Here is a 72,089-nt window from a genome sequence, read left to right on the forward strand (position 1 = left end):
GGACAAGCTATTGTTGAACGAATGAATCATTCCCTGAAGTGTTTATTGCAAAAACAAAAAGGGGGAGAGGCTACCACACCACCCCAAGAACGTTTGAATAAAGCCTTATATGTGTTAAATTATTTCCATCTAGCAGAAGGAGAAACATGTAAAAGGAATGACAGGAAGTCTGTTTGAGTTAACACAAAATGTGCAAGTAAAAGTTAAAAATTTGGAAAAGAATATGTGGGAAGGACCTTTTCAACTGCTAACCTGGGGACGAGGTTATGCTTGTGTCATTACAGATTCTGGAACTTGTTTGGTGCCCGCAAAATGGGTAAAACCATGGGTGGAACAGTCACCATCGTCATCGTCAGACACATCTTGATACTGTTAGGTGTCATCGCAACCTGGATGCCACCTCAGCCAAAAGAAAATGTGTGGGTAACATTAGCAAATCAAACAGGACAAGACACCTTCTGTCTGTCTCTTTCCTCCCCGGGCAATCCCTTTCCAATCTGCCAGAAGGGTCATGATGGCTGTGTGGAGATCAATGGGCTGGGAAACAGCTGCCCGGGAACTGGTCAGGGGACTGTGCTATGGGCGTCCTAGTTCCTAATTTGAGAATTATCATTAGACAAACATGGAAGGCTTTTAAGGCAAAGTGCTCTATAACTACAAATCCTTTGGTAAGATATAATATTGGTTTTCATAGCTTTATAGCTTCTATTGCTAGGAGTAGTACAACTAGAATTGTTTGCCTTGTAATATTCTGCTATTAATTTAAGCATAGTTGATATGTGACTGCTGGATTATAGTAAGATGCCATGTGAACAAAGCCTACGAACCAATAGACGGGGTGGCTGTGGCGCGTGCGGCACGTCTGGCCAGCGGGCACATGCGCCATAGGCTCCCTGTGTTGAGAGGTGGCAACCGAGGCGTGTTCCGACACTCACTGGCCACGTGTGTCGAAACTCGTTCCTTGGCAAATGTATAAATACCGGGATTTCCCGAAGAGCAGGGGGATCGGTGTACGGCAAGGCCACCGTTGCCTCCGTGGGGACGCCCAAGTAAAGCTGGCACCTACCGACTGCTGGGCTGAGTTTGTGGCACAGGATGATACAAGAAGGTACAGATGGTCCATCTTCCTCACAGTCCTTAGGTTGCAAATGATCCATCAGGTTTTGTTTTTAGATAAACAAAAAGGGGGAGATGTTGGGATCACCCTGCATGGCTCGACCTTAAGGAGAAGGAGCTGTGGCGTTGATCTGCATGGCTCGACCTTAAGGAGAAGGAGCTGTGGCACTGAGAAGCTGGTAAACAGCTGGATATCTGCACAGCTCGGCCTTGAGGAGAAGGAGCTGTGATAAACAACTAAGAAGAAGCGAGGAAAACAGGAACACCTGCAAGCAACAATCCTGACTGTGTGAGGGGCGCGTGGACAGTGCGTGATATTTTGTATATAGCCAATTGCAATAGTGTGTGTAACAAGTTGTAACCAATCATGAGTGTGTGCGCAGTGACTAAGCGAAAATTATGATATATATTGGAGTCAGACAAGACAATAAACGGCTTCGGAATATAACTCTCGTAGAGTTGTGAAGTCCATCCTTCTCCCGCATCTTACCTTTATTCACTGCCATCTAGGACATCTAGTCTATCCAGTCACTCATTCCATGAGGACATCTGTACATTGCTGGGACACCCTTTTGAGTTTTGCATTGTGCCCCAGAGTCGTCTTCTGTCTCTCACTCTCAGCTCTCATCGTCATGCCTTCTGAGGCCATCCTTGTGCCCCCTTTGTTCAGCCCCTGGCCACCCAAGACCATCTGTATTCTGCTCAACTGATCAACTGAAATTGAAGGAGGAACTGCCGCCCTGGGCAGCAGAAGGTGGAGAAGGGACAGGCTCCGTCATGGCCCATTTCCTACCCGGATAGAGCTGCCGGGCTTGGCCGGGGCCCGGGCAGGGCCCTGCTGCCCCCCAGAGAACCCCAGGGCCTCTGACAGGCCTCCCAGGGGCACACGTGGGGCCAAGCAGCCCCTCCAGAGAGCCCCAGGGGCTCTCCCGGGCCTCGCAGGGCACTGTGGAAGGCGCTGTAGGGCCGCTGCGAAGGCCTGGGGAGCAGCACGGCTACCTGGGGCTCCGCGCGGGGCGCAGCAGAGCCCCTCCAGCTGTCTGGGGAACAGCAAGGCTCCACGGGGCTATGTACAGGCCCTCCCGGGGCCCTTGGGGGGGCCTGGGGGGCAGCAGGGCTCCGCACGGGGCGCAGCAGAGCCCCTCCAGCTGTCTGGGGAACAGCAAGGCTCCACAGGGCTATGTACAGGCCCTCCCGGGGCCCTTGGGGGGGCCTGGGGGGCAGCAGGGCTCCCCAGGGGCGCAAGCGGGACCCAACGCGGCCCCCACAGCTGCCTGGGGGCAGCCGGGTCCGCAGGGGTGCGTGGGGGGCCTGTCAGAATAGGAACCCTCCGGGTGTCTGAGGGGCAGCAGGGCAGCGCGGGGCGGGGAAGAAGAGCTCAAAACAGCACGTCAAGTTCTGCAGCCTTTATCGATGGCTGGGAGGCACAGGCAGGCCGGCTGTGCTAAGGCCTCTGCCTGCGGCCTGCAGAACGCCCGTTTCCATCCTGGGTCGCCATCTGAAGCGTTCCTCTCGCTGCCCTTTGGCTGCTTCTTCAGGCTTGATGGCCAGCACACCCACTAGAGCCACGGCCCACGGCCCACCTGTCCCCTTTGCCACGAAATGGGAGCGGTGCAGAGGGCGGGCACCATCCAGGCTGGGATCTCCCTGGAGAGGGCAGAGCAGGCAAAAGCTTTCCTTCACCGTTCCTCTGGGTTTCACAGCCTGGCAGAGCAGCTGGTGCCTTGGGGCCACGACGCAGGGCGTGGTGCGTCCTGCACGGCCCCGGGCTGCTGGCAAGGGGGCAGGTCCAGCTGCTCAGGGGGTGCCCGTGCGCAGAGCACCCCGGGATCAGCTCTGCCCACAGCTCCAGATAACAGTCAGCCGCCTCCTGGGGCCGGGGTCCTCCTCCTCCATGCCCTCCGGAGCCAGGAGCACAGCGCTTGCAGGTGGGATCCGGAGGGAGGCTTTTTCGCTGCAGCATCCAGGACCAGCAGGGTTTGAGTTGCAGGGAAGAGATGCAGGCGCTGCTGTCTCTTGCCTTGTCTTGAAGGGCTGGCACGGAAAGGAGCAGAGCCGAGGTCAGAGCCCGCATCTGCAGGGCATCTGCAGAGCCCCTCTGGCCAGCGCCCCCCCAACCCCCCAGCTCTTCCCATGGCCAGGAGGGAGGCAGGGGTGCCGGGATGAGCGGGAAGGTGCTGCCACCAATGCCCCACATCCCCCTGAAATATCTCTCTGCTCTGCCCACGCCGCCCCTCATGTGTGCAGGGAGCAGTGCCCTGCCCAGCTGGGGCAGGCGTTGGAGATTTCCTCCCAGGGTCTTTCCCCCTCTCCGCCAGCCCCTGTGGACACCCCACTGCCCTCACTCACCACTGTAGATGACCTGGAGCTTCTTCTTTCTTAGCCTTGCAAAAAGGCACTCTGCTTTTTCTCACTCTCGCGCTCCGAACTGCGAGATTGAAACGTTGCACTCTCTCTCCTCCAAGGAAGGGGCTATAAAGGAATTGTCTTCCGGATCCTCACTATCCCTTGCTGTCATTGCAGATAAACAGCAAGACTGGGGCTCTGCTCTTTCCTAGCCTTGCAAACAGGCACTCTGCTTTTTCTCCCTCTCATGCTCCGAACTGCGAGATTGAAACGTTGCACTCCCTCTCCTCCAAGGAAGGGGCTAGGAAGGAATTGTCTTGCTGCTCCTCACTATCCCTTGCAGTCATTGCAGATGAGCAGCAAGACTGTGGCTCTGCTCTTTCCTAGCCTTGCAAACAGGCACTCTGCTTTTTCTCCCTCTCGCGCTCCGAACCGCGAGATTGAAACGTTGCACTCTCTCTCCTCCAAGGAAGGGGCTAGGAAGGAATTGTCTTGCGGGTCCTCACTATCCCTTGCTGTCATTGCAGATAAACAGCAAGACTGGGGCTCTGCTCTTTCCTAGCCTTGCAAACAGGCACTCTGCTTTTTCCCCTCTCTCTCTGAAATGCGAGATTGAAACGTTGCACTCCCTCTCCTCCAAGGAAGGGGCTAGGAAGGAATTGCCTTGCTGCTCCTCACTAGCCCTTGCAGTAATTGCAGATAAACAGCAAGACTGGGGCTCTGCTCTTTTCTAGCCTTGCAAACAGGCACTCTGCTTTTTCTCCCTCTCGCGCTCCGAACTGCGAGATTGAAACATTGCACTCCCTCTCCTCCAAGGAAGGGGCTAGGAAGGAATTGTCTTGCTGCTCCTCACTAGCCCTTGCAGTCATTGCAGATAAACAGCAAGACTGGGGCTCTGCTCTTTCCTAGCCTTGCAAACAGGCTCTAATCTTTTTCTCCCTCTCGCGCTCCGAACTGCGAGATTGAAACGTTGCACGCTCTCTCCTCCAAGGAAGGGGCTAGGAAGGAATTGTCTTGCTGGTGCTCACTATCCCTTGCAGTCATTGCAGATAAACAGCAAGACTGGGGCTCTGCTCTTTCCTAGCCTTGCAAACAGGCACTCTGCTTTTTCTCACTCTCGCGCTCTGTACTGCGAGATTGAAACGTTGCACTCCCTCTCCTCCAAGGAAGGGGCTAGGAAGGAATTGTCTTGCTGCTCCTCACTAGCCCTTGCAGTCATTGCAGATAAACAGCAAGCCTGGGGCTCTGCTCTTTCCTTGCCTTGCAAACAGGCACTCTGCTTTTTCTCCGTCTCGCGGTCCGAACTGCGAGATTGAAACGTTGCGCTCCCTCTCCTCCAAGGAAGGGGCTAGGAAGGAATTGTCTTGCTGCTCCTCACTATCCCTTGCAGTCATTGCAGATAAACAGCAAGCCTGGGGCTCTGCTCTTTCCTAGCCTTGCAAACAGGCACTCTGCTTTTTCTCCCTCTCGCGGTCCGAACTGCGAGATTGAAACGTTGCGCTCCCTCTCCTCCAAGGAAGGGGCTAGGAAGGAATTGTCTTGCTGGTCCTCACTAGCCCTTGCAGTCATTGCAGATAAACAGCAAGCCTGGGGCTCTGCTCTTTCCTAGCCTTGCAAACAGGCACTCTGCTTTTTCTCCCTCTCGCGCTCCGAACTGCGAGATTGAAACGTTGCACTCCCTCTCCTCCAAGGAAGGGTATAGGAAGGAATTGTCTTGCTGGTCCTCACTAGCCCTTGCAGTCATTGCAGATAAACAGCAAGACTGGGGCTCTGCTCTTTCCTAGCCTTGCAAACAGGCACTCTGCTTTTTCTCCCTCTCGCGCTCCGAACTGCGAGATTGAAACGTTGCACTCCCTCTCCTCCAAGGAAGGGGCTAGGAAGGAATTGTCTTGCTGCTCCTCACTAGCCCTTGCAGTCATTGCAGATAAACAGCAAGCCTGGGGCTCTGCTCTTTCCTTGCCTTGCAAACAGGCACTCTGCTTTTTCTCCGTCTCGCGGTCCGAACTGCGAGATTGAAACGTTGCGCTCCCTCTCCTCCAAGGAAGGGGCTAGGAAGGAATTGTCTTGCTGCTCCTCACTATCCCTTGCAGTCATTGCAGATAAACAGCAAGCCTGGGGCTCTGCTCTTTCCTAGCCTTGCAAACAGGCACTCTGCTTTTTCTCCCTCTCGCGGTCCGAACTGCGAGATTGAAACGTTGCGCTCCCTCTCCTCCAAGGAAGGGGCTAGGAAGGAATTGTCTTGCTGGTCCTCACTAGCCCTTGCAGTCATTGCAGATAAACAGCAAGCCTGGGGCTCTGCTCTTTCCTAGCCTTGCAAACAGGCACTCTGCTTTTTCTCCCTCTCGCGCTCCGAACTGCGAGATTGAAACGTTGCACTCCCTCTCCTCCAAGGAAGGGTATAGGAAGGAATTGTCTTGCTGGTCCTCACTAGCCCTTGCAGTCATTGCAGATAAACAGCAAGACTGGGGCTCTGCTCTTTCCTAGCCTTGCAAACAGGCACTCTGCTTTTTCTCCCTCTCGCGCTCCGAACTGCGAGATTGAAACGTTGCACTCCCTCTCCTCCAAGGAAGGGGCTAGGAAGGAATTGTCTTGCTGGTCCTCACTATCCCTTGCAGTCATTGCAGATAAACAGCAAGACTGGGGCTCTGCTCTTTCCTAGCCTTGCAAACAGGCACTCTGCTTTTTCTCCCTCTCGCGCTCCGAACTTCGAGATTGAAACGTTGCACGCTCTCTCCTCCAAGGAAGGGGCTAGGAAGGAATTGTCTTGATGGTGCTCAGTATCCCTTGCAGTCATTGCAGATAAACAGCAAGACTCGGGCTCTGCTCTTTCCTAGCCTTGCAAACAGGCACTCTGCTTTTTCTCCCTCTCGTGCTCCGAACTGCGAGATTAAAACGTTGCACTCCCTCTCCTCCAAGGAAGGGGCTAGGAAGGAACTGTCTTGCTGGTCCTCACTATCGCTTGCAGTCATTGCAGATAAACAGCAAGCCTGGGGCTCTGCTCTTTCCTAGCCTTGCAAACAGGCACTCTGCTTTTTCTCCCTCTCGCGGTCCGAACTGCGAGATTGAAACGTTGCGCTCCCTCTCCTCCAAGGAAGGGGCTAGGAAGGAATTGTCTTGCTGCTCCTCACTAGCCCTTGCAGTCATTGCAGATAAACAGCAAGCCTGGGGCTCTGCTCTTTCCTAGCCTTGCAAACAGGCACTCTGCTTTTTCTCCCTCTCGCGCTCCGAACTGCGATATTGTGACCTTGCGCTCCCTCTCCTCCAAGGAAGGGGCTAGGAAGGAATTGTCTTGCTGGTCCTCACTAGCCCTTGCAGTCATTGCAGATAAACAGCAAGACTGGGGCTCTGCTCTTTCCTAGCCTTGCAAACAGGCACTCTGCTTTTTCCCCCTCTCGCGCTCTGAACTGCGAGATTAAAACGTTGCACTCTCTCTCCTCCAAGGAAGGGGCTAGGAAGGAATTGTCTTGCTGGTCCTCAATAACCCTTGCAGTCATTGCAGATGAGCAGCAAGACTCGGACTCTGCTCTTTCCTAGCCTTGCAAACAGGCACTCTGCTTTTTCCCCCTCTCGCGCTCTGAACTGCGAGATTGAAACGTTGCACTCCCTCTCCTCCAAGGAAGGGGCTAGGAAGGAATTGTCTTGCTGGTGCTCACTATCCGTTGCTGTCATTGCAGATAAACAGCAAGGCTGGGGCTCTGCTCTTTCCTAGCCTTGCAAACAGGTACTCTCCTTTTTCCCCCTCTCGCGCTCCGAACTGCGAGATTGAAATGTTGCACTCCCTCTCCTCCAAGGAAGGGGCTAGGAAGGAATTGTCTTGCTGGTCCTCACTAGCCCTTGCAGTCATTGCAGATGAGCAGCAAGACTGGGGCTCTGCTCTTTCCTGTTGGGATCATTGTGCACGGCTCGACCTTAAGGAGAAGGAGCTGCAGCATTGAGAAGCTGGTAAACAGCTAGATATCTGCACGGCTCGGCCTTGAGAAGAGGGAGCTGTGGCACTGGGAAGCTGGTAAACAGCTGGACATCTGCAGGGCTCGGCCTTGAGGAGAAGGAGCTGTGGTAAACAGCTAAGAAGCAGCACTGTATAAGAAAAACAGGATGGAACCCGGACCACGTAGCAGTAAGCGCAAGTAGGAGGAGTATGATAATGCACTCTTTAGAGCTAAGCCAATGATTGTAAGACAAGTATGCATAAGGTAGAACTTAGTGTATAAATATGTGTAAGGTTTTGCAATAAAGTTGAAGCTTGCTTTATCACTCATATTGAGTCGACTGCATGCCTTCCCTCGCTCGTCGCAAGTGGCGCCCGAACAGGGACCCCCATCCTTGTTTTTCACCGGATAGCGAGATCGGAGAAGCACTGGTAGCAGCGACCAGGGAGCAGAAGATCGGCGGACGCTGCCGCGGCGCGCCTGATCCGTGCTTGAACCCAGGATAATTAAGAAGGGGTTCGCCGTCCGAAAGAAGGCTACCCAAGGGAAAAGGCTGCAAAAATAATTGACCGGATAATTAAGAAGGTCAACGTAGCGCGCAATGGAAATAGAGGTAGCATTCGAAATCTTAAAATGCTTTTTAGAAAAGCGGGGAGTAAGCCAATTAAAAGATCTGGCTGGGTTAATTGCGTTAGGGAAAGCGAAAGGGTTTTTTAAAGACCCTGAAAGTATGTTTGAAGTAGACGAGTGGCGTTCTTATGGAGATTGTTTGTGGGATCTAGTAATCGATGATGAAAAATCAGCAATAAATTAATGAAATCTTGGAGAGATGTTATTCATTGCATGAAAAGATATAAAACTGAAAAGCGAATAGCACAGGCAACAAAGACAGTATAAAATCTACGACGCTCTAGAGGTTGATCCTAGAGACATTAAAAGAACTAAAGGCAGAACGCATCGCATGAAGAAGGGGCGATGGTCAGACTCCTGCTGCATATGCTCTCTAAGAGAGGACTGAAATATGATGAATATACACTTAGAAGGCTTCTAATTTGGTGCCAAAAAGGGTACCCCCCCGATGCGTCTGTGGCGTTTAAGGCAGAGACGTGGGAGGAGATAGGAAAAATGTTATAGGAACATATTGGGAATGGAGATAAAACCACCGCAGAGTTAGTGACGACATGGAAGTTGATGTTAAACACATTAAAAGCCTTAAAGGCAGAGAGAAAAGCTGCAGCTGATATGGAGGAGGCTGTTAAACCATCTTCAACCAATCCCTTTTTAACTGAGTCAGAGGGTCCAGGACCTTCAGCGACTCCGACTGCACCTCCTGAGGTGCCAGATGCACCGAGTAAACCGGCTGCATAGATAAGTCAGAGAAACAGATCTACGATGATGTATGTGAGGGCAAGACGGGACAACGTTGCCCAGAACAATGTACTCAGTGTTCCCCTGTGTGCCCATGTGAAAGATCAATGGGGCGAGTCTCGAAAGGAGATGGGCAAGCAGCGGAGCTAGCAACAACATGGCAATTGCTATTGGAGACTGTTTTGAAGAGCCAGGGGCTAGCAGCAGACTCTGCAACAGCTTTTGAGTTACCTACCTGGGAGAAAGCAGGGAAATTGGTGTTTGAGGCAGCCTCTAAAGAGGATCATACGGCTATGAAAGTGTTAACAACCTGGCGATTAGTCAGAGACTCTATAAAGACGATAAAATCAGAGCGGACGGCGGCAGCAGCTGCCGCTGCCACAGCCTTGGGAGAGAAGGGAGGCCGAGCTGGGGATGGTGAGAACGAGCAACCCCCGCCCGCCCCCCCCGCCCCCCCCCGCCCCGCCCCCCCGCTAACGCAACCAACGGAGGTGGCGAGTCCTCCTTGGCCCCCGCCTCCTGACCCGTGCCGCAACAGGAGGGGGCTGCCTGGGATGATCCTTCCCCCAAGTCAAGATACGACCCTGCCCAACATTGGCGAGGCATGAGACAAGAGACTTTGGCAGAGAGGGAGGGGACGGAGTGAAGCAGGTACCGGCCAGGTCGGTACGGCCGGCAGTAAGACCTGAAGATCTTGTCACACGTCCCACGGACGCAGTCAACTCCGTCGTACCACCAGCTGATGCTTTCACTCTTTTGTATGCGGAATGATGGCTCGTTGACTGTCTCAGCGGCTCTCCCCGGACGGTCAAGAGCAGGAACTTCAATATGCCATATTTGTAAAACGGTGTTGTGGGTTTGTTCTATGTCGTTGTAATTATTGTCACAAATGTATCATTTCTTTTGCAGGGAATCGAAGAGTATATTTCAATTGCTTTTTTACCATTCCCTTAGCAGCTGAGGATGCGGAGAAGTTTGCCTTTACGGTACCATCGGTAAATAAAGGAGAGCTAGCAAAAAGTATCATTGGGTAGTGTTACCACAAGGAATGCAAAATTCACCTACGATGTGTCAGACATTTGTGGCATGGGCTCTAGAACCGGTGTGGAAAAAGTATCCAGATTTAATAATGTATCATTATATAGTTGATATATTAATAGCAGGGACACAATTGAATGCAGACCACATTTTACAGCACTTAGAGCACTATTTAGGAAAACGGGGTTTAAAAATAGCACCAAAAAAAAAAAAAAAAAAAAAAAATATTTGAGCTGGATTATTACCAGGGCAGCGGTCCACTCACAAAAAATAAAGATTAAGGCGAAAATAGAAAATCTTTCTGATGTCCAAAAATTAATGGGGGATATACAGTGGGTTCGCAATATTTGCGGAATTACTAATGATGATCTAAGGCCATTGATGCCGCTCCTGGAGTCTTCGGTGGAGGCTCCAGAGCGACGTCAACTGAATGAGGATCAACACCAAGCTTTGCAGAAAATTACTGAGAAGATAGCCAGGTCACAGGATGTAAACCCCACGTTAGCCATTTTTCAGAATGCTACCAATTGGTGTAATTATACAACGAGCAACATCTCACGCTCTACTATTGTCCCAATGAGACTCCCTAAAGGAATATTCTTGATTTGTGGTGATCGTGCATGGCAAGGTGTTCCCTCCCATTTGAGAGGTGGTCCTTACACATTGGGGCACCTAACGGGCACCTAACATTGTTAACTCCCAACACTTCTATGATATTGAACCTTACCCGACGGCATAGAATAAGATGACAGATTTGAAAATATCAGGAAGAGTGCAATGACCAACTGGATTTTTGGACTGCAGACAAAACCATACTAACCTCTTTCCTTGCCCCTGGGGTCGCTGCTGCCCAAGGCTTAACCACTTTAAATAAATTGGGATGTTGGCTAGCGAAACAAACCAATGCTACTTCTGCAACACTCAGTGCTTTGTTAATGGAAACTGACTCAATAAGGCATGCGACATTGCAAAATAGGGCAGCTATCGACTTCCTACTTTTGGCCCAAGGGCACGGGTGTGAGGAGTTTGATGGCACGTGTTGTATGAATTTAACAGATACATCACAGTCGGTAACTCAACAATTACAAAAACTGAAGGACTTAACGGACAGGTTACAGACAAGTTCACTAAACCTCGAATCATAGCTGTCAAGTTTGGGCCTAAGTGGATGGTTACAAGACTTAATAAAAGGGGCAGTTATTATAGTACTTGTTATCTTAATACTAATGCTTATTGTACCATGTTTATTGCATTGTCTACAAGGAATGGTTCAAAAGGTAGTAAAGAATGCTTGGCTAGCTAATAACTCAAACAAGTATCTTACACACCCAATGAATGAGCTTTGTTAGATAATCACGCTCAAAACAAAAAGGGGGAGAGGCTACCACATTACCCTAAGAACGTTTGAATAAAGCCTTATATGTGTTAAATTATTTGCGGAAGGAGAAAGGACCTTTTCAACTGCTAACCAGGGGACGAGGTTGACGGTGGTGGCTGTTTAAAACCATGGGTAAAACCATGGGTAACCCACTTTGCAGGTGCCTCGAAGTGGGTGAGGCCATGGGTGGGGCAGTCACCATCGTCATCGTTGGACACATCATGACACTATCAGGTGTCATCGCAATCTGGATGCCACCTCAGTCAAAAGAAAATGTAGGGGTAAATCACACTGAAATTTGCAGTATCATGAGATGAACGTGGAAAGCTTTTGAGGCAAAGTGTTCTATAACTACAAATGCTTTGGTAAGATATAATATTGGTCTTCATAGCCTTATACAAGTACCTTTTTTCTATCACTAGGAGTAGTTTATATCACTAGAAGTAGTACAGCTAGAATTGTTTTGCTTTGTAATATTCTGCTATTGACTTAAGCATAAGTTGATATGTGACTGATGAGTTATGAAAAAATGCCGTGTCAACAAAGCCTACGAACCAATAGACGGGATGGCTGTGGCGCGTGCAGCACGTCTGGCCAGCGGGTGCATACGCCATAGGCTCCCTGTGTTAAAAGCTGACAACTGAGGTGAGTTCCGACACTCGCTGGCCACGTGTGTCGAAACTCGTTCCTCTACAAATGTGTAATACCGGGAATTCCTGAAGGGCAGTGGGCTGGTGAACAGCAAGGCCACCGTTGCCTCCGTGGGGACGCCCACGTAAAGCTGGCACCTACCAACTGCTGGGCTGAGTTCGCGGCACAGGATGATACAAGAATGTACAGAGGGTCCATCTTTCTCACAGTCCTCGGGTTGCGAATGATCCATCAGGTTTTGTTTATACAAAAACAAAAAGGGGGAGATGTTGGGATCATTCTGCACGGCTCGACCTTAAGGAGAAGGAGCTGCAGCATTGAGAAGCTGGTAAACAGCTAGATATCTGCACGGCTCGGCCTTGAGAAGAGGGAGCTGTGGCACTCGGAAGCTGGTAAACAGCTGGACATCTGCAGGGCTCGGCCTTGAGGAGAAGGAGCTGTGGTAAACAGCTAAGAAGCAGCACTGTATAAGAAAAACAGGATGGAACCCGGACCACGTAGCAGTAAGCGCAAGTAGGAGGAGTATGATAATGCACTCTTTAGAGCTAAGCCAATGATTGTAAGACAAGTATGCATAAGGTAGAACTTAGTGTATAAATATGTGTAAGGTTTTGCAATAAAGTTGAAGCTTGCTTTATCACTCATATTGAGTCGACTGCATGCCTTCCCTCGCTCGTCGCACTTTCCTAGCCTTGCAAACAGGCAGTCTGCTTTTTCTCCCTCTCGCGCTCCGAACTGCGAGATTGAAACGTTGCACTCCCTCTCCTCCAAGGAAGGGGCTCGGAAGGAACTGTCTTGCTGCTCCTCACTAGCCCTTGCAGTCATTGCAGATGAGCAGCAAGACTCGGACTCTGCTCTTTCCTAGCCTTGCAAACAGGCAGTCTGCTTTTTCTCCCTCTCGCGCTCCGAACTGCGAGATTGAAACGTTGCGCTCTCTCTCCTCCAAGAAAGGGGCTAGGAAGGAATTGTCTTGCTGGTGCTCACTAGCCCTTGCAGTCATTGCAGATAAACAGCAAGCCTGGGGCTCTGCTCTTTCCTAGCCTTGCAAACAGGCACTCTGCTTTTTCTCCCTCTCGCGCTACGAACTGCGAGATTGAAACGTTGCGCTCCCTCTCCTCCAAGGAAGGGGCTAGGAAGGAATTGTCATGATGGTGCTCAGTATCCCTTGCAGTCATTGCAGATAAACAGCAAGACTCGGGCTCTGCTCTTTCCTAGCCTTGCAAACAGGCACTCTGCTTTTTCTCCCTCTCGCGCTCCGAACTGCGAGATTGAAACGTTGCGCTCCCTCTCCTCCAAGGAAGGGGCTAGGAAGGAATTGTCTTGCTGCTCCTCACTAGCACTTGCAGTCATTGCAGATAAACAGCAAGACTGGGGCTCTGCTCTTTCCTAGCCTTGCAAACAGGCACTCTGCTTTTTCTCCGTCTCGCGGTCCGAACTGCGAGATTGAAACTTTGCGCTCCCTCTCCTCCAAGGAAGGGGCTAGGAAGGAATTGTCATGATGGTCCTCACTAGCCCTTGCAGTCATTGCAGATAAACAGCAAGACTGGGGCTCTGCTCTTTCCTAGCCTTGCAAACAGGCACTCTGCTTTTTCTCACTCTCGCGCTCCGAACTGCGAGATTGAAACGTTGCACTCCCTCTCCTCCAAGGAAGGGGCTAGGAAGGAATTGTCATGATGGTGCTCAGTATCCCTTGCAGTCATTGCAGATAAACAGCAAGACTCGGGCTCTGCTCTTTCCTAGCCTTGCAAACAGGCACTCTGCTTTTTCTCCCTCTCGCGCTCCGAACTGCGAGATTGAAACGTTGCGCTCCCTCTCCTCCAAGGAAGGGGCTAGGAAGGAATTGTCTTGCTGCTCCTCACTAGCACTTGCAGTCATTGCAGATAAACAGCAAGACTGGGGCTCTGCTCTTTCCTAGCCTTGCAAACAGGCACTCTGCTTTTTCTCCGTCTCGCGGTCCGAACTGCGAGATTGAAACGTTGCGCTCCCTCTCCTCCAAGGAAGGGGCTAGGAAGGAATTGTCATGATGGTCCTCACTAGCCCTTGCAGTCATTGCAGATAAACAGCAAGCCTGGGGCTCTGCTCTTTCCTAGCCTTGCAAACAAGTACTCTGCTTTTTCTCCCTCTCGCGGTCTGAACTGCAAGATTGAAACGTTGCACTCCCTCTCCTCCAAGGAAGGGGCTAGGAAGGAATTGTCTTGCTGCTCCTCACTAGCCCTTGCAGTCATTGCAGATAAACAGCAAGCCTGGGGCTCTGCTCTTTCCTAGCCTTGCAAACAGGCACTCTGCCTTTTCTCACTCTCGTGCTCCGAACTGCGAGATTAAAACGTTGCGCTCCCTCTCCTCCAAGGAAGGGGCTAGGAAGGAATTGTCTTGCTGGTGCTCACTATCCGTTGCAGTCATTGCAGATAAACAGCAAGCCTGGGGCTCTGCTCTTTCCTAGCCTTGCAAACAGCCACTCTGCTTTTTGTCTGTCTCGCGGTCCGAACTGCGAGATTGAAACGTTGCGCTCCCTCTCCTCCAAGGAAGGGGCTAGGAAGGAATTGTCTTGCTGCTCCTCACTAGCCCTTGCAGTCATTGCAGATAAACAGCAAGCCTGGGGCTCTGCTCTTTCCTAGCCTTGCAAACAGGCACTCTGCTTTTTCTCCCTCTCGCGCTCCGAACTTCGAGATTGAAACGTTGCACTCCCTCTCCTCCAAGGAAGGGGCTAGGAAGGAATTGTCTTGCTGGTCCTCACTATCCCTTGCAGTCATTGCAGATAAACAGCAAGACTGGAACTCTGCTCTTTCCTAGCCTTGCAAACAGGCAGTCTGCTTTTTCTCCCTCTCGCGCTCCGAACTGCGAGATTGAAACGTTGCACTCCCTCTCCTCCAAGGAAGGGGCTAGGAAGGAATTGTCTTGCTGCTCCTCACTATCCCTTGCAGTCATTGCAGATAAACAGCAAGCCTGGGGCTCTGCTCTTTCCTAGCCTTGCAAACAGGCACTCTGCTTTTTCTCCCTCTCGCGGTCCGAACTGCGAGATTAAAACGTTGCACTCTCTCTCCTCCAAGGAAGGGGCTAGGAAGGAATTGTCTTGCTGGTCCTCACTAGCCCTTGCAGTCATTGCAGATGAGCAGCAAGACTGGGGCTCTGCTCTTTCCTGTTGGGATCATTGTGCACGGCTCGACCTTAAGGAGAAGGAGCTGCAGCATTGAGAAGCTGGTAAACAGCTAGATATCTGCACGGCTCGGCCTTGAGAAGAGGGAGCTGTGGCACTGGGAAGCTGGTAAACAGCTGGACATCTGCAGGGCTCGGCCTTGAGGAGAAGGAGCTGTGGTAAACAGCTAAGAAGCAGCACTGTATAAGAAAAACAGGATGGAACCCGGACCACGTAGCAGTAAGCGCAAGTAGGAGGAGTATGATAATGCACTCTTTAGAGCTAAGCCAATGATTGTAAGACAAGTATGCATAAGGTAGAACTTAGTGTATAAATATGTGTAAGGTTTTGCAATAAAGTTGAAGCTTGCTTTATCACTCATATTGAGTCGACTGCATGCCTTCCCTCGCTCGTCGCAAGTGGCGCCCGAACAGGGACCCCCATCCTTGTTTTTCACCGGATAGCGAGATCGGAGAAGCACTGGTAGCAGCGACCAGGGAGCAGAAGATCGGCGGACGCTGCCGCGGCGCGCCTGATCCGTGCTTGAACCCAGGATAATTAAGAAGGGGTTCGCCGTCCGAAAGAAGGCTACCCAAGGGAAAAGGCTGCAAAAATAATTGACCGGATAATTAAGAAGGTCAACGTAGCGCGCAATGGAAATAGAGGTAGCATTCGAAATCTTAAAATGCTTTTTAGAAAAGCGGGGAGTAAGCCAATTAAAAGATCTGGCTGGGTTAATTGCGTTAGGGAAAGCGAAAGGGTTTTTTAAAGACCCTGAAAGTATGTTTGAAGTAGACGAGTGGCGTTCTTATGGAGATTGTTTGTGGGATCTAGTAATCGATGATGAAAAATCAGCAATAAATTAATGAAATCTTGGAGAGATGTTATTCATTGCATGAAAAGATATAAAACTGAAAAGCGAATAGCACAGGCAACAAAGACAGTATAAAATCTACGACGCTCTAGAGGTTGATCCTAGAGACATTAAAAGAACTAAAGGCAGAACGCATCGCATGAAGAAGGGGCGATGGTCAGACTCCTGCTGCATATGCTCTCTAAGAGAGGACTGAAATATGATGAATATACACTTAGAAGGCTTCTAATTTGGTGCCAAAAAGGGTACCCCCCCGATGCGTCTGTGGCGTTTAAGGCAGAGACGTGGGAGGAGATAGGAAAAATGTTATAGGAACATATTGGGAATGGAGATAAAACCACCGCAGAGTTAGTGACGACATGGAAGTTGATGTTAAACACATTAAAAGCCTTAAAGGCAGAGAGAAAAGCTGCAGCTGATATGGAGGAGGCTGTTAAACCATCTTCAACCAATCCCTTTTTAACTGAGTCAGAGGGTCCAGGACCTTCAGCGACTCCGACTGCACCTCCTGAGGTGCCAGATGCACCGAGTAAACCGGCTGCATAGATAAGTCAGAGAAACAGATCTACGATGATGTATGTGAGGGCAAGACGGGACAACGTTGCCCAGAACAATGTACTCAGTGTTCCCCTGTGTGCCCATGTGAAAGATCAATGGGGCGAGTCTCGAAAGGAGATGGGCAAGCAGCGGAGCTAGCAACAACATGGCAATTGCTATTGGAGACTGTTTTGAAGAGCCAGGGGCTAGCAGCAGACTCTGCAACAGCTTTTGAGTTACCTACCTGGGAGAAAGCAGGGAAATTGGTGTTTGAGGCAGCCTCTAAAGAGGATCATACGGCTATGAAAGTGTTAACAACCTGGCGATTAGTCAGAGACTCTATAAAGACGATAAAATCAGAGCGGACGGCGGCAGCAGCTGCCGCTGCCACAGCCTTGGGAGAGAAGGGAGGCCGAGCTGGGGATGGTGAGAACGAGCAACCCCCGCCCGCCCCCCCCGCCCCCCCCCGCCCCGCCCCCCCGCTAACGCAACCAACGGAGGTGGCGAGTCCTCCTTGGCCCCCGCCTCCTGACCCGTGCCGCAACAGGAGGGGGCTGCCTGGGATGATCCTTCCCCCAAGTCAAGATACGACCCTGCCCAACATTGGCGAGGCATGAGACAAGAGACTTTGGCAGAGAGGGAGGGGACGGAGTGAAGCAGGTACCGGCCAGGTCGGTACGGCCGGCAGTAAGACCTGAAGATCTTGTCACACGTCCCACGGACGCAGTCAACTCCGTCGTACCACCAGCTGATGCTTTCACTCTTTTGTATGCGGAATGATGGCTCGTTGACTGTCTCAGCGGCTCTCCCCGGACGGTCAAGAGCAGGAACTTCAATATGCCATATTTGTAAAACGGTGTTGTGGGTTTGTTCTATGTCGTTGTAATTATTGTCACAAATGTATCATTTCTTTTGCAGGGAATCGAAGAGTATATTTCAATTGCTTTTTTACCATTCCCTTAGCAGCTGAGGATGCGGAGAAGTTTGCCTTTACGGTACCATCGGTAAATAAAGGAGAGCTAGCAAAAAGTATCATTGGGTAGTGTTACCACAAGGAATGCAAAATTCACCTACGATGTGTCAGACATTTGTGGCATGGGCTCTAGAACCGGTGTGGAAAAAGTATCCAGATTTAATAATGTATCATTATATAGTTGATATATTAATAGCAGGGACACAATTGAATGCAGACCACATTTTACAGCACTTAGAGCACTATTTAGGAAAACGGGGTTTAAAAATAGCACCAAAAAAAAAAAAAAAAAAAAAAATATTTGAGCTGGATTATTACCAGGGCAGCGGTCCACTCACAAAAAATAAAGATTAAGGCGAAAATAGAAAATCTTTCTGATGTCCAAAAATTAATGGGGGATATACAGTGGGTTCGCAATATTTGCGGAATTACTAATGATGATCTAAGGCCATTGATGCCGCTCCTGGAGTCTTCGGTGGAGGCTCCAGAGCGACGTCAACTGAATGAGGATCAACACCAAGCTTTGCAGAAAATTACTGAGAAGATAGCCAGGTCACAGGATGTAAACCCCACGTTAGCCATTTTTCAGAATGCTACCAATTGGTGTAATTATACAACGAGCAACATCTCACGCTCTACTATTGTCCCAATGAGACTCCCTAAAGGAATATTCTTGATTTGTGGTGATCGTGCATGGCAAGGTGTTCCCTCCCATTTGAGAGGTGGTCCTTACACATTGGGGCACCTAACATTGTTAACTCCCAACACTTCTATGATATTGAACCTTACCCGACGGCATAGAATAAGATGACAGATTTGAAAATATCAGGAAGAGTGCAATGACCAACTGGATTTTTGGACTGCAGACAAAACCATACTAACCTCTTTCCTTGCCCCTGGGGTCGCTGCTGCCCAAGGCTTAACCACTTTAAATAAATTGGGATGTTGGCTAGCGAAACAAACCAATGCTACTTCTGCAACACTCAGTGCTTTGTTAATGGAAACTGACTCAATAAGGCATGCGACATTGCAAAATAGGGCAGCTATCGACTTCCTACTTTTGGCCCAAGGGCACGGGTGTGAGGAGTTTGATGGCACGTGTTGTATGAATTTAACAGATACATCACAGTCGGTAACTCAACAATTACAAAAACTGAAGGACTTAACGGACAGGTTACAGACAAGTTCACTAAACCTCGAATCATAGCTGTCAAGTTTGGGCCTAAGTGGATGGTTACAAGACTTAATAAAAGGGGCAGTTGTTATAGTACTTGTTATCTTAATACTAATGCTTATTGTACCATGTTTATTGCATTGTCTACAAGGAATGGTTCAAAAGGTAGTAAAGAATGCTTGGCTAGCTAATAACTCAAACAAGTATCTTACACACCCAATGAATGAGCTTTGTTAGATAATCACGCTCAAAACAAAAAGGGGGAGAGGCTACCACATTACCCTAAGAACGTTTGAATAAAGCCTTATATGTGTTAAATTATTTGCGGAAGGAGAAAGGACCTTTTCAACTGCTAACCAGGGGACGAGGTTGACGGTGGTGGCTGTTTAAAACCATGGGTAAAACCATGGGTAACCCACTTTGCAGGTGCCTCGAAGTGGGTGAGGCCATGGGTGGGGCAGTCACCATCGTCATCGTTGGACACATCATGACACTATCAGGTGTCATCGCAATCTGGATGCCACCTCAGTCAAAAGAAAATGTAGGGGTAAATCACACTGAAATTTGCAGTATCATGAGATGAACGTGGAAAGCTTTTGAGGCAAAGTGTTCTATAACTACAAATGCTTTGGTAAGATATAATATTGGTCTTCATAGCCTTATACAAGTACCTTTTTTCTATCACTAGGAGTAGTTTATATCACTAGAAGTAGTACAGCTAGAATTGTTTTGCTTTGTAATATTCTGCTATTGACTTAAGCATAAGTTGATATGTGACTGCTGAGTTATGAAAAAATGCCGTGTGAACAAAGCCTACGAACCAATAGACGGGATGGCTGTGGCGCGTGCAGCACGTCTGGCCAGCGGGTGCATACGCCATAGGCTCCCTGTGTTAAAAGCTGACAACTGAGGTGAGTTCCGACACTCGCTGGCCACGTGTGTCAAAACTCGTTCCTCTACAAATGTGTAATACCGGGAATTCCTGAAGGGCAGTGGGCTGGTGTACAGCAAGGCCACCGTTGCCTCCGTGGGGACGCCCACGTGAGGCTGGCACCTACCAACTGCTGGGCTGAGTTCGCGGCACAGGATGATACAAGAATGTACAGAGGGTCCATCTTTCTCACAGTCCTCGGGTTGCGAATGATCCATCAGGTTTTGTTTATACAAAAACAAAAAGGGGGAGATGTTGGGATCATTCTGCACGGCTCGACCTTAAGGAGAAGGAGCTGCAGCATTGAGAAGCTGGTAAACAGCTAGATATCTGCACGGCTCGGCCTTGAGAAGAGGGAGCTGTGGCACTGGGAAGCTGGTAAACAGCTGGACATCTGCAGGGCTCGGCCTTGAGGAGAAGGAGCTGTGGTAAACAGCTAAGAAGCAGCACTGTATAAGAAAAACAGGATGGAACCCGGACCACGTAGCAGTAAGCGCAAGTAGGAGGAGTATGATAATGCACTCTTTAGAGCTAAGCCAATGATTGTAAGACAAGTATGCATAAGGTAGAACTTAGTGTATAAATATGTGTAAGGTTTTGCAATAAAGTTGAAGCTTGCTTTATCACACATATTGAGTCGACTGCATGCCTTCCCTCGCTCGTCGCAATTTCCAAGCCTTGCAAACAGGCACTCTGCTTTTTCTCACTCTCGCGCTCCGAACTGCGAGATTGAAACGTTGCACTCCGTCTCCTCCAAGGAAGGAGCTCGGAAGGAACTGTCTTGCTGCTCCTCACTAGCCCTTGCAGTCATTGCAGATAAAGAGCAAGACTGGGGCTCTGCTCTTTCCTAGCCTTGCAAACAGGCACTCTGCTTTTTCTCACTCTTGTGCTTCGAACTGCGAGATTGTGACCTTGCGCTCCCTCTCCTCCAAGGAAGGGGCTAGGAAGGAATTGTCTTGCTGCTCCTCACTAGCCCTTGCAGTCATTGCAGATAAACAGCAAGACTGGGGCTCTGCTCTTTCCTAGCCTTGCAAACAGGCACTCTGCTTTTTCTTCCTCTCGCGGTCCGAACTGCGAGATTGAAACGTTGCACTCTCTCTCCTCCAAGGAAGGGGCTAGGAAGGAATTGTCTTGCTGGTGCTCACTATCCGTTGCAGTCATTGCAGATAAACAGCAAGACTGGGGCTCTGCTCTTTCCTAGCCTTGCAAATAAGAACTCTGCTTTTTCTCACTCTCGCGCTCCGAACTGCGAGATTGAAATGTTGCGCTCCCTCTCCTCCAAGAAGGGGCTAGGATGGAACTGTCTTGCTGGTGCTCACTATCCGTTGCAGTCATTGCAGATAAACAGCAAGCCTGGGGCTCTGCTCTTTCCTAGCCTTGCAAACCGGCACTCTGCTTTTTCTCCCTCTCGCGCTCCGAACTTCGAGATTGAAACGTTGCGCTCCCTCTCCTCCAAGGAAGGGGCTATGAAGGAATTGTCTTGCTGGTCCTCACTAGCCCTTGCAGTAATTGCAGATAAACAGAAAGACTGGGGCTCTGCTCTTTCCTAGCCTTGCAAACAGGCACTCTGCTTTTTCTCACTCTTGCGCTCCGAACTGCGAGATTGAAACGTTGCACTCCCTCTCCTCCAAGGAAGGGGCTAGGAAGGAATTGTCTTGCTGGTCCTCACTATCCCTTGCTGTCATTGCAGATAAACAGCAAGACTGGGGCTCTGCTCTTTCCTAGCCTTGCAAACAGGCACTCTGCTTTTTCCTCCTCTCGCGCTCCGAACTGCGAGATTGAAACGTTGCACTCTCTCTCCTCCAAGGAAGGGGCTAGGAAGGAATTGTCTTGCTGGTCCTCACTAGCCCTTGCAGTCATTGCAGATGAGCAGCAAGACTGGGGCTCTGCTCTTTCCTGTTGGGATCATTGTGCACGGCTCGACCTTAAGGAGAAGGAGCTGCAGCATTGAGAAGCTGGTAAACAGCTAGATATCTGCACGGCTCGGCCTTGAGAAGAGGGAGCTGTGGCACTGGGAAGCTGGTAAACAGCTGGACATCTGCAGGGCTCGGCCTTGAGGAGAAGGAGCTGTGGTAAACAGCTAAGAAGCAGCACTGTATAAGAAAAACAGGATGGAACCCGGACCACGTAGCAGTAAGCGCAAGTAGGAGGAGTATGATAATGCACTCTTTAGAGCTAAGCCAATGATTGTAAGACAAGTATGCATAAGGTAGAACTTAGTGTATAAATATGTGTAAGGTTTTGCAATAAAGTTGAAGCTTGCTTTATCACTCATATTGAGTCGACTGCATGCCTTCCCTCGCTCGTCGCAAGTGGCGCCCGAACAGGGACCCCCATCCTTGTTTTTCACCGGATAGCGAGATCGGAGAAGCACTGGTAGCAGCGACCAGGGAGCAGAAGATCGGCGGACGCTGCCGCGGCGCGCCTGATCCGTGCTTGAACCCAGGATAATTAAGAAGGGGTTCGCCGTCCGAAAGAAGGCTACCCAAGGGAAAAGGCTGCAAAAATAATTGACCGGATAATTAAGAAGGTCAACGTAGCGCGCAATGGAAATAGAGGTAGCATTCGAAATCTTAAAATGCTTTTTAGAAAAGCGGGGAGTAAGCCAATTAAAAGATCTGGCTGGGTTAATTGCGTTAGGGAAAGCGAAAGGGTTTTTTAAAGACCCTGAAAGTATGTTTGAAGTAGACGAGTGGCGTTCTTATGGAGATTGTTTGTGGGATCTAGTAATCGATGATGAAAAATCAGCAATAAATTAATGAAATCTTGGAGAGATGTTATTCATTGCATGAAAAGATATAAAACTGAAAAGCGAATAGCACAGGCAACAAAGACAGTATAAAATCTACGACGCTCTAGAGGTTGATCCTAGAGACATTAAAAGAACTAAAGGCAGAACGCATCGCATGAAGAAGGGGCGATGGTCAGACTCCTGCTGCATATGCTCTCTAAGAGAGGACTGAAATATGATGAATATACACTTAGAAGGCTTCTAATTTGGTGCCAAAAAGGGTACCCCCCCGATGCGTCTGTGGCGTTTAAGGCAGAGACGTGGGAGGAGATAGGAAAAATGTTATAGGAACATATTGGGAATGGAGATAAAACCACCACAGAGTTAGTGACGACATGGAAGTTGATGTTAAACACATTAAAAGCCTTAAAGGCAGAGAGAAAAGCTGCAGCTGATATGGAGGAGGCTGTTAAACCATCTTCAACCAATCCCTTTTTAACTGAGTCAGAGGGTCCAGGACCTTCAGCGACTCCGACTGCACCTCCTGAGGTGCCAGATGCACCGAGTAAACCGGCTGCATAGATAAGTCAGAGAAACAGATCTACGATGATGTATGTGAGGGCAAGACGGGACAACGTTGCCCAGAACAATGTACTCAGTGTTCCCCTGTGTGCCCATGTGAAAGATCAATGGGGCGAGTCTCAAAAGGAGATGGGCAAGCAGCGGAGCTAGCAACAACATGGCAATTGCTATTGGAGACTGTTTTGAAGAACCAGGGGCTAGCAGCAGACTCTGCAACAGCTTTTGAGTTACCTACCTGGGAGAAAGCAGGGAAATTGGTGTTTGAGGCAGCCTCTAAAGAGGATCATACGGCTATGAAAGTGTTAACAACCTGGCGATTAGTCAGAGACTCTATAAAGACGATAAAATCAGAGCGGACGGCGGCAGCAGCTGCCGCTGCCACAGCCTTGGGAGAGAAGGGAGGCCGAGCTGGGGATGGTGAGAACGAGCAACCCCCGCCCGCCCCCCCCGCCCCCCCGCTAACGCAACCAACGGAGGTGGCGAGTCCTCCTTGGCCCCCGCCTCCTGACCCGTGCCGCAACAGGAGGGGGCTGCCTGGGATGATCCTTCCCCCAAGTCAAGATACGACCCTGCCCAACATTGGCGAGGCATGAGACAAGAGACTTTGGCAGAGAGGGAGGGGACGGAGTGAAGCAGGTACCGGCCAGGTCGGTACGGCCGGCAGTAAGACCTGAAGATCTTGTCACACGTCCCACGGACGCAGTCAACTCCGTCGTACCACCAGCTGATGCTTTCACTCTTTTGTATGCGGAATGATGGCTCGTTGACTGTCTCAGCGGCTCTCCCCGGACGGTCAAGAGCAGGAACTTCAATATGCCATATTTGTAAAACGGTGTTGTGGGTTTGTTCTATGTCGTTGTAATTATTGTCACAAATGTATCATTTCTTTTGCAGGGAATCGAAGAGTATATTTCAATTGCTTTTTTACCATTCCCTTAGCAGCTGAGGATGCGGAGAAGTTTGCCTTTACGGTACCATCGGTAAATAAAGGAGAGCTAGCAAAAAGTATCATTGGGTAGTGTTACCACAAGGAATGCAAAATTCACCTACGATGTGTCAGACATTTGTGGCATGGGCTCTAGAACCGGTGTGGAAAAAGTATCCAGATTTAATAATGTATCATTATATAGTTGATATATTAATAGCAGGGACACAATTGAATGCAGACCACATTTTACAGCACTTAGAGCACTATTTAGGAAAACGGGGTTTAAAAATAGCACCAAAAAAAAAAAAAAAAAAAAAAAAATATTTGAGCTGGATTATTACCAGGGCAGCGGTCCACTCACAAAAAATAAAGATTAAGGCGAAAATAGAAAATCTTTCTGATGTCCAAAAATTAATGGGGGATATACAGTGGGTTCGCAATATTTGCGGAATTACTAATGATGATCTAAGGCCATTGATGCCGCTCCTGGAGTCTTCGGTGGAGGCTCCAGAGCGACGTCAACTGAATGAGGATCAACACCAAGCTTTGCAGAAAATTACTGAGAAGATAGCCAGGTCACAGGATGTAAACCCCACGTTAGCCATTTTTCAGAATGCTACCAATTGGTGTAATTATACAACGAGCAACATCTCACGCTCTACTATTGTCCCAATGAGACTCCCTAAAGGAATATTCTTGATTTGTGGTGATCGTGCATGGCAAGGTGTTCCCTCCCATTTGAGAGGTGGTCCTTACACATTGGGGCACCTAACATTGTTAACTCCCAACACTTCTATGATATTGAACCTTACCCGACGGCATAGAATAAGATGACAGATTTGAAAATATCAGGAAGAGTGCAATGACCAACTGGATTTTTGGACTGCGGACAAAACCATACTAACCTCTTTCCTTGCCCCTGGGGTCGCTGCTGCCCAAGGCTTAACCACTTTAAATAAATTGGGATGTTGGCTAGCGAAACAAACCAATGCTACTTCTGCAACACTCAGTGCTTTGTTAATGGAAACTGACTCAATAAGGCATGCGACATTGCAAAATAGGGCAGCTATCGACTTCCTACTTTTGGCCCAAGGGCACGGGTGTGAGGAGTTTGATGGCACGTGTTGTATGAATTTAACAGATACATCACAGTCGGTAACTCAACAATTACAAAAACTGAAGGACTTAACGGACAGGTTACAGACAAGTTCACTAAACCTCGAATCATAGCTGTCAAGTTTGGGCCTAAGTGGATGGTTACAAGACTTAATAAAAGGGGCAGTTGTTATAGTACTTGTTATCTTAATACTAATGCTTATTGTACCATGTTTATTGCATTGTCTACAAGGAATGGTTCAAAAGGTAGTAAAGAATGCTTGGCTAGCTAATAACTCAAACAAGTATCTTACACACCCAATGAATGAGCTTTGTTAGATAATCACGCTCAAAACAAAAAGGGGGAGAGGCTACCACATTACCCTAAGAACGTTTGAATAAAGCCTTATATGTGTTAAATTATTTGCGGAAGGAGAAAGGACCTTTTCAACTGCTAACCAGGGGACGAGGTTGACGGTGGTGGCTGTTTAAAACCATGGGTAAAACCATGGGTAACCCACTTTGCAGGTGCCTCGAAGTGGGTGAGGCCATGGGTGGGGCAGTCACCATCGTCATCGTTGGACACATCATGACACTATCAGGTGTCATCGCAATCTGGATGCCACCTCAGTCAAAAGAAAATGTAGGGGTAAATCACACTGAAATTTGCAGTATCATGAGATGAACGTGGAAAGCTTTTGAGGCAAAGTGTTCTATAACTACAAATGCTTTGGTAAGATATAATATTGGTCTTCATAGCCTTATACAAGTACCTTTTTTCTATCACTAGGAGTAGTTTATATCACTAGAAGTAGTACAGCTAGAATTGTTTTGCTTTGTAATATTCTGCTATTGACTTAAGCATAAGTTGATATGTGACTGCTGAGTTATGAAAAAATGCCGTGTCAACAAAGCCTACGAACCAATAGACGGGATGGCTGTGGCGCGTGCAGCACGTCTGGCCAGCGGGTGCATACGCCATAGGCTCCCTGTGTTAAAAGCTGACAACTGAGGTGAGTTCCGACACTCGCTGGCCACGTGTGTCGAAACTCATTCCTCTACAAATGTGTAATACCGGGAATTCCTGAAGGGCAGTGGGCTGGTGAACAGCAAGGCCACCGTTGCCTCCGTGGGGACGCCCACGTGAGGCTGGCACCTACCAACTGCTGGGCTGAGTTCGCGGCACAGGATGATACAAGAATGTACAGAGGGTCCATCTTTCTCACAGTCCTCGGGTTGCGAATGATCCATCAGGTTTTGTTTATACAAAAACAAAAAGGGGGAGATGTTGGGATCATTCTGCACGGCTCGACCTTAAGGAGAAGGAGCTGCAGCATTGAGAAGCTGGTAAACAGCTAGATATCTGCACGGCTCGGCCTTGAGAAGAGGGAGCTGTGGCACTGGGAAGCTGGTAAACAGCTGGACATCTGCAGGGCTCGGCCTTGAGGAGAAGGAGCTGTGGTAAACAGCTAAGAAGCAGCACTGTATAAGAAAAACAGGATGGAACCCGGACCACGTAGCAGTAAGCGCAAGTAGGAGGAGTATGATAATGCACTCTTTAGAGCTAAGCCAATGATTGTAAGACAAGTATGCATAAGGTAGAACTTAGTGTATAAATATGTGTAAGGTTTTGCAATAAAGTTGAAGCTTGCTTTATCACTCATATTGAGTCGACTGCATGCCTTCCCTCGCTCGTCGCACTTTCCTAGCCTTGCAAACAGGCACTCTGCTTTTTCTCACTCTCGCGCTCCGAACTGCGAGATTGAAACGTTGCACTCCCTCTCCTCCAAGGAAGGGGCTCGGAAGGAACTGTCTTGCTGCTCCTCACTAGCCCTTGCAGTCATTGCAGATGAGCAGCAAGACTCGGACTCTGCTCTTTCCTAGCCTTGCAAACAGGCAGTCTGCTTTTTCTCCCTCTCGCGCTCCGAAGTGCGAGATTGAAACGTTGCACTCTCTCTCCTCCAAGGAAGGGGATAGGAAGGAATTGTCTTGCTGGTGCTCACTAGCCCTTGCAGTCATTGCAGATAAACAGCAAGACTGGGGGTCTGCTCTTTCCTAGCCTTGCAAACAGGCACTAATCTTTTTCTCCCTCTCGCGCTCCGAACTGCGAGATTGTGACCTTGCGCTCCCTCTCCTCCAAGGAAGGGGCTAGGAAGGAATTGTCTTGCTGGTGCTCACTAGCCCTTGCAGTCATTGCAGATAAACAGCAAGACTGGGTCTCTGCTCTTTCCTAGCCTTGCAAACAGGCACTCTGCTTTTTCTCCCTCTCGCGCTCCGAACTGCGAGATTGAAACGTTGCACTCTCTCTCCTCCAAGGAAGGGGCTAGGAAGGAATTGTCTTGCTGCTCCTCACTAACCCTTGCAGTCATTGCAGATAAACAGCAAGCCTGGGGCTCTGCTCTTTCCTAGCCTTGCAAACAAGTACTCTGCTTTTTCTCCCTCTCGCGGTCTGAACTGCAAGATTGAAACGTTGCACTCCCTCTCCTCCAAGGAAGGGGCTAGGAAGGAATTGTCTTGCTGCTCCTCACTAGCCCTTGCAGTCATTGCAGATAAACAGCAAGACTGGGGCTCTGCTCTTTCCTAGCCTTGCAAACAGGCACTCTGCCTTTTCTCACTCTCGTGCTCCGAACTGCGAGATTAAAACGTTGCACTCCCTCTCCTCCAAGGAAGGGGCTAGGAAGGAATTGTCTTGCTGGTGCTCACTATCCGTTGCAGTCATTGCAGATAAACAGCAAGCCTGGGGCTCTGCTCTTTCCTAGCCTTGCAAACAGCCACTCTGCTTTTTGTCTGTCTCGCGGTCCGAACTGCGAGATTGAAACGTTGCGCTCCCTCTCCTCCAAGGAAGGGGCTAGGAAGGAATTGTCTTGCTGGTCCTCACTAGCCCTTGCAGTCATTGCAGATAAACAGCAAGCCTGGGGCTCTGCTCTTTCCTAGCCTTGCAAACAGGCACTCTGGTTTTTCTCCCTCTCGCGCTCCGAACTGCGAGATTGAAACGTTGCACTCCCTCTCCTCCAAGGAAGGGGCTAGGAAGGAATTGTCTTGCTGCTCCTCACTATCCCTTGCAGTCATTGCAGATAAACAGCAAGACTGGAACTTTGCTCTTTCCTAGCCTTGCAAACAGGCAGTCTGCTTTTTCTCCCTCTCGCGCTCCGAACTGCGAGATTGAAACGTTGCACTCCCTCTCCTCCAAGGAAGGGGCTAGGAAGGAATTGTCTTGCTGCTCCTCACTAGCCCTTGCAGTCATTGCAGATAAACAGCAAGCCTGGGGCTCTGCTCTTTCCTAGCCTTGCAAACAGGCACTCTGCTTTTTCTCCCTCTCGCGGTCCGAACTGCGAGATTGAAACGTTGCACTCCCTCTCCTCCAAGGAAGGGGCTAGGAAGGAATTGTCTTGCTGCTCCTCACTAGCCCTTGCAGTCATTGCAGATAAACAGCAAGCCTGGGGCTCTGCTCTTTCCTAGCCTTGCAAACAGGCACTCTGCTTTTTCCCCCTCTCGCGCTCTGAACTGCGAGATTAAAACGTTGCACTCTCTCTCCTCCAAGGAAGGGGCTAGGAAGGAATTGTCTTGCTGGTCCTCACTAGCCCTTGCAGTCATTGCAGATGAGCAGCAAGACTGGGGCTCTGCTCTTTCCTGTTGGGATCATTGTGCACGGCTCGACCTTAAGGAGAAGGAGCTGCAGCATTGAGAAGCTGGTAAACAGCTAGATATCTGCACGGCTCGGCCTTGAGAAGAGGGAGCTGTGGCACTCGGAAGCTGGTAAACAGCTGGACATCTGCAGGGCTCGGCCTTGAGGAGAAGGAGCTGTGGTAAACAGCTAAGAAGCAGCACTGTATAAGAAAAACAGGATGGAACCCGGACCACGTAGCAGTAAGCGCAAGTAGGAGGAGTATGATAATGCACTCTTTAGAGCTAAGCCAATGATTGTAAGACAAGTATGCATAAGGTAGAACTTAGTGTATAAATATGTGTAAGGTTTTGCAATAAAGTTGAAGCTTGCTTTATCACTCATATTGAGTCGACTGCATGCCTTCCCTCGCTCGTCGCAAGTGGCGCCCGAACAGGGACCCCCATCCTTGTTTTTCACCGGATAGCGAGATCGGAGAAGCACTGGTAGCAGCGACCAGGGAGCAGAAGATCGGCGGACGCTGCCGCGGCGCGCCTGATCCGTGCTTGAACCCAGGATAATTAAGAAGGGGTTCGCCGTCCGAAAGAAGGCTACCCAAGGGAAAAGGCTGCAAAAATAATTGACCGGATAATTAAGAAGGTCAACGTAGCGCGCAATGGAAATAGAGGTAGCATTCGAAATCTTAAAATGCTTTTTAGAAAAGCGGGGAGTAAGCCAATTAAAAGATCTGGCTGGGTTAATTGCGTTAGGGAAAGCGAAAGGGTTTTTTAAAGACCCTGAAAGTATGTTTGAAGTAGACGAGTGGCGTTCTTATGGAGATTGTTTGTGGGATCTAGTAATCGATGATGAAAAATCAGCAATAAATTAATGAAATCTTGGAGAGATGTTATTCATTGCATGAAAAGATATAAAACTGAAAAGCGAATAGCACAGGCAACAAAGACAGTATAAAATCTACGACGCTCTAGAGGTTGATCCTAGAGACATTAAAAGAACTAAAGGCAGAACGCATCGCATGAAGAAGGGGCGATGGTCAGACTCCTGCTGCATATGCTCTCTAAGAGAGGACTGAAATATGATGAATATACACTTAGAAGGCTTCTAATTTGGTGCCAAAAAGGGTACCCCCCCGATGCGTCTGTGGCGTTTAAGGCAGAGACGTGGGAGGAGATAGGAAAAATGTTATAGGAACATATTGGGAATGGAGATAAAACCACCGCAGAGTTAGTGACGACATGGAAGTTGATGTTAAACACATTAAAAGCCTTAAAGGCAGAGAGAAAAGCTGCAGCTGATATGGAGGAGGCTGTTAAACCATCTTCAACCAATCCCTTTTTAACTGAGTCAGAGGGTCCAGGACCTTCAGCGACTCCGGCTGCACCTCCTGAGGTGCCAGATGCACCGAGTAAACCGGCTGCATAGATAAGTCAGAGAAACAGATCTACGATGATGTATGTGAGGGCAAGACGGGACAACGTTGCCCAGAACAATGTACTCAGTGTTCCCCTGTGTGCCCATGTGAAAGATCAATAGGGCGAGTCTCGAAAGGAGATGGGCAAGCAGCGGAGCTAGCAACAACATGGCAATTGCTATTGGAGACTGTTTTGAAGAGCCAGGGGCTAGCAGCAGACTCTGCAACAGCTTTTGAGTTACCTACCTGGGAGAAAGCAGGGAAATTGGTGTTTGAGGCAGCCTCTAAAGAGGATCATACGGCTATGAAAGTGTTAACAACCTGGCGATTAGTCAGAGACTCTATAAAGACAATAAAATCAGAGCGGACGGCGGCAGCAGCTGCCGCTGCCACAGCCTTGGGAGAGAAGGGAGGCCGAGCTGGGGATGGTGAGAACGAGCAACCCCCGCCCGCCCCCCCCGCCCCCCCCCGCCCCGCCCCCCCGCTAACGCAACCAACGGAGGTGGCGAGTCCTCCTTGGCCCCCGCCTCCTGACCCGTGCCGCAACAGGAGGGGGCTGCCTGGGATGATCCTTCCCCCAAGTCAAGATACGACCCTGCCCAACATTGGCGAGGCATGAGACAAGAGACTTTGGCAGAGAGGGAGGGGACGGAGTGAAGCAGGTACCGGCCAGGTCGGTACGGCCGGCAGTAAGACCTGAAGATCTTGTCACACGTCCCACGGACGCAGTCAACTCCGTCGTACCACCAGCTGATGCTTTCACTCTTTTGTATGCGGAATGATGGCTCGTTGACTGTCTCAGCGGCTCTCCCCGGACGGTCAAGAGCAGGAACTTCAATATGCCATATTTGTAAAACGGTGTTGTGGGTTTGTTCTATGTCGTTGTAATTATTGTCACAAATGTATCATTTCTTTTGCAGGGAATCGAAGAGTATATTTCAATTGCTTTTTTACCATTCCCTTAGCAGCTGAGGATGCGGAGAAGTTTGCCTTTACGGTACCATCGGTAAATAAAGGAGAGCTAGCAAAAAGTATCATTGGGTAGTGTTACCACAAGGAATGCAAAATTCACCTACGATGTGTCAGACATTTGTGGCATGGGCTCTAGAACCGGTGTGGAAAAAGTATCCAGATTTAATAATGTATCATTATATAGTTGATATATTAATAGCAGGGACACAATTGAATGCAGACCACATTTTACAGCACTTAGAGCACTATTTAGGAAAACGGGGTTTAAAAATAGCACCAAAAAAAAAAAAAAAAAAAAAAAAATATTTGAGCTGGATTATTACCAGGGCAGCGGTCCACTCACAAAAAATAAAGATTAAGGCGGAAATAGAAAATCTTTCTGATGTCCAAAAATTAATGGGGGATATACAGTGGGTTCGCAATATTTGCGGAATTACTAATGATGATCTAAGGCCATTGATGCCGCTCCTGGAGTCTTCGGTGGAGGCTCCAGAGCGACGTCAACTGAATGAGGATCAACACCAAGCTTTGCAGAAAATTACTGAGAAGATAGCCAGGTCACAGGATGTAAACCCCACGTTAGCCATTTTTCAGAATGCTACCAATTGGTGTAATTATACAACGAGCAACATCTCACGCTCTACTATTGTCCCAATGAGACTCCCTAAAGGAATATTCTTGATTTGTGGTGATCGTGCATGGCAAGGTGTTCCCTCCCATTTGAGAGGTGGTCCTTACACATTGGGGCACCTAACATTGTTAACTCCCAACACTTCTATGATATTGAACCTTACCCGACGGCATAGAATAAGATGACAGATTTGAAAATATCAGGAAGAGTGCAATGACCAACTGGATTTTTGGACTGCAGACAAAACCATACTAACCTCTTTCCTTGCCCCTGGGGTCGCTGCTGCCCAAGGCTTAACCACTTTAAATAAATTGGGATGTTGGCTAGCGAAACAAACCAATGCTACTTCTGCAACACTCAGTGCTTTGTTAATGGAAACTGACTCAATAAGGCATGCGACATTGCAAAATAGGGCAGCTATCGACTTCCTACTTTTGGCCCAAGGGCACGGGTGTGAGGAGTTTGATGGCACGTGTTGTATGAATTTAACAGATACATCACAGTCGGTAACTCAACAATTACAAAAACTGAAGGACTTAACGGACAGGTTACAGACAAGTTCACTAAACCTCGAATCATAGCTGTCAAGTTTGGGCTTAAGTGGATGGTTACAAGACTTAATAAAAGGGGCAGTTGTTATAGTACTTGTTATCTTAATACTAATGCTTATTGTACCATGTTTATTGCATTGTCTACAAGGAATGGTTCAAAAGGTAGTAAAGAATGCTTGGCTAGCTAATAACTCAAACAAGTATCTTACACACCCAATGAATGAGCTTTGTTAGATAATCACGCTCAAAACAAAAAGGGGGAGAGGCTACCACATTACCCTAAGAACGTTTGAATAAAGCCTTATATGTGTTAAATTATTTGCGGAAGGAGAAAGGACCTTTTCAACTGCTAACCAGGGGACGAGGTTGACGGTGGTGGCTGTTTAAAACCATGGGTAAAACCATGGGTAACCCACTTTGCAGGTGCCTCGAAGTGGGTGAGGCCATGGGTGGGGCAGTCACCATCGTCATCGTTGGACACATCATGACACTATCAGGTGTCATCGCAATCTGGATGCCACCTCAGTCAAAAGAAAATGTAGGGGTAAATCACACTGAAATTTGCAGTATCATGAGATGAACGTGGAAAGCTTTTGAGGCAAAGTGTTCTATAACTACAAATGCTTTGGTAAGATATAATATTGGTCTTCATAGCCTTATACAAGTACCTTTTTTCTATCACTAGGAGTAGTTTATATCACTAGAAGTAGTACAGCTAGAATTGTTTTGCTTTGTAATATTCTGCTATTGACTTAAGCATAAGTTGATATGTGACTGATGAGTTATGAAAAAATGCCGTGTCAACAAAGCCTACGAACCAATAGACGGGATGGCTGTGGCGCGTGCAGCACGTCTGGCCAGCGGGTGCATACGCCATAGGCTCCCTGTGTTAAAAGCTGACAACTGAGGTGAGTTCCGACACTCGCTGGCCACGTGTGTCAAAACTCGTTCCTCTACAAATGTGTAATACCGGGAATTCCTGAAGGGCAGTGGGCTGGTGTACAGCAAGGCCACCGTTGCCTCCGTGGGGACGCCCACGTGAGGCTGGCACCTACCAACTGCTGGGCTGAGTTCGCGGCACAGGATGATACAAGAATGTACAGAGGGTCCATCTTTCTCACAGTCCTCGGGTTGCGAATGATCCATCAGGTTTTGTTTATACAAAAACAAAAAGGGGGAGATGTTGGGATCATTCTGCACGGCTCGACCTTAAGGAGAAGGAGCTGCAGCATTGAGAAGCTGGTAAACAGCTAGATATCTGCACGGCTCGGCCTTGAGAAGAGGGAGCTGTGGCACTGGGAAGCTGGTAAACAGCTGGACATCTGCAGGGCTCGGCCTTGAGGAGAAGGAGCTGTGGTAAACAGCTAAGAAGCAGCACTGTATAAGAAAAACAGGATGGAACCCGGACCACGTAGCAGTAAGCGCAAGTAGGAGGAGTATGATAATGCACTCTTTAGAGCTAAGCCAATGATTGTAAGACAAGTATGCATAAGGTAGAACTTAGTGTATAAATATGTGTAAGGTTTTGCAATAAAGTTGAAGCTTGCTTTATCACACATATTGAGTCGACTGCATGCCTTCCCTCGCTCGTCGCAATTTCCAAGCCTTGCAAACAGGCACTCTGCTTTTTCTCACTCTCGCGCTCCGAACTGCGAGATTGAAACGTTGCACTCCGTCTCCTCCAAGGAAGGAGCTCGGAAGGAACTGTCTTGCTGCTCCTCACTAGCCCTTGCAGTCATTGCAGATAAAGAGCAAGACTGGGGCTCTGCTCTTTCCTAGCCTTGCAAACAGGCACTCTGCTTTTTCTCACTCTTGTGCTTCGAACTGCGAGATTGTGACCTTGCGCTCCCTCTCCTCCAAGGAAGGGGCTAGGAAGGAATTGTCTTGCTGCTCCTCACTAGCCCTTGCAGTCATTGCAGATAAACAGCAAGACTGGGGCTCTGCTCTTTCCTAGCCTTGCAAACAGGCACTCTGCTTTTTCTTCCTCTCGCGGTCCGAACTGCGAGATTGAAACGTTGCACTCTCTCTCCTCCAAGGAAGGGGCTAGGAAGGAATTGTCTTGCTGGTGCTCACTATCCGTTGCAGTCATTGCAGATAAACAGCAAGACTGGGGCTCTGCTCTTTCCTAGCCTTGCAAATAAGAACTCTGCTTTTTCTCACTCTCGCGCTCCGAACTGCGAGATTGAAATGTTGCGCTCCCTCTCCTCCAAGAAGGGGCTAGGATGGAACTGTCTTGCTGGTGCTCACTATCCGTTGCAGTCATTGCAGATAAACAGCAAGACTGGGGCTCTGCTCGTTCCTAGCCTTGCAAATAAGAAGTCTGCTTTTTCTCCCTCTCGCGCTCCGAACTGCGAGATTGAAACGTTGCACTCCTTCTCCTCCAAGGAAGGGGCTAGGAAGGAATTGTCTTGATGGTGCTCAGTATCCGTTGCAGTCATTGCAGATAAACAGCAAGGCTGGGGCTCTGCTCTTTCCTAGCCTTGCAAACAGGCACTCTGCTTTTTCTCCCTCTCGCGCTCCGAACTGCGATATTGTGACCTTGCGCTCCCTCTCCTCCAAGGAAGGGGCTAGGAAGGAATTGTCTTGCTGGTCCTCACTAGCCCTTGCAGTCATTGCAGATAAACAGCAAGCCTGGGGCTCTGCTCTTTCCTAGCCTTGCAAACCGGCACTCTGCTTTTTCTCCCTCTCGCGCTCCGAACTTCGAGATTGAAACGTTGCGCTCCCTCTCCTCCAAGGAAGGGGCTATGAAGGAATTGTCTTGCTGGTCCTCACTAGCCCTTGCAGTAATTGCAGATAAACAGAAAGACTGGGGCTCTGCTCTTTCCTAGCCTTGCAAACAGGCACTCTGCTTTTTCTCACTCTTGCGCTCCGAACTGCGAGATTGAAACGTTGCACTCCCTCTCCTCCAAGGAAGGGGCTAGGAAGGAATTGTCTTGCTGGTCCTCACTATCCCTTGCTGTCATTGCAGATAAACAGCAAGACTGGGGCTCTGCTCTTTCCTAGCCTTGCAAACAGGCACTCTGCTTTTTCCTCCTCTCGCGCTCCGAACTGCGAGATTGAAACGTTGCACTCTCTCTCCTCCAAGGAAGGGGCTAGGAAGGAATTGTCTTGCTGGTCCTCACTAGCCCTTGCAGTCATTGCAGATGAGCAGCAAGACTGGGGCTCTGCTCTTTCCTGTTGGGATCATTGTGCACGGCTCGGCCTTAAGGAGAAGGAGCTGCAGCATTGAGAAGCTGGTAAACAGCTAGATATCTGCACGGCTCGGCCTTGAGAAGAGGGAGCTGTGGCACTGGGAAGCTGGTAAACAGCTGGACATCTGCAGGGCTCGGCCTTGAGGAGAAGGAGCTGTGGTAAACAGCTAAGAAGCAGCACTGTATAAGAAAAACAGGATGGAACCCGGACCACGTAGCAGTAAGCGCAAGTAGGAGGAGTATGATAATGCACTCTTTAGAGCTAAGCCAATGATTGTAAGACAAGTATGCATAAGGTAGAACTTAGTGTATAAATATGTGTAAGGTTTTGCAATAAAGTTGAAGCTTGCTTTATCACTCATATTGAGTCGACTGCATGCCTTCCCTCGCTCGTCGCAAGTGGCGCCCGAACAGGGACCCCCATCCTTGTTTTTCACTGGATAGCGAGATCGGAGAAGCACTGGTAGCAGCGACCAGGGAGCAGAAGATCGGCGGACGCTGCCGCGGCGCGCCTGATCCGTGCTTGAACCCAGGATAATTAAGAAGGGGTTCGCCGTCCGAAAGAAGGCTACCCAAGGGAAAAGGCTGCAAAAATAATTGACCGGATAATTAAGAAGGTCAACGTAGCGCGCAATGGAAATAGAGGTAGCATTCGAAATCTTAAAATGCTTTTTAGAAAAGCGGGGAGTAAGCCAATTAAAAGATCTGGCTGGGTTAATTGCGTTAGGGAAAGCGAAAGGGTTTTTTAAAGACCCTGAAAGTATGTTTGAAGTAGACGAGTGGCGTTCTTATGGAGATTGTTTGTGGGATCTAGTAATCGATGATGAAAAATCAGCAATAAATTAATGAAATCTTGGAGAGATGTTATTCATTGCATGAAAAGATATAAAACTGAAAAGCGAATAGCACAGGCAACAAAGACAGTATAAAATCTACGACGCTCTAGAGGTTGATCCTAGAGACATTAAAAGAACTAAAGGCAGAACGCATCGCATGAAGAAGGGGCGATGGTCAGACTCCTGCTGCATATGCTCTCTAAGAGAGGACTGAAATATGATGAATATACACTTAGAAGGCTTCTAATTTGGTGCCAAAAAGGGTACCCCCCCGATGCGTCTGTGGCGTTTAAGGCAGAGACGTGGGAGGAGATAGGAAAAATGTTATAGGAACATATTGGGAATGGAGATAAAACCACCGCAGAGTTAGTGACGACATGGAAGTTGATGTTAAACACATTAAAAGCCTTAAAGGCAGAGAGAAAAGCTGCAGCTGATATGGAGGAGGCTGTTAAACCATCTTCAACCAATCCCTTTTTAACTGAGTCAGAGGGTCCAGGACCTTCAGCGACTCCGACTGCACCTCCTGAGGCGCCAGATGCACCGAGTAAACCGGCTGCATAGATAAGTCAGAGAAACAGATCTACGATGATGTATGTGAGGGCAAGACGGGACAACGTTGCCCAGAACAATGTACTCAGTGTTCCCCTGTGTGCCCATGTGAAAGATCAATGGGGCGAGTCTCGAAAGGAGATGGGCAAGCAGCGGAGCTAGCAACAACATGGCAATTGCTATTGGAGACTGTTTTGAAGAGCCAGGGGCTAGCAGCAGACTCTGCAACAGCTTTTGAGTTACCTACCTGGGAGAAAGCAGGGAAATTGGTGTTTGAGGCAGCCTCTAAAGAGGATCATACGGCTATGAAAGTGTTAACAACCTGGCGATTAGTCAGAGACTCTATAAAGACGATAAAATCAGAGCGGACGGCGGCAGCAGCTGCCGCTGCCACAGCCTTGGGAGAGAAGGGAGGCCGAGCTGGGGATGGTGAGAACGAGCAACCCCCGCCCGCCCCCCCCCGCCCCGCCCCCCCGCTAACGCAACCAATGGAGGTGGCGAGTCCTCCTTGGCCCCCGCCTCCTGACCCGTGCCGCAACAGGAGGGGGCTGCCTGGGATGATCCTTCCCCCAAGTCAAGATACGACCCTGCCCAACATTGGCGAGGCATGAGACAAGAGACTTTGGCAGAGAGGGAGGGGACGGAGTGAAGCAGGTACCGGCCAGGTCGGTACGGCCGGCAGTAAGACCTGAAGATCTTGTCACACGTCCCACGGACGCAGTCAACTCCGTCGTACCACCAGCTGATGCTTTCACTCTTTTGTATGCGGAATGATGGCTCGTTGACTGTCTCAGCGGCTCTCCCCGGACGGTCAAGAGCAGGAACTTCAATATGCCATATTTGTAAAACGGTGTTGTGGGTTTGTTCTATGTCGTTGTAATTATTGTCACAAATGTATCATTTCTTTTGCAGGGAATCGAAGAGTATATTTCAATTGCTTTTTTACCATTCCCTTAGCAGCTGAGGATGCGGAGAAGTTTGCCTTTACGGTACCATCGGTAAATAAAGGAGAGCTAGCAAAAAGTATCATTGGGTAGTGTTACCACAAGGAATGCAAAATTCACCTACGATGTGTCAGACATTTGTGGCATGGGCTCTAGAACCGGTGTGGAAAAAGTATCCAGATTTAATAATGTATCATTATATAGTTGATATATTAATAGCAGGGACACAATTGAATGCAGACCACATTTTACAGCACTTAGAGCACTATTTAGGAAAACGGGGTTTAAAAATAGCACCAAAAAAAAAAAAAAAAAAAAAAATGGCAAAAGAAGGGACCATGGCAATATTTGAGCTGGATTATTACCAGGGCAGCGGTCCACTCACAAAAAATAAAGATTAAGGCGAAAATAGAAAATCTTTCTGATGTCCAAAAATTAATGGGGGATATACAGTGGGTTCGCAATATTTGCGGAATTACTAATGATGATCTAAGGCCATTGATGCCGCTCCTGGAGTCTTCGGTGGAGGCTCCAGAGCGACGTCAACTGAATGAGGATCAACACCAAGCTTTGCAGAAAATTACTGAGAAGATAGCCAGGTCACAGGATGTAAACCCCACGTTAGCCATTTTTCAGAATGCTACCAATTGGTGTAATTATACAACGAGCAACATCTCACGCTCTACTATTGTCCCAATGAGACTCCCTAAAGGAATATTCTTGATTTGTGGTGATCGTGCATGGCAAGGTGTTCCCTCCCATTTGAGAGGTGGTCCTTACACATTGGGGCACCTAACATTGTTAACTCCCAACACTTCTATGATATTGAACCTTACCCGACGGCATAGAATAAGATGACAGATTTGAAAATATCAGGAAGAGTGCAATGACCAACTGGATTTTTGGACTGCAGACAAAACCATACTAACCTCTTTCCTTGCCCCTGGGGTCGCTGCTGCCCAAGGCTTAACCACTTTAAATAAATTGGGATGTTGGCTAGCGAAACAAACCAATGCTACTTCTGCAACACTCAGTGCTTTGTTAATGGAAACTGACTCAATAAGGCATGCGACATTGCAAAATAGGGCAGCTATCGACTTCCTACTTTTGGCCCAAGGGCACGGGTGTGAGGAGTTTGATGGCACGTGTTGTATGAATTTAACAGATACATCACAGTCGGTAACTCAACAATTACAAAAACTGAAGGACTTAACGGACAGGTTACAGACAAGTTCACTAAACCTCGAATCATAGCTGTCAAGTTTGGGCCTAAGTGGATGGTTACAAGACTTAATAAAAGGGGCAGTTGTTATAGTACTTGTTATCTTAATACTAATGCTTATTGTACCATGTTTATTGCATTGTCTACAAGGAATGGTTCAAAAGGTAGTAAAGAATGCTTGGCTAGCTAATAACTCAAACAAGTATCTTACACACCCAATGAATGAGCTTTGTTAGATAATCACGCTCAAAACAAAAAGGGGGAGAGGCTACCACATTACCCTAAGAACGTTTGAATAAAGCCTTATATGTGTTAAATTATTTGCGGAAGGAGAAAGGACCTTTTCAACTGCTAACCAGGGGACGAGGTTGACGGTGGTGGCTGTTTAAAACCATGGGTAAAACCATGGGTAACCCACTTTGCAGGTGCCTCGAAGTGGGTGAGGCCATGGGTGGGGCAGTCACCATCGTCATCGTTGGACACATCATGACACTATCAGGTGTCATCGCAATCTGGATGCCACCTCAGTCAAAAGAAAATGTAGGGGTAAATCACACTGAAATTTGCAGTATCATGAGATGAACGTGGAAAGCTTTTGAGGCAAAGTGTTCTATAACTACAAATGCTTTGGTAAGATATAATATTGGTCTTCATAGCCTTATACAAGTACCTTTTTTCTATCACTAGGAGTAGTTTATATCACTAGAAGTAGTACAGCTAGAATTGTTTTGCTTTGTAATATTCTGCTATTGACTTAAGCATAAGTTGATATGTGACTGCTGAGTTATGAAAAAATGCCGTGTCAACAAAGCCTACGAACCAATAGACGGGATGGCTGTGGCGCGTGCAGCACGTCTGGCCAGCGGGTGCATATGCCATAGGCTCCCTGTGTTAAAAGCTGACAACTGAGGTGAGTTCCGACACTCGCTGGCCACGTGTGTCGAAACTCGTTCCTCTACAAATGTGTAATACCGGGAATTCCTGAAGGGCAGTGGGCTGGTGTACAGCAAGGCCACCGTTGCCTCCGTGGGGACGCCCACGTGAGGCTGGCACCTACCAACTGCTGGGCTGAGTTCGCGGCACAGGATGATACAAGAATGTACAGAGGGTCCATCTTTCTCACAGTCCTCGGGTTGCGAATGATCCATCAGGTTTTGTTTATACAAAAACAAAAAGGGGGAGATGTTGGGATCATTCTGCACGGCTCGACCTTAAGGAGAAGGAGCTGCAGCATTGAGAAGCTGGTAAACAGCTAGATATCTGCACGGCTCGGCCTTGAGAAGAGGGAGCTGTGGCACTGGGAAGCTGGTAAACAGCTGGACATCTGCAGGGCTCGGCCTTGAGGAGAAGGAGCTGTGGTAAACAGCTAAGAAGCAGCACTGTATAAGAAAAACAGGATGGAACCCGGACCACGTAGCAGTAAGCGCAAGTAGGAGGAGTATGATAATGCACTCTTTAGAGCTAAGCCAATGATTGTAAGACAAGTATGCATAAGGTAGAACTTAGTGTATAAATATGTGTAAGGTTTTGCAATAAAGTTGAAGCTTGCTTTATCACTCATATTGAGTCGACTGCATGTCTTCCCTCGCTCGTCGCACTTTCCTAGCCTTGCAAACAGCACTCTGCTTTTTCTCCCTCTCGCGCTCCGAACTGCGAGATTGAAACGTTGCACTCCCTCTCCTCCAAGGAAGGGGCTAGGAAGGAATTGTCTTGCTGGTGCTCACTATCCCTTGCAGTCATTGCAGATAAACAGCAAGACTGGGGCTCTGCTCTTTCCTAGCCTTGCAAACAGGCACTCTGCTTTTTCTCCCTCTCGCGCTCCGAACTGCGAGATTGAAACGTTGCACTCCCTCTCCTCCAAGGAAGGGGCTAGGAAGGAATTGTCTTGCTGGTGCTCACTATCCCTTGCAGTCATTGCAGATAAACAGCAAGACTGGGGCTCTGCTCTTTCCTAGCCTTGCAAACAGGCACTCTGCTTTTTCTCCCTCTCGCGCTCCGAACTGCGAGATTGAAACGTTGCACTCCCTCTCCTCCAAGGAAGGGGCTAGGAAGGAATTGTCTTGCTGGTCCTCACTATCGCTTGCAGTCATTGCAGGTAAAGGTAGGGAATATCCTTTTGGTCAGTCTGGATCAGCTGTCCTGACTGTGCCCCCTCCCAGCTTCTTGTGCAGCTCCTCACTGGCAGAGCATGCGAAGATGAAAAGTCCTTGACTTAGTATAAGCACTACAACTACTTAGCAACAACTAAAAACATCAGTGTGTTATCCACATTATTCTCATATGAAATCCAAAACACAGCACTATACCAGCCATCAGGAAGAAAATTAACTCTATCCCAGCCTAAACCGGGACATCAAGCCAGCATGTGGGTGACCCAACTCCATGACTGTGACTCCTAGGCACCAGAGTAAGGCAAATAATAATGGGAATTAAAAATGTGGCAGAGATGTGGCTATTCTCTACAGTCTGAACACTGCAAATTCAAGAAATTCAGTCCTATTCTTTGGATGTCCTGAAGTAATGTGCCAGGGTTCTGCACTTTCTGAAAGACTGGCCCACTACTACATGTTGAAAGACTCACTGCTGCAAAGTATTACAAGACCTTTGCATTTGCTAGTTACCCTAAAATTGCTTTAAAAAAAAGATAAGTTAAAATAATTAATTTCTCTGACAGAATCCAAAGTGCCAAAGGTTATAGAAGGAAGTGAGCAGCAATGAAAATAAAATAAAGTCCATCTACCTACTGGATTACATCTAAAAGTGTCTTTTTCATGATATTGTCCAGCTGATAACTGGATATGATGCTTCACACCTTTGTGACTGAGTTTGTGGTTCTTCGGTGAGTCCTAATGCATCTATTTTCCTGTTACAGGTGTTGTGGCTTTGGGAGATCATGCTTTTTTGGTAACGATCTGGATTTATTCTGTGTGTGCCTGTAACAATGCCTTAGCCCTTAACCAGGGAAAAGTTTCAGACTTCCAGACTATTTTCTGCCGCTTCCAGGGAAATGTTATGATTCAAAGAAATCCAAACTTAAGAAATTTAGACTCAATAACATGAAAGTGTTATTCAGCGGACATCTTTATTGCAGCGCTGGACGCATGGGGGATATCTCCTCCTAACATGCGTGCGCTGAAACAAAAGTTCATCCTTTATATACCTTCAAGACATGAATATTCACACATTTTCCAAGAAATCTCCGCCTCCTTGCTTATCTACTACATTTACATAATGCTGGTGTTGCAAAACTACACTACGCATGCACGGGGGTCTCGGGTGGTCGTCGGTGGTCGTTTGGGGAGTTAGTCCCCTACTCCTTTTTCCCTTTTATGGTCACAGGTCTCTCGAGGATAATTCTTCTCCTTGAATGTTCACCCCTTCTGTTGTCCAGCCAAGCAGTTCCTTCTTATCATCCTTGTCTGAGCACTCCTGCCAGTCTGTCTCTATGCTCAAGGTTAAGATATCTTCTCTGTTCTCTTTAATCTCTCAGTCCTTGCTCTTAACTCTTCTCCTATTGGTTCTCTCCACCTGTCTTCTCCGTTTCTACTTGTGTTTTAATTTTCATGAGGCCTGCTTTCCTCGTGATTAACCGTTTACACATAGTTACAATGTTAGCATTGAGGCAAATACAGCCTAAGGACTATGAGAGTAGGCCGTTAAACATAATCACACAGTTATTAGGCTAAAGAATTCTATACTGAAGTTAAACTAATCATGTAATCAATAACCTTCCATATGTTAAGAAATTTGCAAAACTTACAGTTGATTAGCGATGCATGCTAAAACTTCATAATTGTTTTAGATCCTTGTTTCAATATAATCGACTGATTTGATTAACTGAGATTAATGAATACAACATATCATGTGCTCTCATATAACAGTAACTGGTGATGAGTTTGGGATTGAACTGAATTTCTCCCACCTACTTACCACATATTTTTGAAGGATGTTTAACTTGTCTTCAAGTCTGCCATCCCTGGCTATAATGAACTGATTTTTTCAAATGCACGGAAGCTCTATTACGTCTTTGCCATGCTAAGAATACTGCTTCCTTTCTCTTTCATCACAAGCAAAAGTATAGGAGCAGTGATGGAAATGCAACAAGGACAAAAAAGAATAGCTTGAGGATGTTGCTAAGAAAAAGTGCAGAGGAATTAAAAGTAATTTGAAAGAAAGTTTGACCCCAATATAGGTAAGCAGTTTGAAGAAAGAGGTGGCAGAATGAACACGAAAGGTAAAAGAAAATGAGAACAAATACGTTGTTTTGGAAAAGCAACCTAAGACAGACACATGAAAAAGGAATATGAGAAAACACAATGAAGTTGGAGAAGAAAACGATTCAGTATTTAAAAATGTGTGGAGTAATAAGGCACGGACTCTGGCGGGGATTCAAGCCAAAGACCTTTATTGTTAGCAAAGCTTGCTTTTTATACAAATACAGCCCGTTCACGCGCCTAGAAGTGCTACCCGGTTGGCTATTGCTTTAAGTCCACGCGACTCTCACAGAGGCAGGATTGGTCACCTCTGTATGTCCACGCGCTCCTTTGCTTCCTCTTAGTTGTTTACCACAGCTCCTTCTCCTCAAGGTTGAGCCCTGCAGGTGTCCAGCTGTTTACCAGCTTCTCAATGCCACAGCTCCTTCTCCTCAAGGTCGAGCCCTTGCAGGGTGATCCCAACAAAACTGAGAATAAAACAAGGAGATGGAAGGAAATGAGGATAAAGAAATTAAAAGAAAATCACAACAGCAGCAGCACTGAGTTTACTTGATTCAAATTTATTTTTTCAGAACAGTATGGTTTTTTTATATGTTCTTGGGAGTGAGGGCAAAGGAGGAACTGAGATATTTTTGAACACATGAAAACTCACACAGGCTCCCAACAAGCCTGGGATTCCCATCTGATGTTGCATTTAGGATTATAGGAATCTGCCTTCAGAGATCCTGAAGATAACCGGCAGACTGCACCACCCTTCTTACGGTGCACTGTCTGATGGCTGAGAAGTGTCAGTTGTTCTCCGTATGAAACTAAAATATAACAATCGGCCTCTAGTTTAACAGGTCATTCCATAACACAAAATATTTAGCAAGAGAAGGTGAAAATGACATTGGAAACTGAGTTCCAAAGTTGTCAATTTTGTAGTTTATGAGGAGAAATAGTGGGGGTGGTTTACTATAAGCAGTTTTCCCCTCCCCAATATAGTTTCATCAAGGTGTTTTATTACATTGTCACTCATGCTTTTGTACTGCTTTCTAATATTGTACTGACTTGTTTGAATCACTTTGAAAATTAAGGCTGCCTCCTTCTGAGACAAATCCAGGTCTCATTAAAATTCATAAATAGACAGCCAAAAGCTTTGAGCGCTTTTCCATTGACACTGAGAAATGGAAGTGTCCTTATTTATCCTGATGATAGCATATTATTTTGAAGGGTATCCACATCCATAGTCAACTGGGTTTTGATTAATATTTAGGGCTCACTATGAAGGAAATTTATTTTCATTAAGGAGTTCTGTGACACAAACTAGCTGATGGTATCTCAAATCAGGATCGTATCAGTGTTTAATTGCATTCTTTCAACATGAAAAAAAACATTGGCATTAAATGCAAATATATGCTGACAAGCAGCAGCAGTAGTCTGATTTTCTTGGGTAGCATATGTATACCAGGGTCTCCATTGTATATTGTCACTACTGATTGCATGAACATTCCCTCATGTCATGAAAATGTTTAGAGGTAGTGGGGGAAGAAGGGAGATAATTTCTTGTCTCTGCTATTGTGTCCAACTCAGCTCATGTTACACAACAATACCAAGGCTGAAGTCCAAGTTGTGAAGTATATTTGGGCACTGCATTGTTTATATTTGCCATTCTGCCAAATATGCACCAAAATAATGATAATTCTCCAAATTCATGCCTGAATTCAATTAGAAAAATAAAATTCACATGCTTTAGTCAAAAAGGAAAATTGCAAAATTTTGACACGTGTAATCTCAGAAATAAAAGTATTTAGTCGTATTAACTGATAGCCACACCAGTAACTGAGCAGTGGGCCATTCAAGGCTTCAATATAGAAAGCACTTAAACTTAAACAGATAAAATCAACTGGCTAGCATGTTTACTTAGGAATGTGTCTAAACTTCTGTAGGATATACTCTTCATAAAAAAAATTTCAGGATCAGGCTCCATTATGCAAAGTTTGCATTGCAAATACACTATATAAAACATTAGTATCTGACCTTATAGTGGGTGTCTGCTATAGGCCACCTGTCCAGGAAGAACAAGTGGTTCAGGACCTCTACAGACACATAGGAGCAGCCTCATGTTCGCAGGCCCTGGTCCTCACGAGGAACTTCAACCACCCTGATATCTGCTGGAGGGACAACATAGCATGGCATAAACAATCCAGGACATTCATGGAGTGCATCAATGACAACTTCCTCCTCTAAGTGATAGAGGAGAGGTGCTCTGCTGGACCTCCTACTGACCAACAAGGAGGGGCTGGTTGGGGATGTGAAGGTCAAAGGCAGCCTTGGCTACAGTGACCATGAGGTGGCGGAGTTCGGGATCCTGAGGGGAGAAAGGAGGGCAAAAAGCAAGCTCACAACCCTGGACTTGAGGAGAGCTGACTGACCTCGGAAGCATCCTGTGGGATAAGGCCCTGGAGGGAAGAGGGGCCCAAGAAAGCTGGTTAATATTTGAGGATCACTTCTTCCAAGCTCAGGAGCATGTCCTGTTGAGCAGGGGGAGAGACAGAGCAGCTTGGTGGGCACCTGATGGTTAGCCAAGGTCAACCCACCACAAACAGGTTGCTCAAAGAGCTTTTTGAGTCTCCCTCCTTGTGAATATTCAAAAGCCATTTGGACATGGTCCTGGGCAACTGACTCTAGGTGGCTGTGCTTGAGCAGGGCGTGTGTGGACAAGATGACCTCCAGAAGTCCCTTCCAACCTCAACCATTCTGGGATTAGTTGGCCTTTATTTTTAGTGTCTTAGTAGATCACAAATGTGACGTATAATGTAGATATTAATATACCCATCTAATTAAGCTTAAGGTTGTTGTAGAACAAGTGCTTTTGAACTAAATCTTTCTTGGTTTTAGGCTGAATTCATTTATCCAGAGGGTTTGGGTTGTATGTCCAATTTGTTGGACAAGTTGTTGTGGGAATCTACTATCGACCAGACAGCCAGTATGATGACACTGATGAATTATTCTACAAAGAATTAAGGAATATCTCTAGATCGGTTGCCCTTGTCCTTACGGGTGATTTTAACTTCCCAGACATTAACTAGGAATATCATACAGTGGACACAAACAGGTCCATGAAATTCCTGAAGCATGTTGAAGATACCTTCTTGGTGCAGGTACTAAGGGAGCTGACTAGGAAAGGTGCTCTCCTAGACTTGTTGTTTGTAGACAGAGGGACTCACGGGTGAAGTGGTGATTGGTGGCTGTCTTGGTCACAGTGACCATAAAGTAGTTGAGTTTCAAATTGTTGGCGATAGGAGAAAAACTGACAACAAAAATTCAACCCTGGATATGAGGAGAGCAGACTTTGAGCTGCTGGAGCTAGTTTGTAAGGCTCCCTGGGAATCTGCTTTTGAAGGTATTGGGATCCACGAATGCTGGTCACTTTTTAAGAGCCATCTCTTAAGAGCACAGGAGCAGGTAATTCCAAAGTGTTGAAAGTCAAGCAAGTGGGGCAGAAGGCCGGCTTGGCTGAACAGGGATCTTCTTCTAGAAAATAGGTGGAAAAGGAAAGTGTACAGACATTGGAAGCAAGGACAGGTGACATGGGAGGACTACAGAGATGCTGTCCGCTTTGTAGGGAGAGAATTTGTGCAGCCAAAGCTTGATTAGAGTTCAAGCTGGCCAGCACTGTGAAGGACAACAAAAAGGGCTTTTTTTAATATCTTAACAGCAAACGGAGGATCAGAGATAACATTGGGCTGTTGCTTGACGAGGTTGTCACCTCACAAGTAGGGACAGAGACAAAGCAGGGACGTATAATGCCTTCTTTGCCTCTGTCTTCAACACTGATGATGGGCTCTGGGACCCCTGGAGCCCTGTGTTGGAAGACTGTGACTGGGAGGGATGATAAACTCCCAGCTGACTCTGAACTGGTTTGAGACTTGCTGCTCCAGCTGGATGCACATAAGTCTATGGGGCCTGATGGGATTCATCCCAGGGTACTGAAAGCGTTGGCCAATGTCATTGCGGGACCTCTCTCTTGGGAGTCTGGAGAGGTCCCAGTTGACTGGAAGCTGGCAAATGTTGTCCCAGTTTTTGAGAAGGGTAAGAAGGAAGACCCTGGTAATTACAGGCCTGTCAGTCTCACTTCAGAGCCCAGTAAAATTATGGAGAACGTTATTCTGGGAGTTGTTGAAAAACACTTGAGAGACAACGCAGTCATTGGTCATAGCCAGCACAGGTTCATGAGGGGAAAGTCCTGCTTAACCAACTTCATTTCCCTGCAGTAGGGACAGGGAGCCAGACAGAGAGCGAATGGCAGAGAAGGAAAAAAAACCACCACTGTGACAGGCTACAGGGCAGAGAGGGAGCGATTCAAGACACGGGACAGAGAACGGCAAAATAGCGATGGGCCGCTGGGCAGAGAGGGAGGAATTTAAAAGTGTAAGTAAAGACAGAGACAGAGAGATGGACAGAGAGACAGAGAGAAAGAGAAAACAGCGACGGGCTTCAAGACAGATAGAGAGGAATTGAAAGATCCCGGCAGGGAGCCGGACAGGGCAAGACGGCGAAAGAAATGAAACTGCAGCGTGGCTCAGGGCTGACAAGGACGAAATTGCAAAACAGGGACAGGGAGCAGGATAGAGGGAGACAGAGGAAGAGAGACACTTGTGCTGTGCTACAGGGCCAAGAAGGAAGACTTTGAACACCAGGGACACGGGGCCGGGCAGAGAGCGCCAGAGACAGCAAAAATACCGACGGGCTACAGGACAGAGCGGGAGGAAGGCAAACATGGTGGCTGGGAGCCAGACAGAGAGAGACTGCGAAAGAAAAGAGCAGCAACACGCTACACGGCAGAGAGGGAGGAATGGAAAAGCAGGGACAGGGAGCCAGACTGGGAGAGGCAGAGGAAGGAAAAATAGCCGCGGGCTACAAGCTAGGGAGAGAGAGGACCTAAAAGACAGGGACGGGGAGCTGGTCAGAGTGAGATGGAGAAAGGAGGTATGGGGGGACACGGACGGATACCACATCAGCGTGGGAAAGAGAGGGGGCCAGGGGAGGGGCAGCGAGGGCCCGGGATGCAGAATAGGGGCAACAGGGCCCCGAGGGCCTGGGACTCACCGCAGCTTTCACTCCCTGCACTGCTGGGAGAGTTTGCCAGTTCAGACGCTTCTTCCTCCTCTCCTCCCTTCGCCTTCTGTAACTCCTGTCGCTTGGCTGTCCTCCACCCAAGAGAATACCGGGGTGTCTTACAGCTCGTACAAGACGAGGCTCCCTACGCACGTAGCCTCGCTCGTGCGCCACACGGCCGCTTCCGGTGATGCGTGCAGACCCTGCACATTCGACTGCCCGTGTACGTCAGGTGCGGCGCACCTGGGAGCGACAGCGTCCATCGCTCACGTGGCCCTGTCCTTTCCTGGGCCTGTCGTTAGAAGCACACCTGGGAAAGAAGATCCTGGCCGTCTGCGACGGATTAGGACCGGAAGGCACGAGGGGAGCCCTCGGCGCACTCGAACGGCGGGCGCGAGGCAGCGGCCCCTCCCCGCAGCCAGGCGGTTGCAGGGACTCGCCGCAAGGCCGGGCGCTCCTGCACGCGATCTGTTTCGCGAGCCCCGAGGCAGCCACGATTAACGAGCCCGATGACGCCCGCGCTGGGCCGGGGGTGGGCAGAGGCAGAAGTAGAAGCAGGGGACAGGGACACCGGGCGCAGCAGCGCTGGCGTGGGCGGGAGAGCAGGGAACGGTGTGGGGAAGGGCCACTCGGGACGCCTGCTCCGGTAGCCCGGCCTAAGTGACGGCCGAGGACGCCTAAGCACCGCGTACGTCTAAAGAAACCCGCCGGCGTAGGGTGGCAGGAAGAACACCGGTACGCGACCACCGGCTGAAGCTGCCGCACCCAGGCCCAGCTGACCGCTGCCACGGACTCCCGATCCCTCTGCTGCAGCAGGAGTTTGTTGCACAGGCACGCGTTCGTTTTGCGCGCGCACGTGCAAGCGTGACTCAGAACGCAGGCTGACGTCAGGCTACAAAAGCCGCCCGAACGCCCCACTTGCGTCACATCTGCTTTGCCTGCAACAAGCGGGTCGTTTCCGAGGCATTTTCCCGGCTGCTCAGGCAGAGCACACGCCATCACGCGCTCGAGGCAGAGCCGGGCAGGCGGAACTTACGCGCCGCCGTTCGAGAGCGCGGCTCTGACCCGACACCGCGGCAGCAACGCTCCCGCCCGCACTGCTCGAGGTGCGCGAGTAACGAAGCTGGGGGCATCGTTTAGTCTCTGTGAGCAGTTAACTGCGAGGTGCAACCTTGAGGGGAGGAACAAGATAATCACAAAAGCAGCACAGCTCCGGAACCTTGAGGGAACTGTCCTAATTAACATCTAATTGGCATAATAGCAACCTGCCCCCGGGCGGGGAAAGCCCCCTCCTCGCTCAGCATGCCCGGGAAGAAAGAAGGACGCTGTGACTTTAAGCGGAGACGAGGCTGGCGAGAACCGAGGGGAACAAGGGCGACGGAGCCAACTGTTGAAAACACCGGTAACCGCTGCGCGGAGCGTAGCCACGCGGTCCGAGTGTGGCCCGAGGGGTGCGAGCTCTGTGCGCTACCACCTCGCACCCAGCTCTGCACGCAGCCGGAAGAAAAGCCAACACCCCGGCTCCGCACGTTCGCCGCCTGCCCGCGCACCGGCGGAAGAACCGTGTGTGGGACAACAGCACCGCCCCGCGGGGACGGGGCCCGCCCCGGAGGCGGGCAGAGACCCGGCGGAGCGAGGCGCGCGCGTGCGCCGTGAGGCGTCTCTGCCTGCGCGCCCCCCCCCCCCGCCCTCCGGGCGGTACCTCGCGGCACCTGTCCCGCGAGGCTATAGGGACGCGCGGCCGGCGGAGGCACCGACCGCGCTCCCGGCGCCGCGTGCTGGGGTCGCGCTCCCGCGGGGGCGGGAGGACTCCCGCCTCGCCGCGGGGCCCGGCCCTTCCTCGCCGCAGGCGGCTGCCTGCGGAACGGCCTTCGCGCCGCTCCTCAGCCGGCTCCCGCCGGCGGGCGGGCCCGGGCGGCGCCCCCGGGGCACCGCAGGGCCAGCGCTGGCCTCAGCCGCACCTGCAGCCCGCTTCGAGCGTCGGGCCCGCAGCTGCAGCCCCTCGGGAGCAGGCGGCCGCCACCCCCCCCAACGGCACGGGAGCCCCTGCCCTGGGCCTGGGCCCGGCCCCGCAGCGGAGGAACGCACCCGGGCGCGCAAAGCGGGCAGCGCAGGTTTGTTCCCTCGGGCGCACCGGGAGCTGCCGCCCAGGCTCGGTGCCCGACGGCGGCCGGGCGGAGGGGGAAGAGGGGAGAGGGAAGCGGGAGGAAGCGCAGAGGCGGGGAGAGAAGAGGTGAGGGACGGGGAGCCAGGCCCGGGGGGGCGGGAGCCGGACGTGGGTGTCGAGGCGGAGGAAGAGGGAGAACTGCAGCGTGGGGAGGGGGGAGATGGAGCGATAAAGAAAAGGGGGAGGGAGCTGGGGGGGACCGAGCGGGGCAGCGGGGACAGCGGAGAGGGACAGCGAGAACGAGCGGCGCCCGGCCTGGGAGTGGCGGGTACCGCGACAGGGAGCTGGGTATCGGGAGACAGAGAGAAAACTGCACGAGGGGACCAGAGCAGAAGGAATTAAGAAAAAAAGGGGGTGGGGGGTGTGTGTGTGAAGGGACAGGAAGGCAGATAGAGGCAGTCATGGAAAGAGAAAGGGAAAAGGGACAAACACGGGAAAGAATTAAAAATTAGAGACCATCAGCTGGACAGAGCCATAAGAATAGAAAGGGGACGGGACGCAGAGTCAGGGCATTAAAAACCCGTCAAAGGGAGCGATGCGGAGGGGGATGCGGAAGAGAAAAGAAAAAGCGACGGGCGGCAGGAAACACGGGGAAGAAAAACAAAAAACCGAAACCACGGGACAGGGAACCGGATAAATGGAGACGTAGAAATAAAATTTTAAAAGCGACGTGGTACGTGACAGGGTTACGTCAAGACGTTAAGGCCCCCCTCGCCCCCGCGACCTCCAGCCCCGGTTTGCTGGCCGAGCGCTACGTCGTACGGTCGGGAACATCCCTTTGGGCAGCTGGGGGTCAGCTGTCCCGGCCGCGTCCCCTCCCAACCCCGCGCGCACCCCCGCTCTACTCGCTGGCGGGGCCGCGGGAGCAGCAGAACAGCCCTTGACGCCGCGCAAGCGCCGCTCGGCGAGACCCGGCGCGTGTCCCCGCGTCATCGACGCCGGGTGTCGGCGCAAATGCAACACGTAGCCCTGCGCCAGCTACCGCGAATAAAACTAACTCTACATCTGAGCCCAAACTAGCGCGCGCGGGAATACAGTTTTAAAAAGTTGAGCGCGGTACTAGAAACGCGGGAAAAAATTTAAGACTGGGGACAGGAATCCAGATAAAGAGAGACATAGAAAGAAGATTTAAAAAGCAGCGGGGTACGGGAAAGCACTAAAAACTAGGGACAGCAAACCTCACAAATGTTGTCGAGAAAGAAAAATGGAATAAGCAATGGCATTAAGAAAAGACAAGAAACAATTAAAAAACCCCAAGGAGATGGTAAATAACAGAGCCACAAACGAAAATACAGTTCTAAAAGCGACAGGGTACACAACGGACAGGAATAAATTAAAAAATATGGATAGGGAGCTTGATAAAAGTAGACCTAGAACAGAAACTGAAAGAGTGACAGGGCTCGGGACAGACAGGAATAAAAATAAAAATGAAAGACGGTGAATTGGTTAAAGCGGACATGGAGAGAGCACGTAAAAAGCAGCTGGGTAAAGGAGAAGCTGGGGGGGGGGAAGGGGACAGAAAACTGGATAAAAGTTGATGTAAAAAGGAAATTTTGAAAGCCAAGGCATTAAGGAAAGGCAAGGGAAAAAAAAAGTAAAATAAGCGTAGGGTGATGGAGAGTGACATAGGAAGAAAATTATAAAAGCGGAAGCATTGAGGAAAAACAAGAAAAAGTTAAAAATGACAACAGACAGAAAAATACAGAGAGACATAGGAAGAAAATTTCAAAAGCGACGGGGTACAGCACGGACGAGAAACAAATAAAAAATATAGGCAGCGAATTGGTTAAAGTAGACACGGAAAGAAAATTTTAGAAGCGATGGGGTACAGCGTAGATGGGAAAACAAAAAACAGGGACAGTGAGGTGGATAAACTTCGATGTAGAAAGAAAATTAATTTAAAACGCGACGGCCTTTAGCAAAGACGAGAATAAATTAAAAATAAGACTGTGGAAAAACAGACACATAAAAATGTAAAAAGCAACGGGGTACACGACACGGGAAAGAGTTAAAAGACACGGATAGGGAGCTCGACAAAAGCAGACATGGGAACTTGAAGCAGCGCCAGGGTACAGGACAGACGGGGGAGAATTACAAAACGCAGGCAGCGAACCGCAGAAAAGTAGCCATCGAAACACAAGTTAAAATGGAGGGAGTATGATACAGACAGGAAAAAAAAATAAAACGGCGGACAGGAAGCTAAATAAATGGAGACATAGAAAGAAAGTTATTAATATGACTGGGTGCGGGACAGAGGCGGAGATAAAAAACAGGGGCAAGGAATCGGGTAGAGGGACGGAAGGACGTTTTAAGAAGCGACAGGCTATGAGAAAAGCAGGAAAGAATTAAAAAATAGGAACAGGAATGAGGATAGAAGGAAATACTGAAACAAAATTTAAAAAGTGACAGGGTATACGGAAAAAAGGGAGGAGTTAAAAGTACGGGAAAGGGAAGCTGGATAAAGGGAATCGTTGAAGGAGAATTAGGTAGCGGTGGGGTGCGAGAAATACGAGGGGGGAGGGGAACCAAACAAAAAACACCAAACAAAAAAACGGAGAAAGGGAGCCGGGTAGAGGGAGAGAGGCGGGGCGGAGCGGTCGCCCGGTGTGACCGGGCTGCGGCTGCAGCGAGGAAGAACGTGAGCGGGGTACGCCCCATGGACCAGCAGGTGCCGGGGAAAGCCCCGAGGCGGGGCGGCGGGGTCCGCGTCGGAGGCACGGAGCAGGGGCGTGTGGGAGCCGGCGGCGGGGGCTGCCCGGAGCCGCGCGGCGGAGCGCGGGTTTAGCGCTCGCGTCTCGGCGGGTCTTGCGGGGGAAAAGGGGGAGCCGGTGTCTGCGCAGGGTCAGCCAGCAGGGCAGGCTACGCCTGGCGGCACGGCGGGAGCCGTAGCCCTGAGGCACGGGGCTTAGGGCCGGCGACGGTCGTTCCCCCGCGCATGCCGGGAAGCGTAGTCTTGTGGCAGGGGGCTGGCGGGCGGCCATGCTGTGCTTGCCAGTGCATGCCGGGAGATGTAGGTTTTGCGACCTGGCCTCCCAGGCATGCGTGGTGGCGCGCCTCCTCCCCGCGCTCGGTGCTGCCTCCCTGTGCGCGAACTTAGGTACTGCAGCTCGGCAGTCATTACAGATAAAAGGAAAGACTGGGGTTCTGCTCTTTCCTAGCCTTGCAAACAGCCAATGCAGTTCCTAAAACTCTCGAAAATAAGGCCATGTGCCGGGTCCTGCAATTCCGTCACAACAACTCCATGCAATGCTACAGGCTTGGGGAGGAGTGGCTGGAGAGCTGCCCAGACGGAATATTATGATGATGATGATGATGATGATGATGATTTCCTCTGCCTTTGCTGTCCTATTAAACCGTTTTTAACCCAACCCATGAGTATTTTTTTCCAGCTCTCTCCCCCATCCCACCTGGGATGGGCGGGAGGCAAGTAAGCGGCTGCGTGGTGCTTAGTTGCCAGCTGAGGCTAAACCACAATAGCCCCACAGCTCTTTTCAGGGTCTATAGCAAGCTTTGTAGCGCTCTCCTTCCTCCAGAAGCCCTCAGGCTTTCATTGTGCCCCAGAGCACTCTTACCTTCCTGTCTGCCATCTACAATGCCTTTGTTTGGTCCCTGCTCTCCTGAGGGTATCTGTACTCTGTTCCTATCCCCTCCTGAACACCTCATTGTGTCACCAATCTTTTGTTTGTCTCCCTCTTCCCCAACATCCCCCACCCCCAGAGTCCTCTCATCTCTGTCATGATACCTCCTGAGACTGTTCTGGTATGCCATGGCACCCTTCAAGCTCTGCAGCCCTCTTTGTCTCTCTCTTATTCAGCCAGATCCATTCCTCGGGCTTTCTCTGTGCCCCAGAGCTCTCTTACTGTTGGGATCACCCTGCATGGCTCGACCTTAAGGAGAAGGAGCTGTGGTGTTGATCTGCATGGCTCGACCTTAAGGAGAAGGAGCTGTGGCACTGAGAAGCTGGTAAACAGCTGGATATCTGCACAGCTCGGCCTTGAGGAGAAGGAGCTGTGATAAACAACTAAGAAGAAGCGAGGAAAACAGGAACACCTGCAAGCAACAATCCTGACTGTGTGAGGGGCGCGTGGACAGTGCGTGATATTTTGTATATAGCCAATTGCAATAGTGTGTGTAACAAGTTGTAACCAATCATGAGTGTGTGCGCAGTGACTAAGCGAAAATTATGATATATATTGGAGTCAGACAAGACAATAAACGGCTTCGGAATATAACTCTCATAGAGTTGTGAAGTCCATCCTTCTCCCGCAACTGGTGACCCCGATGTGATACGATCTCTGGGATCTCATCGTTGAACACCGGTCGAGCGCAGAGGACGCCGCGGGAGAAGCCCGGTTGGAAGAATTGCAGTCAGCGGGACTGACGCAAGGAAAAAGAAAAAGGAATACGTTGCAACGGAGAAGCACCCAGCGAGGTGAGGTGAGCAACCGGGGCGGCATGGGGCAGAACACATCGCATGAAGAAGGGGCGATAGTCAGACTCCTGCTGCACATGCTCTCTAAGAGAGGACTGAAATATGATGAATATACACTTAGAAGGCTTCTAATTTGGAGCCGAAAGAAAGGGTACCCCCCTGATCCGTCTGTGGCGTTTAAGGCAGAGACGTGGGAGGAGATAGGAAAAATGTTATGGGAGCGTATTGAGAAAACTGCCGCAGAGTTAGTGACGGCGTGGAAGTTGATATTAACCACATCTAAAGCCTTAAAGGCAGAGAGAAAAGCTGCAGCTGATGTGGAGGAGGCTGTTAAACTGCTTTCAACCAATCCCTTCTTAACCGAGTCAGAGGGTCCAGGACCTTCAGTGACTCCGACTGCACCTCCTGAGGTGCCAGATGCACCGGGTGAACTGGCCGCATTAGATAAGTCAGAGAAACAGATCTACGATGATATATGTGAGGGCAAGACGGGACAAAGCTGCCCAGAACAATGTACTCAATGTTCCTCTGTGTGCCCATGTGAAAGATTGATGGGGCGGGCTTCACCACCCCCGAAACCACCCAGACTTAACCGATCGAAAGCCGTAGTTTTGAAGCCCTCAGCCGAGCCCCTGCCACCTTTACGGCCCCCGTTGCCTGATAGCAGTGATAAAGGAGAAGAGCCTGTTGTAGAGACTATAGGGAGGCAAGAGCCTAGAATGAAAGGCGACCCTAGGGAGCGGTGGAAAGACGTTTTTTTAGGAGCGATGAAAGACGAGGAAACAGAGTTACCGATGGCATTTCCTGTTAGTGTACAGCCTCACGGGCCCAATCGCTGGGACCCATTTCACTGGGACTTGATTAAGAAAGTGCGGAAGGCAGTACAAAATTACGGCTTGCAATCACCTTTCACGCAAGCTCTATTAGATAACATATTCACGGGAATGATTCTTACACCATGGGATTGTCGGCAGATGATAGATATGTTGTTGACACCAACCCAAAGGTTATTGCGGGCAGACAGATGGTATAAACTCTGTATGCAAGAAGCCCTGAGAAACCTGGAGCGTCAAGACGGCGATCCACTCCAGAACATTACTATGGAACAAATGACAGGCCAGGGACTGTTTGTGGATGTTAGATTGCAAGCTCAGCTGCCCTTAGAAGCCTTGCAATTAGTTGGGCGACTAGCATTGAATGCGTTGCGAACAGTCCCTGAGGAGGGAAAGAGGCAACCATCTTACACTCAAATTAGACAAGGGAGAGATGAACCATATATGTCTTTTGTTGATCGTCTGAGAGACACTTTGAATAAAGTGTATACCAATGAAGAGGCAAAACTAGCACTGTTGTTGAATTTAGCGGTAGAAAATGCCAATGTAGATTGTAAAAGAATTTTGTTAACTTTGCCAAAAGAAGCAACGTTAGTACAAATGGTAGAAGCCTGCAACAGAGTAGGCTCTGCCACGCATCAGGCAGAAACACTCGCAAGTGCCTTTGCAGCAGCAATTAAGCCATTTATAAATAAAAAAGGGGAGAAAAAATGTTTTAATTGTGGAAAAAGAGGCCATTTTAGAGCTCAGTGCAAGGCTACAAGGAAAGGACCTAGGCAGATTGAGACAGGTCATAAATCCTTCCAACAAGGACCCTTTCAGCAAGGAATAGGCCCAGCAGGAGCACCATGTAGACGATGTCAAAAATTTGGTCATCAAGCCTCAGAATGCTGTTCAAAGTATCATCGGGATGGTATGAAATTGGGAAACGGGCGACCGAGCACGAAGGCACCCCGCACGACAACACAAATGGGGAAGCACCACCAGGCTGCTTGGCAAGCCTCAGCGCCCAAACCAGAGGGAGCACCGGAATGGACGTGGAAACAACAGTAGAAGTTACCTTATGGGACATGTCGGTTTATGATGTCCCGACTAACGCAAATGGACCATTAGGATATGGATTGAGTGCTTTGTTATTAGGATGATCTTCAGCAACAAAGTAGGGACTTTTTGTTCTACCTGGAGTCATTGACGAAAAAGGCCATATTGTGCCAACCACTAGTCCTTGGAACACACCTGTTTTTGTGATTCCAAAGAAAAGTGGAAAATGGAGACTATTACATGACTTGTAAGAAGTCAATAAGGTATAGTGGACATGGGAGCCTTGCAACCAGGGCTACCATCTCCCTGTATGATACTGAAGTATTGGAAGCTTTTGATTATAGATCTCAAAGACTGCTTTTTTACAATCCCTCTGCATGAAGATGATGCCAAACATTTTGCATTCTCAGTCCCAAGTACAAACAAGGCGCAACCCATGCAAAGATATCATTGGACAGTATTGCCACAAGGCATGAAAAATTCGCCCACGATGTGTCAAATTTATGTAAATTGGGCTTTACAGCCAATCAGAAAAAGGTGTCCTCAATATTTCATCTATCATTATATGGATGACATATTGTTGGCTGGTGATCAATTAAATCCGGAAGAAATGATCGGGGAGCTCGTTGAGCTTTTGAGGCAAAGTGGGCTGCAAGTGGCGCCGGAAAAGATACAAACTGAAGCGCCATGGAGGTACTTGGGGTGGATGATCACTGAAACGTCGGTGACCCTCCAAAAGGTTGAATTAAGAATTCAGATTAAAACATTAAATGATGTACAAAAATTGGTAGGAGACGTTAACTGGATTCGACCTATTTATGGGATCACAAACCAAGATATGGAGCCTTTGGTTCAGCTCTTGCGAGGGGATAGCAGGTTAAACTCTCCTCGGCAATTGACCAAGGAAGCCTGGGAAGCAGTAGCAAACATTTCTGAAAAGGTAACTCAAGCATTTAGTTCTAGGATAGACCCCTTGATAAGGATCACTTTGGCAGTAATCAATCACGAGTGACATCCCTATGCGCTTATAATACAGTAGATAACAAAGCTAGAATCAAAAGCGGACCCATTGAGAATTTTAGAGTGGGTCTTTTTACCTCAGTAGCACAGAAAAACCATCACCATGAAAGTAGAGTGTTTTGCAAATTTGATTATGAAAGGGCGCAACAGAATTATTGATATATCGGCAAAGGACCTGAAAACGATTTTAATAGCATTACAACAAGAATATTTGACTTGGGCTTTGCAGCACTCTGTTCCCTTCCAAACTGCATTAGCAGAATTTGAGGGTGACATTTAGATTCATTATCCATCACACAAAATGTTTACCTTTAAAAAACAAAACAAAACAAAACAAAAACCAAAAAAAAAAAACCCCAAACATGAAGTAGAAGAAAAATCAAAATGTAGTCAATATCCAGTTCAAGGTGCTACAGTATTTATGGATGGTGGTGTGAAAACAGGCAAGGCAGCAATAGTATGGCGAGAGCACGGAGAATGGAAAGAACGGGTACTTGTCGTGCCAGGATCAGTTCAAAAGGTAGAACTACAGGCAGTAATTGAAGCCTTTAAATTATGGTCTGAAGAACCTGTGAATATAATTACTGATTCTTTCCAAAGATTGGAAGGTTCAATCCTCAGACAGGAACAGCTGAGGAACAGCTATATCAACAATTTAGAACGCTTTGGTTTTTATTGCAGAAAAGACGACACCCTTATTACGTTATGCATATACGCAGCCATACCAACCTTCCAGGGGAATTGGTGGAAGGAAATGCAAGAGCTGATTGGCTGACTGCCGCAGTATGGGCTGGACCTGCTCCGGACCGTTTAGGTCAAGCACAAGCCTCTCATGCCTTTTTCCATCAATCTGCCAAAGTTTTAGCAAGACAATTTAATCTAAGTGCAGGTGACGCTAGAGCTATTATACAGACTTGTGCTGATTGTCAACAAATAGGCCCAGGAATCGCGATTACAGTTAGTCCCCGACGATTGCATTCGCTACAACTATGGCAGATGGATGTGATACATGTTGCTGACTTTGGAAGATTTAAATATGTTCATGTTTCAATTGATTGCTATTCTGCAGTAGTTTGGGCCACTGCACAAACAGGAGAAACTAGTAGGCATGTACAAAAGCATTTGCGAGCTGCATTCGCAGCCCATGGTATACCCCTACAAATTAAAACCGATAATGGTCCTTGTTATGTAGCCCAGTCAACCCAACCATTTTTTGCTCAATGGGGAGTGACGCATGTTACTGGAATACCACATCCCCCAACTGGACAAGCTATTGTTGAACGAATGAATCATTCCCTGAAGTGTTTATTGCAAAAACAAAAAGGGGGAGAGGCTACCACACCACCCCAAGAACGTTTGAATAAAGCCTTATATGTGTTAAATTATTTCCATCTAGCAGAAGGAGAAACATGTAAAAGGAATGACAGGAAGTCTGTTTGAGTTAACACAAAATGTGCAAGTAAAAGTTAAAAATTTGGAAAAGAATATGTGGGAAGGACCTTTTCAACTGCTAACCTGGGGACGAGGTTATGCTTGTGTCATTACAGATTCTGGAACTTGTTTGGTGCCCGCAAAATGGGTAAAACCATGGGTGGAACAGTCACCATCGTCATCGTCAGACACATCTTGATACTGTTAGGTGTCATCGCAACCTGGATGCCACCTCAGCCAAAAGAAAATGTGTGGGTAACATTAGCAAATCAAACAGGACAAGACACCTTCTGTCTGTCTCTTTCCTCCCCGGGCAATCCCTTTCCAATCTGCCAGAAGGGTCATGATGGCTGTGTGGAGATCAATGGGCTGGGAAACAGCTGCCCGGGAACTGGTCAGGGGACTGTGCTATGGGCGTCCTAGTTCCTAATTTGAGAATTATCATTAGACAAACATGGAAGGCTTTTAAGGCAAAGTGCTCTATAACTACAAATCCTTTGGTAAGATATAATATTGGTTTTCATAGCTTTATAGCTTCTATTGCTAGGAGTAGTACAACTAGAATTGTTTGCCTTGTAATATTCTGCTATTAATTTAAGCATAGTTGATATGTGACTGCTGGATTATAGTAAGATGCCATGTGAACAAAGCCTACGAACCAATAGACGGGGTGGCTGTGGCGCGTGCGGCACGTCTGGCCAGCGGGCACATGCGCCATAGGCTCCCTGTGTTGAGAGGTGGCAACCGAGGCGTGTTCCGACACTCACTGGCCACGTGTGTCGAAACTCGTTCCTTGGCAAATGTATAAATACCGGGATTTCCCGAAGAGCAGGGGGATCGGTGTACGGCAAGGCCACCGTTGCCTCCGTGGGGACGCCCAAGTAAAGCTGGCACCTACCGACTGCTGGGCTGAGTTTGTGGCACAGGATGATACAAGAAGGTACAGATGGTCCATCTTCCTCACAGTCCTTAGGTTGCAAATGATCCATCAGGTTTTGTTTTTAGATAAACAAAAAGGGGGAGATGTTGGGATCACCCTGCATGGCTCGACCTTAAGGAGAAGGAGCTGTGGCGTTGATCTGCATGGCTCGACCTTAAGGAGAAGGAGCTGTGGCACTGAGAAGCTGGTAAACAGCTGGATATCTGCACGGCTCGGCCTTGAGGAGAAGGAGCTGTGATAAACAACTAAGAAGAAGCGAGGAAAACAGGAACACCTGCAAGCAACAATCCTGACTGTGTGAGGGGCGCGTGGACAGTGCGTGATATTTTGTATATAGCCAATTGCAATAGTGTGTGTAACAAGTTGTAACCAATCATGAGTGTGTGCGCAGTGACTAAGCGAAAATTATGATATATATTGGAGTCAGACAAGACAATAAACGGCTTCGGAATATAACTCTCGTAGAGTTGTGAAGTCCATCCTTCTCCCGCATCTTACCTTTATTCACTGCCATCTAGGACATCTAGTCTATCCAGTCACTCATTCCATGAGGACATCTGTACATTGCTGGGACACCCTTTTGAGTTTTGCATTGTGCCCCAGAGTCGTCTTCTGTCTCTCACTCTCAGCTCTCATCGTCATGCCTTCTGAGGCCATCCTTGTGCCCCCTTTGTTCAGCCCCTGGCCACCCAAGACCATCTGTATTCTGCTCAACTGATCAACTGAAATTGAAGGAGGAACTGCCGCCCTGGGCAGCAGAAGGTGGAGAAGGGACAGGCTCCGTCATGGCCCATTTCCTACCCGGATAGAGCTGCCGGGCTTGGCCGGGGCCCGGGCAGGGCCCTGCTGCCCCCCAGAGAACCCCAGGGCCTCTGACAGGCCTCCCAGGGGCACACGTGGGGCCAAGCAGCCCCTCCAGAGAGCCCCAGGGGCTCTCCCGGGCCTCGCAGGGCACCGTGGAAGGCGCTGTAGGGCCGCTGCGAAGGCCTGGGGAGCAGCACGGCTACCTGGGGCTCCGCGTGGGGCGCAGCAGAGCCCCTCCAGCTGTCTGGGGAACAGCAAGGCTCCACGGGGCTATGTACAGGCCCTCCCGGGGCCCTTGGGGGGGCCTGGGGGGCAGCAGGGCTCCCCAGGGGCGCAAGCGGGACCCAACGCGGCCCCCACAGCTGCCTGGGGGGCAGCCGGGTCCGCAGGGGTGCGTGGGGGGCCTGTCAGAATAGGAACCCTCCGGGTGTCTGAGGGGCAGCAGGGCAGCGCGGGGCGGGGAAGAAGAGCTCAAAACAGCACGTCAAGTTCCACAGCCTTTATCGATGGCTGGGAGGCACAGGCAGGCCGGCTGTGCTAAGGCCTCTGCCTGCGGCCTGCAGAACGCCCGTTTCCATCCTGGGTCGCCATCTGAAGCGTTCCTCTCGCTGCCCTTTGGCTGCTTCTTCAGGCTTGATGGCCAGCACACCCACTAGAGCCACGGCCCACGGCCCACCTGTCCCCTTCGCCACGAAATGGGAGCGGTGCAGAGGGCGGGCACCATCCAGGCTGGGATCTCCCTGGAGAGGGCAGAGCAGGCAAAAGCTTTCCTTCACCGTTCCTCTGGGTTTCACAGCCTGGCAGAGCAGCTGGTGCCTTGGGGCCACGACGCAGGGCGTGGTGCGTCCTGCACGGCCCCGGGCTGCTGGCAAGGGGGCAGGTCCAGCTGCTCAGGGGGTGCCCGTGCGCAGAGCACCCCGGGATCAGCTCTGCCCACAGCTCCAGCAGCACAGTCAGCCGCCTCCTGGGGCCGGGGTCCTCCTCCTCCATGCCCTCCGGAGCCAGGAGCACAGCGCTTGCAGGTGGGATCCGGAGGGAGGCTTTTTCGCTGCAGCATCCAGGACCAGCAGGGTTTGAGTTGCAGGGAAGAGATGCAGGGGCTGCTGTCTCTTGCCTTGTCTTGAAGGGCTGGCACGGAAAGGAGCAGAGCCGAGGTCAGAGCCCGCATCTGCAGGGCATCTGCAGAGCCCCTCTGGCCAGCGCCCCCCCAACCCCCCAGCTCTTCCCATGGCCAGGAGGGAGGCAGGGGTGCCGGGATGAGCGGGAAGGTGCTGCCACCAATGCCCCACATCCCCCTGAAATATCTCTCTGCTCTGCCCACGCCGCACCTCATGTGTGCAGGGAGCAGTGCCCTGCCCAGCCGGGCCAGGCGTTGGAGATTTCCTCCCAGGGTCTTTCCCCCTCTCCGCCAGCCCCTGTGGACACCCCACTGCCCTCACTCACCACTGTAGATGACCTGGAGCTTCTTCTTTCTTAGCCTTGCAAAAAGGCACTCTGCTTTTTCTCCCTCTCGCGCTCCGATCTGCGAGATTGAAACGTTGCACTCCCTCTCCTCCAAGGAAGGGGCTAGGAAGGAATTGTCTTGCTGCTCCTCACTAGCCCTTGCAGTCATTGCAGATAAACAGCAAGACTGGGGCTCTGCTCTTTCCTAGCCTTGCAAACAGGCACTGTCCTTTTTTTCCCTCTCGCTCTCCGAACTGCGAGATTGAAACTTTGCACTCCCTCTCCTCCAAGGAAGGGCCTAGGAAGGAATTGTCTTGATGGTTCTCAGTATCCGTTGCAGTCATTGCAGATGAGCAGCAAGACTGGGGTTCTGCTCTTTCCTAGCCTTGCAAGCAGGCACTCTGCTTTTTCTCCCTCTCGCGCTCCGAACTGCGAGATTGAAACGTTGCACTCCCTCTCCTCCAAGGAAGGGGATAGGAAGGAATTGTCTTGCTGGTCCTCACTAGCCCTTGCAGTCATTGCAGATAAACAGCAAGACTGGGGTTCTGCTCTTTCCTAGCCTTGCAAGCAGGCACTCTGCTTTTTCTCCCTCTCGTGCTCCGAACTGCGAGATTGAAACGTTGCACTCCCTCTCCTCCAAGGAAGGGGCTAGGAAGGAATTGTCTTGCTGCTCCTCACTATCCCTTGCAGTCATTGCAGATAAACAGCAAGACTGGGGCTCTGCTCTTTCCTAGCCTTGCAAACAGGCACTCTGCTTTTTCTCCCTCTCGCGCTCCGAACTGCGAGATTGAAACGTTGCACTCCCTCTCCTCCAAGGAAGGGGCTAGGAAGGAATTGTCTTGCTAGTCCTCACTATCGCTTGCAGTCATTGCAGGTAAAGGTAGGGAATATCCTTTTGGTCAGTCTGGATCAGCTGTCCTGACTGTGCCCCCTCCCAGCTTCTTGTGCAGCTCCTCACTGGCAGAGCATGCGAAGATGAAAAGTCCTTGACTTAGTATAAGCACTACAACTACTTAGCAACAACTAAAAACATCAGTGTGTTATCCACATTATTCTCATATGAAATCCAAAACACAGCACTATACCAGCCATCAGGAAGAAAATTAACTCTATCCCAGCCTAAACCGGGACATCAAGCCAGCATGTGGGTGACCCAACTCCATGACTGTGACTCCTAGGCACCAGAGTAAGGCAAATAATAATGGGAATTAAAAATGTGGCAGAGATGTGGCTATTCTCTACAGTCTGAACACTGCAAATTCAAGAAATTCAGTCCTATTCTTTGGATGTCCTGAAGTAATGTGCCAGGGTTCTGCACTTTCTGAAAGACTGGCCCACTACTACATGTTGAAAGACTCACTGCTGCAAAGTATTACAAGACCTTTGCATTTGCTAGTTACCCTAAAATTGCTTTAAAAAAAAGATAAGTTAAAATAATTAATTTCTCTGACAGAATCCAAAGTGCCAAAGGTTATAGAAGGAAGTGAGCAGCAATGAAAATAAAATAAAGTCCATCTACCTACTGGATTACATCTAAAAGTGTCTTTTTCATGATATTGTCCAGCTGATAACTGGATATGATGCTTCACACCTTTGTGACTGAGTTTGTGGTTCTTCGGTGAGTCCTAATGCATCTATTTTCCTGTTACAGGTGTTGTGGCTTTGGGAGATCATGCTTTTTTGGTAACGATCTGGATTTATTCTGTGTGTGCCTGTAACAATGCCTTAGCCCTTAACCAGGGAAAAGTTTCAGACTTCCAGACTATTTTCTGCCGCTTCCAGGGAAATGTTATGATTCAAAGAAATCCAAACTTAAGAAATTTAGACTCAATAACATGAAAGTGTTATTCAGCGGACATCTTTATTGCAGCGCTGGACGCATGGGGGATATCTCCTCCTAACATGCGTGCGCTGAAACAAAAGTTCATCCTTTATATACCTTCAAGACATGAATATTCACACATTTTCCAAGAAATCTCCGCCTCCTTGCTTATCTACTACATTTACATAATGCTGGTGTTGCAAAACTACACTACGCATGCACGGGGGTCTCGGGTGGTCGTCGGTGGTCGTTTGGGGAGTTAGTCCCCTACTCCTTTTTCCCTTTTATGGTCACAGGTCTCTCGAGGATAATTCTTCTCCTTGAATGTTCACCCCTTCTGTTGTCCAGCCAAGCAGTTCCTTCTTATCATCCTTGTCTGAGCACTCCTGCCAGTCTGTCTCTATGCTCAAGGTTAAGATATCTTCTCTGTTCTCTTTAATCTCTCAGTCCTTGCTCTTAACTCTTCTCCTATTGGTTCTCTCCACCTGTCTTCTCCGTTTCTACTTGTGTTTTAATTTTCATGAGGCCTGCTTTCCTCGTGATTAACCGTTTACACATAGTTACAATGTTAGCATTGAGGCAAATACAGCCTAAGGACTATGAGAGTAGGCCGTTAAACATAATCACACAGTTATTAGGCTAAAGAATTCTATACTGAAGTTAAACTAATCATGTAATCAATAACCTTCCATATGTTAAGAAATTTGCAAAACTTACAGTTGATTAGCGATGCATGCTAAAACTTCATAATTGTTTTAGATCCTTGTTTCAATATAATCGACTGATTTGATTAACTGAGATTAATGAATACAACATATCATGTGCTCTCATATAACAGTAACTGGTGATGAGTTTGGGATTGAACTGAATTTCTCCCACCTACTTACCACATATTTTTGAAGGATGTTTAACTTGTCTTCAAGTCTGCCATCCCTGGCTATAATGAACTGATTTTTTCAAATGCACGGAAGCTCTATTACGTCTTTGCCATGCTAAGAATACTGCTTCCTTTCTCTTTCATCACAAGCAAAAGTATAGGAGCAGTGATGGAAATGCAACAAGGACAAAAAAGAATAGCTTGAGGATGTTGCTAAGAAAAAGTGCAGAGGAATTAAAAGTAATTTGAAAGAAAGTTTGACCCCAATATAGGTAAGCAGTTTGAAGAAAGAGGTGGCAGAATGAACACGAAAGGTAAAAGAAAATGAGAACAAATACGTTGTTTTGGAAAAGCAACCTAAGACAGACACATGAAAAAGGAATATGAGAAAACACAATGAAGTTGGAGAAGAAAACGATTCAGTATTTAAAAATGTGTGGAGTAATAAGGCACGGACTCTGGCGGGGATTCAAGCCAAAGACCTTTATTGTTAGCAAAGCTTGCTTTTTATACAAATACAGCCCGTTCACGCGCCTAGAAGTGCTACCCGGTTGGCTATTGCTTTAAGTCCACGCGACTCTCACAGAGGCAGGATTGGTCACCTCTGTATGTCCACGCGCTCCTTTGCTTCCTCTTAGTTGTTTACCACAGCTCCTTCTCCTCAAGGTTGAGCCCTGCAGGTGTCCAGCTGTTTACCAGCTTCTCAATGCCACAGCTCCTTCTCCTCAAGGTCGAGCCCTTGCAGGGTGATCCCAACAAAACTGAGAATAAAACAAGGAGATGGAAGGAAATGAGGATAAAGAAATTAAAAGAAAATCACAACAGCAGCAGCACTGAGTTTACTTGATTCAAATTTATTTTTTCAGAACAGTATGGTTTTTTTATATGTTCTTGGGAGTGAGGGCAAAGGAGGAACTGAGATATTTTTGAACACATGAAAACTCACACAGGCTCCCAACAAGCCTGGGATTCCCATCTGATGTTGCATTTAGGATTATAGGAATCTGCCTTCAGAGATCCTGAAGATAACCGGCAGACTGCACCACCCTTCTTACGGTGCACTGTCTGATGGCTGAGAAGTGTCAGTTGTTCTCCGTATGAAACTAAAATATAACAATCGGCCTCTAGTTTAACAGGTCATTCCATAACACAAAATATTTAGCAAGAGAAGGTGAAAATGACATTGGAAACTGAGTTCCAAAGTTGTCAATTTTGTAGTTTATGAGGAGAAATAGTGGGGGTGGTTTACTATAAGCAGTTTTCCCCTCCCCAATATAGTTTCATCAAGGTGTTTTATTACATTGTCACTCATGCTTTTGTACTGCTTTCTAATATTGTACTGACTTGTTTGAATCACTTTGAAAATTAAGGCTGCCTCCTTCTGAGACAAATCCAGGTCTCATTAAAATTCATAAATAGACAGCCAAAAGCTTTGAGCGCTTTTCCATTGACACTGAGAAATGGAAGTGTCCTTATTTATCCTGATGATAGCATATTATTTTGAAGGGTATCCACATCCATAGTCAACTGGGTTTTGATTAATATTTAGGGCTCACTATGAAGGAAATTTATTTTCATTAAGGAGTTCTGTGACACAAACTAGCTGATGGTATCTCAAATCAGGATCGTATCAGTGTTTAATTGCATTCTTTCAACATGAAAAAAAACATTGGCATTAAATGCAAATATATGCTGACAAGCAGCAGCAGTAGTCTGATTTTCTTGGGTAGCATATGTATACCAGGGTCTCCATTGTATATTGTCACTACTGATTGCATGAACATTCCCTCATGTCATGAAAATGTTTAGAGGTAGTGGGGGAAGAAGGGAGATAATTTCTTGTCTCTGCTATTGTGTCCAACTCAGCTCATGTTACACAACAATACCAAGGCTGAAGTCCAAGTTGTGAAGTATATTTGGGCACTGCATTGTTTATATTTGCCATTCTGCCAAATATGCACCAAAATAATGATAATTCTCCAAATTCATGCCTGAATTCAATTAGAAAAATAAAATTCACATGCTTTAGTCAAAAAGGAAAATTGCAAAATTTTGACACGTGTAATCTCAGAAATAAAAGTATTTAGTCGTATTAACTGATAGCCACACCAGTAACTGAGCAGTGGGCCATTCAAGGCTTCAATATAGAAAGCACTTAAACTTAAACAGATAAAATCAACTGGCTAGCATGTTTACTTAGGAATGTGTCTAAACTTCTGTAGGATATACTCTTCATAAAAAAAATTTCAGGATCAGGCTCCATTATGCAAAGTTTGCATTGCAAATACACTATATAAAACATTAGTATCTGACCTTATAGTGGGTGTCTGCTATAGGCCACCTGTCCAGGAAGAACAAGTGGTTCAGGACCTCTACAGACACATAGGAGCAGCCTCATGTTCGCAGGCCCTGGTCCTCACGAGGAACTTCAACCACCCTGATATCTGCTGGAGGGACAACATAGCATGGCATAAACAATCCAGGACATTCATGGAGTGCATCAATGACAACTTCCTCCTCTAAGTGATAGAGGAGAGGTGCTCTGCTGGACCTCCTACTGACCAACAAGGAGGGGCTGGTTGGGGATGTGAAGGTCAAAGGCAGCCTTGGCTACAGTGACCATGAGGTGGCGGAGTTCGGGATCCTGAGGGGAGAAAGGAGGGCAAAAAGCAAGCTCACAACCCTGGACTTGAGGAGAGCTGACTGACCTCAGAAGCATCCTGTGGGATAAGGCCCTGGAGGGAAGAGGGGCCCAAGAAAGCTGGTTAATATTTGAGGATCACTTCTTCCAAGCTCAGGAGCATGTCCTGTTGAGCAGGGGGAGAGACAGAGCAGCTTGGTGGGCACCTGATGGTTAGCCAAGGTCAACCCACCACAAACAGGTTGCTCAAAGAGCTTTTTGAGTCTCCCTCCTTGTGAATATTCAAAAGCCATTTGGACATGGTCCTGGGCAACTGACTCTAGGTGGCTGTGCTTGAGCAGGGCGTGTGTGGACAAGATGACCTCCAGAAGTCCCTTCCAACCTCAACCATTCTGGGATTAGTTGGCCTTTATTTTTAGTGTCTTAGTAGATCACAAATGTGACGTATAATGTAGATATTAATATACCCATCTAATTAAGCTTAAGGTTGTTGTAGAACAAGTGCTTTTGAACTAAATCTTTCTTGGTTTTAGGCTGAATTCATTTATCCAGAGGGTTTGGGTTGTATGTCCAATTTGTTGGACAAGTTGTTGTGGGAATCTACTATCGACCAGACAGCCAGTATGATGACACTGATGAATTATTCTACAAAGAATTAAGGAATATCTCTAGATCGGTTGCCCTTGTCCTTACGGGTGATTTTAACTTCCCAGACATTAACTAGGAATATCATACAGTGGACACAAACAGGTCCATGAAATTCCTGAAGCATGTTGAAGATACCTTCTTGGTGCAGGTACTAAGGGAGCTGACTAGGAAAGGTGCTCTCCTAGACTTGTTGTTTGTAGACAGAGGGACTCACGGGTGAAGTGGTGATTGGTGGCTGTCTTGGTCACAGTGACCATAAAGTAGTTGAGTTTCAAATTGTTGGCGATAGGAGAAAAACTGACAACAAAAATTCAACCCTGGATATGAGGAGAGCAGACTTTGAGCTGCTGGAGCTAGTTTGTAAGGCTCCCTGGGAATCTGCTTTTGAAGGTATTGGGATCCACGAATGCTGGTCACTTTTTAAGAGCCATCTCTTAAGAGCACAGGAGCAGGTAATTCCAAAGTGTTGAAAGTCAAGCAAGTGGGGCAGAAGGCCGGCTTGGCTGAACAGGGATCTTCTTCTAGAAAATAGGTGGAAAAGGAAAGTGTACAGACATTGGAAGCAAGGACAGGTGACATGGGAGGACTACAGAGATGCTGTCCGCTTTGTAGGGAGAGAATTTGTGCAGCCAAAGCTTGATTAGAGTTCAAGCTGGCCAGCACTGTGAAGGACAACAAAAAGGGCTTTTTTTAATATCTTAACAGCAAACGGAGGATCAGAGATAACATTGGGCTGTTGCTTGACGAGGTTGTCACCTCACAAGTAGGGACAGAGACAAAGCAGGGACGTATAATGCCTTCTTTGCCTCTGTCTTCAACACTGATGATGGGCTCTGGGACCCCTGGAGCCCTGTGTTGGAAGACTGTGACTGGGAGGGATGATAAACTCCCAGCTGACTCTGAACTGGTTTGAGACTTGCTGCTCCAGCTGGATGCACATAAGTCTATGGGGCCTGATGGGATTCATCCCAGGGTACTGAAAGCGTTGGCCAATGTCATTGCGGGACCTCTCTCTTGGGAGTCTGGAGAGGTCCCAGTTGACTGGAAGCTGGCAAATGTTGTCCCAGTTTTTGAGAAGGGTAAGAAGGAAGACCCTGGTAATTACAGGCCTGTCAGTCTCACTTCAGAGCCCAGTAAAATTATGGAGAACGTTATTCTGGGAGTTGTTGAAAAACACTTGAGAGACAACGCAGTCATTGGTCATAGCCAGCACAGGTTCATGAGGGGAAAGTCCTGCTTAACCAACTTCATTTCCCTGCAGTAGGGACAGGGAGCCAGACAGAGAGCGAATGGCAGAGAAGGAAAAAAAACCACCACTGTGACAGGCTACAGGGCAGAGAGGGAGCGATTCAAGACACGGGACAGAGAACGGCAAAATAGCGATGGGCCGCTGGGCAGAGAGGGAGGAATTTAAAAGTGTAAGTAAAGACAGAGACAGAGAGATGGACAGAGAGACAGAGAGAAAGAGAAAACAGCGACGGGCTTCAAGACAGATAGAGAGGAATTGAAAGATCCCGGCAGGGAGCCGGACAGGGCAAGACGGCGAAAGAAATGAAACTGCAGCGTGGCTCAGGGCTGACAAGGACGAAATTGCAAAACAGGGACAGGGAGCAGGATAGAGGGAGACAGAGGAAGAGAGACACTTGTGCTGTGCTACAGGGCCAAGAAGGAAGACTTTGAACACCAGGGACACGGGGCCGGGCAGAGAGCGCCAGAGACAGCAAAAATACCGACGGGCTACAGGACAGAGCGGGAGGAAGGCAAACATGGTGGCTGGGAGCCAGACAGAGAGAGACTGCGAAAGAAAAGAGCAGCAACACGCTACACGGCAGAGAGGGAGGAATGGAAAAGCAGGGACAGGGAGCCAGACTGGGAGAGGCAGAGGAAGGAAAAATAGCCGCGGGCTACAAGCTAGGGAGAGAGAGGACCTAAAAGACAGGGACGGGGAGCTGGTCAGAGTGAGATGGAGAAAGGAGGTATGGGGGGACACGGACGGATACCACATCAGCGTGGGAAAGAGAGGGGGCCAGGGGAGGGGCAGCGAGGGCCCGGGATGCAGAATAGGGGCAACAGGGCCCCGAGGGCCTGGGACTCACCGCAGCTTTCACTCCCTGCACTGCTGGGAGAGTTTGCCAGTTCAGACGCTTCTTCCTCCTCTCCTCCCTTCGCCTTCTGTAACTCCTGTCGCTTGGCTGTCCTCCACCCAAGAGAATACCGGGGTGTCTTACAGCTCGTACAAGACGAGGCTCCCTACGCACGTAGCCTCGCTCGTGCGCCACACGGCCGCTTCCGGTGATGCGTGCAGACCCTGCACATTCGACTGCCCGTGTACGTCAGGTGCGGCGCACCTGGGAGCGACAGCGTCCATCGCTCACGTGGCCCTGTCCTTTCCTGGGCCTGTCGTTAGAAGCACACCTGGGAAAGAAGATCCTGGCCGTCTGCGACGGATTAGGACCGGAAGGCACGAGGGGAGCCCTCGGCGCACTCGAACGGCGGGCGCGAGGCAGCGGCCCCTCCCCGCAGCCAGGCGGTTGCAGGGACTCGCCGCAAGGCCGGGCGCTCCTGCACGCGATCTGTTTCGCGAGCCCCGAGGCAGCCACGATTAACGAGCCCGATGACGCCCGCGCTGGGCCGGGGGTGGGCAGAGGCAGAAGTAGAAGCAGGGGACAGGGACACCGGGCGCAGCAGCGCTGGCGTGGGCGGGAGAGCAGGGAACGGTGTGGGGAAGGGCCACTCGGGACGCCTGCTCCGGTAGCCCGGCCTAAGTGACGGCCGAGGACGCCTAAGCACCGCGTACGTCTAAAGAAACCCGCCGGCGTAGGGTGGCAGGAAGAACACCGGTACGCGACCACCGGCTGAAGCTGCCGCACCCAGGCCCAGCTGACCGCTGCCACGGACTCCCGATCCCTCTGCTGCAGCAGGAGTTTGTTGCACAGGCACGCGTTCGTTTTGCGCGCGCACGTGCAAGCGTGACTCAGAACGCAGGCTGACGTCAGGCTACAAAAGCCGCCCGAACGCCCCACTTGCGTCACATCTGCTTTGCCTGCAACAAGCGGGTCGTTTCCGAGGCATTTTCCCGGCTGCTCAGGCAGAGCACACGCCATCACGCGCTCGAGGCAGAGCCGGGCAGGCGGAACTTACGCGCCGCCGTTCGAGAGCGCGGCTCTGACCCGACACCGCGGCAGCAACGCTCCCGCCCGCACTGCTCGAGGTGCGCGAGTAACGAAGCTGGGGGCATCGTTTAGTCTCTGTGAGCAGTTAACTGCGAGGTGCAACCTTGAGGGGAGGAACAAGATAATCACAAAAGCAGCACAGCTCCGGAACCTTGAGGGAACTGTCCTAATTAACATCTAATTGGCATAATAGCAACCTGCCCCCGGGCGGGGAAAGCCCCCTCCTCGCTCAGCATGCCCGGGAAGAAAGAAGGACGCTGTGACTTTAAGCGGAGACGAGGCTGGCGAGAACCGAGGGGAACAAGGGCGACGGAGCCAACTGTTGAAAACACCGGTAACCGCTGCGCGGAGCGTAGCCACGCGGTCCGAGTGTGGCCCGAGGGGTGCGAGCTCTGTGCGCTACCACCTCGCACCCAGCTCTGCACGCAGCCGGAAGAAAAGCCAACACCCCGGCTCCGCACGTTCGCCGCCTGCCCGCGCACCGGCGGAAGAACCGTGTGTGGGACAACAGCACCGCCCCGCGGGGACGGGGCCCGCCCCGGAGGCGGGCAGAGACCCGGCGGAGCGAGGCGCGCGCGTGCGCCGTGAGGCGTCTCTGCCTGCGCGCCCCCCCCCCCCGCCCTCCGGGCGGTACCTCGCGGCACCTGTCCCGCGAGGCTATAGGGACGCGCGGCCGGCGGAGGCACCGACCGCGCTCCCGGCGCCGCGTGCTGGGGTCGCGCTCCCGCGGGGGCGGGAGGACTCCCGCCTCGCCGCGGGGCCCGGCCCTTCCTCGCCGCAGGCG

This window comes from Phaethon aethereus (assembly GCF_964289735.1).
Source record: "Phaethon aethereus genome assembly, chromosome: W".
NCBI lineage: Eukaryota > Metazoa > Chordata > Aves > Phaethontiformes > Phaethontidae > Phaethon > Phaethon aethereus.